At 49.6% G+C, this 60,948-nt stretch overlaps 4 protein-coding genes and 6 non-coding genes across 14 annotated transcripts; 3 read left to right on the forward strand and 7 right to left on the reverse strand.

The window, feature by feature from the left end:
- The first annotated feature begins 2,529 nt into the window (after window positions 1-2,529).
- On the forward strand, window positions 2,530-19,716 carry LOC114808010 (butyrophilin-like protein 3). Of its 2 annotated transcripts, XM_029055207.2 has the most exons (9): window positions 2,530-2,625; window positions 6,763-6,880; window positions 9,553-9,900; window positions 11,233-11,511; window positions 12,753-12,854; window positions 16,286-16,306; window positions 16,858-16,874; window positions 16,998-17,024; window positions 17,943-19,716. In XM_029055207.2, exons 2-9 carry the CDS (start codon window positions 6,772-6,774, stop codon window positions 18,015-18,017), a joined length of 978 nt encoding a protein of 325 aa, XP_028911040.1. In that variant the 5' UTR covers window positions 2,530-2,625; window positions 6,763-6,771; the 3' UTR covers window positions 18,018-19,716. The 2 variants fall into 2 exon arrangements, with proteins under 2 accessions (XP_028911040.1, XP_028911038.2); XM_029055205.2 differs by lacking the exon at window positions 2,530-2,625 and having other exon boundaries at window positions 6,705-6,880.
- A 462-nt stretch (window positions 19,717-20,178) lies between these two features.
- LOC103166363 (CD276 antigen-like) lies at window positions 20,179-25,803 on the reverse strand. Of its 2 annotated transcripts, XM_039910721.1 has the most exons (6): window positions 25,588-25,803; window positions 23,273-23,335; window positions 21,902-22,234; window positions 21,313-21,597; window positions 20,683-20,808; window positions 20,179-20,218 (listed from the first exon to the last, which is right to left on the reverse strand). In XM_039910721.1, the coding sequence occupies exons 2-6, from the start codon at window positions 23,322-23,324 to the stop codon at window positions 20,190-20,192; spliced, it is 825 nt and encodes a 274-aa protein (XP_039766655.1). In that variant the 5' UTR covers window positions 23,325-23,335; window positions 25,588-25,803; the 3' UTR covers window positions 20,179-20,189. The 2 variants fall into 2 exon arrangements, with proteins under 2 accessions (XP_039766655.1, XP_028911973.2); XM_029056140.2 differs by lacking the exons at window positions 23,273-23,335; window positions 25,588-25,803 and having other exon boundaries at window positions 21,902-22,801.
- A 3,590-nt stretch (window positions 25,804-29,393) lies between these two features.
- LOC103164849 (CD276 antigen-like) lies at window positions 29,394-39,147 on the forward strand. Of its 2 annotated transcripts, none has more exons than XM_007655876.3 (7): window positions 29,394-29,465; window positions 29,904-29,981; window positions 30,357-30,419; window positions 30,995-31,327; window positions 31,611-31,895; window positions 32,599-32,724; window positions 38,851-39,147. In XM_007655876.3, the coding sequence occupies exons 3-7, from the start codon at window positions 30,368-30,370 to the stop codon at window positions 38,877-38,879; spliced, it is 825 nt and encodes a 274-aa protein (XP_007654066.2). In that variant the 5' UTR covers window positions 29,394-29,465; window positions 29,904-29,981; window positions 30,357-30,367; the 3' UTR covers window positions 38,880-39,147. The 2 variants fall into 2 exon arrangements, with proteins under 2 accessions (XP_007654066.2, XP_007654065.2); XM_007655875.2 differs by lacking the exon at window positions 38,851-39,147 and adding an exon at window positions 33,176-33,347.
- Window positions 38,450-45,343, reverse strand: LOC114808193. Of its 2 annotated transcripts, XM_039910912.1 has the most exons (6): window positions 45,194-45,343; window positions 45,022-45,071; window positions 41,463-41,801; window positions 40,962-41,138; window positions 40,240-40,310; window positions 38,450-38,908 (listed from the first exon to the last, which is right to left on the reverse strand). In XM_039910912.1, the coding sequence occupies exons 3-6, from the start codon at window positions 41,731-41,733 to the stop codon at window positions 38,705-38,707; spliced, it is 723 nt and encodes a 240-aa protein (XP_039766846.1). In that variant the 5' UTR covers window positions 41,734-41,801; window positions 45,022-45,071; window positions 45,194-45,343; the 3' UTR covers window positions 38,450-38,704. The 2 variants fall into 2 exon arrangements, with proteins under 2 accessions (XP_039766846.1, XP_028911972.1); XM_029056139.2 differs by lacking the exons at window positions 45,022-45,071; window positions 45,194-45,343 and adding an exon at window positions 42,034-42,385.
- A 2,253-nt stretch (window positions 45,344-47,596) lies between these two features.
- Window positions 47,597-47,668, reverse strand: TRNAH-GUG. Its single transcript has one exon. It is a non-coding gene; the product is annotated as a tRNA-His (tRNA).
- Window positions 47,669-48,910: 1,242 nt separating this feature from the next.
- On the reverse strand, window positions 48,911-48,982 carry TRNAH-GUG. Its single transcript has one exon. It is a non-coding gene; the product is annotated as a tRNA-His (tRNA).
- Window positions 48,983-50,342: 1,360 nt separating this feature from the next.
- Window positions 50,343-50,415, reverse strand: TRNAA-AGC. Its single transcript has one exon. It is a non-coding gene; the product is annotated as a tRNA-Ala (tRNA).
- A 1,209-nt stretch (window positions 50,416-51,624) lies between these two features.
- TRNAM-CAU lies at window positions 51,625-51,696 on the reverse strand. Its single transcript has one exon. It is a non-coding gene; the product is annotated as a tRNA-Met (tRNA).
- A 3,123-nt stretch (window positions 51,697-54,819) lies between these two features.
- On the forward strand, window positions 54,820-54,891 carry TRNAA-UGC. The gene has a single exon. It is a non-coding gene; the product is annotated as a tRNA-Ala (tRNA).
- Window positions 54,892-58,712: 3,821 nt separating this feature from the next.
- On the reverse strand, window positions 58,713-58,784 carry TRNAD-GUC. The gene has a single exon. It is a non-coding gene; the product is annotated as a tRNA-Asp (tRNA).
- Window positions 58,785-60,948: the final 2,164 nt, after the last annotated feature.

A 60,948-nucleotide genomic window follows, 5' to 3' on the forward strand; every position in this document is an offset into this window, starting at 1 on the left:
GGGGGGGGGGGCGGTGAATAAATTCAACAGGATTTAGTGACAGATTGCATATGTGGGTTGAATGACAGAGATGAGTCAAGGATAATTATTTAGGGATTTATTTCTCCTTGGCAACTAGGAGGGGAGGTGGTGAAATGGTTAGAGGCTACAGGGTCAAAGCCCAGGAGCTTGGGATTTAGGGGAAGCTGGGAACACCACAGGGGTGCATACTGCCTAACCTACAACTGATTGGATTTCGGCTCCCCTGTCTGATCTTCACTCTGTTAAAGGGGTTAATCTAAAGCAAGATTATAAACCATTGTTTTGCATCGATAACTCCGGATATAAGTCACCGACTTTTTAAATTGGCCCTTACAAAGAGGATCTGAAACTTTAAAGTTCAAATGTTTCAGAAGAGTCCAAAATTAGGATTCTGTAAGCACCTGGGGCGGGGACTTTCCCATGAGCAAGGTTTGTATTTTCATTAGAGACTGAGAGAGTGTGCATCGCTCCACATTCTCAGTCCCACTGTACCTGCTGTGGGAGGGGATTGGGGCTGCCATGCCTCAGCTGTAGCTTTATCAAAATCCCCCTTTTTCCAGATAATAGTGAGATAAGAGTGGGACACAGAGACCGAGAGATGGGGAGAATGTTTCTGAGAAATCAAAATCAGTATCCTTCCTGGTCCCAGTAATGTCTCCCCAAGGAGAAGTACCAATGGTCTAGCTCATGTGGGGAGCGGAATCTCTTATCAATGTGGGGCACAGCCTGCTCTGTGTTCTCGTAGGTCAAGCTTCTCTGATCATCAGACTCATGGAGTTTGGGATGAGTGGTTTCCGCATCCAGAGTCACCTCCTCTAAAGAGGGTGATAATGGGGAGAGAGAGAGAAAAAAAGAGAGAGTCTGGGGGTAGGTGCTCCTGAGTTCTATTCAGGGTTCAGAGCCATGGTTGGGCAGATCAGGATAGAACTAATTCTCCACACACTGAGTCACCTGTCCTCGCTTCTTCAGCCTAGATACTCAAACCCTGAGGACCCTGAGGACGGGGCCTGTCTCTCCTCCTGGAAAGTTATTCAGCCCAGTTCTGGCTCTTAGTCGAGGAGAACGAGGGTGGTGGAGCCCAGGTTCTAGTCTCCTCCAGACTCAGGCCCAAGCATAGATCTGACGATGTGACTCCAAAAAGAGCATGGCCAGGGGGCTGGGGGTTGGGTTGGCCACGAAGCTGGCCCCAGGCTGCCTGCACTGACCTGGCTGGGCTGTTGCTGAGGGGTGACGGGAGGCGGCAGTGCCAGAGAGACAGGAGGTCCCCAGGCTTGGGGTTCCCTTCCCACAATCCCATTGCCTCCAGCGTGAGACAGCACCCTCCTCTGACGTCTCTGCAGCCTGGTCAGGCTGACCAGGAAAGGGGGTCAGACCTAATCAAGAGAGCCTGACATGCCCTCAGCCCCTCCCCTGCCATCCTATGGAGCCCCTGCATTGGCCCAGGTCTTTGCCCGCTGGGGCCTAACTCAGTCTGCCCCTGACTGTTCTTCTTGAAATTGTACAAAAACTTAAAATTGGAAGTTATCTCAGAGATCATAGAGAACATCTCAGCTGTAGGACGCTGAGCCTCTGCCCCTTGGCCTCCCCCGACATCCCAATTCCTAGCACCAGCCCCTCAGCCTCCGCTGCCCCAGCTAACACCGCTGCTGAGGAAAATGAGCAGAACTGCCCTTATCATCCCCTCTTACCATCCCACCTCCAAAGAAACTGATGTTTCTACATGTCCTTGTTTCTGGCTCTCCAGTCTCAATCCCCATTTTACAGACGAGGTAACTGAGATAACTGAGGCACAAAGAAGTGAAGTGATTTGCCCAAGGCCACACAGCAGACAAGTGGTGGAGCTGGGTGTATCTGGGGTGTATTTGCTCAGCTGTGAAATGAAGCTCACCTCCTCCAAGAGGCCTTCCCAGACTGAGCTCCCCTTTTCCCTCTGCTCCCCCTACCCCCCCCACCTCTTCGCCTCTCCGCAGCTAAACCCCCTTCTCCCCCCTTTCCCTCTGCTCCTCCCCCTCTCCCTTCCCATCCCCTCAGCACTGTACTCGTCCGCTCAACTGTATATAACTTCATTACCCTATTTATTTTGTTAATGAGATGTACATCACCTTGATTCTACTTATTTGCTATTGTTTTAATGAGATGTTCTTCCCCTTGATTCTATTTGTTGCTATTGTTCTTGTCTGTCTGTCTCCCCCAATTAGACTGTAAGCCCGTCAAAGGGCAGGGACTGTCTCTATCTGTTACCGATTTGTACATTCCAACCACTTAGTACAGTGCTTTGCACATAGTAAGCGCTCAATAAATACTATTGAATGAATGAATGAATGAATGAATGAGACATCTTTGTGTGTACACATGTGACTGCTATACAGCCCAATCCCCAGGGAACCATCGGGCAAACCACCGACTGAAACCACCCAGAACCTCTTTTGCCCTCCCCCTGCATTACTCAAGGCCCTCGCTTCTCTTATGCCCTGTGCCTGCCTGGCTGCAGGGGATTTTAGAAGCAGCAGCAGCAGCAACAGCAGCACGGCCTCTACATTTTGGAACGTTGGGAAGCTTTGTATGTGACTGAACTTTTGACAGTATGGGAAGCTGCACTCTCAGGTACCCATCGATCCCTCTGTTGGACACTGAACTTGGTCTTTTATGTTATTTTTTTATTCCTATTATTTCACCTTTCCTACTGTGTCTGTCACCAACCTCCTCCCCAACTTATTCTTAGATTTCTAGCCCCTGGAGGGTAGAGGTTGGAGGGTTTGGGGAGGGGACGGGGGACAAGAGGTCTTTAGTGTCCGAGGGGCTAAGAGTGATGCATTTCACACTCCAAGGCAGGGCTCCTTCGCTGTCCCTTGAGCTCCACTCTGTGTACCAACCGGCCTGACCCCCTCCGGCCACCAGCAGTTGCCCGGTTCATTCATTCATTCATTCAATAGTATTTATTGAGCGCTTACTATGTGCAGAACACTGTACTAAGCACTTGGAATGTACAAGTCGGCAACAGATAGAGACAGTCCCTGCCCTTTGATGGGCTTACAGTCTAATCTGGGGAGACAGGCAGACAAGAACAATGGCAATAAATAGAGTCAAGGGGAAGAACATCTCATAAAAACAATGGCAAATAAATAGAATCAGGATGATGTACATCTCATTAAACAAAATAAACAAAATAAATAGGGTGATGAAGATATATACAGTTGAGCGGACGAGTACAGTGCTGAGGGGGTGGGGCGGGAGGGGGGAGGAGGAGAGTGAAAGGAGGAGAAGAGGGTTTAGCTGCGGAGAGGTGAAGGGGGGGTAGAGGGAGCAGAGGGACAAAGGGGGGAGCTCAGTCTGGGAAGGCCTCTTGGAGGAGGTGAGCTTTAAGTAGGGATTTGAAGAGGGGAAGAGAATTAGATTGACGGAGGTGAGGAGGGAGGGCTTTCCGGGACCGCGGGAGGATGTGGCCCGGGGGTCGACGGTGGGATAGGAGAGACCGAGGGATGGCGAGGAGGTGGGCGGCAGAGGAGCAGAGCGTGCGGGGTGGGCGGTAGAAAGAGAGAAGGGAGGAGAGGTAGGAAGGGGCAAGGTGATGGAGAGCCTTGAAGCCTAGAGTGAGGAGTTTTTGTTTTGAGCGGAGGTTGATAGGCAACCACTGGAGGTGTTTAAGAAGGGGAGTGACATGCCCAGAACGTTTCTGCAGGAAGATGAGCTGGGCAGTGGAGTGAAGAATAGACTGGAGCGGGACGAGAGAGGAGGAAGGGAGATCATAGAGAAAGCTGACATAGTAGTCTAGCCGGGATATAACGAGAGCCTGTAGCAGTAAGGTAGCCGTTTGGGTGGAGAGGAAAGGACGGATCTTGGCGATATTGTAAAGGTGAGACCGGCAGGTCTCGGTAATGGATCGGATGTGTGGGGTGAACGAGAGAGATGAGTCAAAGATGACACCGAGGTTGCGGGCCTGAGAGATGGGAAGGAAGGTCGTACCATCCACGGTGATAGGGAAATCTGGGAGAGGACTGGGCTTGGGAGGGAAGATGAGGAGCTCAGTCTTGCTCATGTTGAGTTTTAGGTGGCGGGCAGACATCCAGGTGGAAACGTCCTGGAGGCAGGAGGAGATGCGAGCCTGAAGGGAGGGGGAGAGGACAGGGGCGGAGATGTAGATCTGCGTGTCATCTGCATAGAGATGGTAGTCAAAGCCGTGAGAGCGGATGAGTTCACCGAGGGAGTGAGTGTAAATGGAGAATAGAAGAGGGCCAAGAACTGACCCCTGAGGAACTCCAACAGTTAAAGGAGGGGAGGGGGAGGAGGCGCCTGCGAATGAGACCGAGAATGACCGGCCAGAGAGATAAAAGGAGAACCAGGAGAGGACGGAGTCCAAGAAGCCAAGGTTAGATAAGGTGTGGAGGAGGAGGGTTTGGTCGATAGTGTCAAAGGCAGCTGAGAGGTCAAGGAGGATTAGAATGGAGTAGGAGACATTGGATTTGGCAAGAAGGAGGTCGTGGGTGACCTTAGAGAGAGCAGTCTCGGTAGATTGGAGGGGACGGAAGCCAGATTGGAGGGGGTCCAGGAGGGAATGGGAGTTAAGGAATTCTAAGCAGTGAGTGTAGACCACTCGTTCTAGGATTTTGGAAAGGAAGGGTAGTAGGGAGATAGGGCGATAACTGGAAGGAGAAATGGGGTTGAGAGAGGGTTTTTTTAGGATGGGGGAGACATGGGAATGTTTGAAGGCAGAGGGGAAGGAGCCATTGGAGACTGAGTGGTTAAAGATAGAAGTTAAGGGAGGGAGCAGGGCAGGGGTGATGGTTTAGGCCAGACACACCGCCCTGTCTCCTGGCAGGATTCTTGTAGCCGTCCTCTGGCCTGATGGAGCTCAACTTGAGTCCCCACTGTGTTCTCTGATTTTCCCCAAAGGACTCCAGAAGGGTCCTTGAACCCCACTTTCTTCCTGAGAAAGTGCAGAAAACTATCAGCTGTAGCATAGCATGGGGGAGCCTCAGCCTGACCCTGGTTACCCATTACTTCCATCATGGACCTTGAGCACTGAACTACCCCCAGAGCAATTGTCCTCCCTGCCCAGCCATACTGGAGCGGTTCCCCGGGGGAATCGCTGGAGGAGAGGGACGGCCTCTGAGCTGGCAGGGGATCTTCCCCCTCCACCCCACTAGATTCTTACCCTTTTCCCCCATCCCAAACTCTGTCTCTCTCTTTTCCTAGCTCACTGGATTTGCACCCTTAATTCACCCCACCCTTAGTCCCACAGCACTTATGTACATATCCACAATGTTTTTATTTTAATGTCTCCATACTGTAAGCTCCTTGTGGGCAGGGAACGTATCTACCAACTGAGTTATATTTTCCCCAGCCTACAGTGCTCTGCACGCAATACAAGCTCAGTAAATACCACTGATTGATTGAGTTCCCAGTGGCCAAGGCCCTGGTCTTGCCAGCAACAAGCTGCCAAGGAACCCAGGTCCGGCCCGGCCCGACACGTTCCACTGCTACACTCCAGGTCTGATGTTTGGGTTAGTGGACCCGAGCTGCTCCCAACTCAGCACTCTGTCCACTGCTCTGGAGTGCCCCGGGCCTGTGGTGGAAAATCAGATATTCATTTTCATTTTCTGTTTGGAGAAGCAGCATGGCCTAATGGAAAGAGCATGGGCTTGAAATCAGAGGATCTGGGTTCTAGTCCTAGCTCCATCACATGTCTGCTGGGTGACCCTGGCAAGTCACTTAACTTCTCTGTTTCTCAGTTACCCCATCTGTAAAATGGGGATTAAGACTGTGAGTCCCATGCAAGACAGGGTTGGGTCCAACCCAATTATCTTGTATCTACTCCAGTGCTGGTATTTAATGTTGGTATTTGTTAAGCGCTTACTATGTGCAGAGCACTGTTCTAAGCGCTGGGGTAGACACAGGGGAATCAGGTTGTCCCACGTGGGGCTCACAATCTTAATCCCCATTTTACAGATGAGGGAACTGAGGCACAGAGAAGTTAAGTGACTCGCCCACAGTCACACAGCTGACAAGTGGCAGAGCTGGGATTCGAACTCATGAGCCCTGACTCCAAAGCCCGTGCTCTTTCCACTGAGCCACGCATCTCCAGTGCTTAGTATAGTGCCTGGCACATAGTAAGTGCTTAACGAATACCATTGTTATTGTTATTAATATTATTATGCTATTTTTGGTATTGTATTTCACCAAACTCTCTTCCCCTCTTCAAAGCCCTACTGAGAGCTCACCTCCTCCAAGAGGCCTTCCCACACTGAGCTTCCTTTTTTCCCTCTGCTCCCTCTGCTCTCTCTCTGCTCCCCCTTCACCTCACCTCAGCTAAGCCCCCTTTCCCCCCTTTCCCTCTGCTCCTCCCCCTCTCCCTTCCCCTCCCCTCAGCACTGTGCTCATTTGTATATATTTTTATTACCCTATTTATTTTGTTAATGAGGTGAACATCCCCTTGATTCTATTGATCGTGATTAAGTTGTCTTGTTTTTGTCCATCTGTCTCCCCCGATTAGACTGTAAGCCCGTTAATGGGCAGGGATTGTCCCTATCTGTTGCTGAATTGTACATTCCAAGCGCTTAGTACAGTGCTCTGCACATAGTAAGCACTCAATAAGTACTATTGAATGAATGAATTACCTTCTGACTTCCAGGCCTGTGCTCTATTCACTACACTATGCTGCTTCATTTACATTCCAGCCACTTGGGAGTGGGGTTCCCCCTGAGAGCTCCAGGTTGTGAGTGCTGTTTCCTGTGCCCCCCACAGCTGAAGATCATGAAGATGGATGGCGTGGAAGTCTCCCTGGGGCCAGTCAGACACTTCCCTGGGCCTGCTCTCCTCCTCCTCCTCCTCCTCCTCCTGCAACACTGCCAGTTCAGCACAGGTATCCTTCTCTGCCTCCTACCGGCCGTTGTCCTGCTCCCGTCCTCTCTCCCCGCAGTACATATTACTAGAAATAACTGTGGTATTTGTTAAGCACTTACTATGCTCCAAGCACTGTGCTGATTGTTGAGGGAGGTACAAGATAATCAGGTCAGAAGCAGTCCCTGTCCAACATGGGGCTCACAGTCTAAGTAGGAGGGAGAACAGGTATCAATTCCCTACTTTACAGATGAGAAAACTGAGGTACAAGAACCTGAGAGACTTGAGGATGGTCCCACAGCAGGCAGATGGCAGAGGTACAATTAGAACCTAGGTCCCCTGACCCCCAGGACCGCTGGAGTTATTAGGCTATGCTTCTTCAGGCCCAGTCTGGGGACAGCCAGAAGTTATTCCTAGGCCCAAGATGGGGATCACCAGAGCTGCGAGGATCAGAGCCAGGGGAGAGATTCCTCTACAAGAAATGGAAATACAGCATCCAGGCTTGGACTGGATTCCCTCTCAGCCATTCCCCACCCCCATCCAAGACAAACCATCTTGTTTCTCCCAGAGAGGAGACTATGGGAGCAGGGAGGCTCTTCTGCAGGTCCCGTGGCCTGTACTGTCTGAGGAGAGGCCCCAGGAGGCTGGACTCCTAGGGAGACCCCGGGGTGGAGGAGAGAGTGGTGCAACAGCCTCATTGCCCTCTGAGGGGCCATCACAGACTGCTAGATATGGGAAAGTTATCGAGAGGTCATCTAGTCCACCCCCCTGCTGCTGGGCAGGACCCTCTGAAACATGACCATAGAATCATGTCCATGATATTTCCATGGTTCTGCAATTTGCCCTCAGGCACAAATATAGTGCACAAATATAGTCCCTTTTTATAGTGTTTTATTAAAAATGGAACTTTTCCCAAAATGAACTTTAAAACTGTTCAATCAACTTTAATTGAAAACATTTATGGACAATGCATCATAAACTACTTCACTGTTTTGAAAACATCAACTATTGCAAAACTGGAGAAAATTACCTTTGAATTTAATCTTGAAAGTGCCCTGATTTTTTTTTTTGTTTTGTCCTTGCTCAGCCCAGAAGGTCCCTATCTAGGCATGTTTGTGCTTTCATGGACCTTTAATGTCCCGTGTCTCTCTGGCCTGTGTGTCTGGTTGCCTGGCTGTTGTGGTTGCACTCCTGAGGCCCAGGGGCAACACAGGGAGAGCTGATCTCATCCCTGCAGCCTTGCAGGAGTGTGAGCACTATGGGGAGCCCACTTATTAACAATAAAAATAATAATGGTCATAACGATGAAGATGACATTGCATATACTGAAGTACTCAGCACACAGTAAACACTGAAACACTAGTATTGTTATTATCATTATCATTCTTATTGTTATTATTCGGGGTCCAGGCATGGTGGGACACCAAGAAACTACATGGCTCTGAAGGAGCAGGGCTGGCCAAAATGAGACAGGGTACAACACTGAGGGGTGGGGAGAGAATGCAGGGCTTGCAGAGAGACTAGAGACACCATGGGGCTAGAGGAGGCATAAAAGAGCTTAAAAGGGTGTGTAAGATGAAGGACTGAAGGGTAGCTGGGTCATTTGTGCTGAGGTAATGAAAAATATGTGAAGAAAAAGTCTTCCCTAGGGATTGCCGTGTAGAAATACTCCAACCGGCATCGTCAGGAGGTCAGAGAGCCTCCTCAGGATCAGGATACTCACCCCTCCTCCACCCCTCAGGGCACTTATGTCCATACTTTCATTCATTCATTCATTCAGTAGTATTTATTGAGCGCTTACTATGTGCAGAGCACTGTACTAAGCGCTTGGAATGAACAAGTCGGCAACAGATACAGTCCCTGTCATTTGACGGGCTTACAGTCTAATCGGGGGAGACAGGCAGATGAGAACAGTGGCAATAAATAGAGTCAAGGGGAAGAACATCTCGTAAAAACAATGGCAACTAAATAGAATCAAGACGATGTACATTTCATTAACAAAATAAATAGGGTAATGAAAATATATACAGTTGAGCAGACGAGTACAGTGCTGAGGGGATGGGAAGGGAGAGGGGGAGGAGCAGAGGGAAATGGGGGGAAAAGAGGGTTTAGCTGCGGAGAGGTGAAGGGGGGGTGGTAGAGGGAGTAGAGGGAGAAGGGGAGCTCAGTCTGGGAAGGCCTCTTGGAGGAGGTGAGTTTTAAGTAGGGTTTTGAAGAGGGGAAGAGAATTAGTTTGGCGGAGGTGAGGAGGGAGGGCTTTCCAGGACCACGGGAGGACGTGGCCCAGGGATTGACGGCGGGATAGGCGAGACCGAGGGACGGTGAGGAGGTGGGCAGCAGAGGAGCTGAGCGTGCGGGGTGGGCAGTAGAAAGAGAGAAGGGAGGAGAGGTAGGGAGGGTCAAGGTGACTTTAAACTGTTGCTTCCCCGACCTGTGATGGATTTTATTATTTGTTTCTGTCACTAGATCATAAACTCCACAAGGGCAGGGATTATGTCTACTAGTGATTTTGCTCTCATTAGTCCTTAGTACAAGCTCTGCCCTGAGTAAATGCTTACTCAATACTATTGATTGACTCATTCCTGGGTTCAGTCTTTTTTATCTGTCACCCCCAGCTCCTGTCCCAGGGCTCCGTGGAGCGACAGTGAATTGGTCTGTTGTTTGGTGACTGACACTTTCTCCGTTATCCCCCAGGGCAGTTCCACGTGAATGGACCCGTTCAGCCTGTCCTGGTCATGATGGGAGAAGATGCCACGTTCTTCTGTTACCTCTCCCCTAAGATAAATGCAGAGTCCATGGAGGTGAGGTTTTTTAAGAACCAGATGGGTGCTGTGGTACATCTGTACAAGCACGGGGAAGAGCCAGATGAGGAGCAGCTGCAGGAATACCGAGGGAGGACGCAGTTGGTGAGAGACAACATCACTGAGGGGAGAGTGGCATTGAGACTGGAGAGAGTCACCCCCTCCGACTCAGGATTGTACAGTTGTGGATTCCACTCTGAAATTTACTATTCAGAAACCACGTGGGTGCTGCAGGTCGCAGGTCAGTCTCCTATTCTATGACCTCAGGCCTCCACTCCTCTGCCTTGATTCCCAGGTGGTGTAGAATCGGGAGGGGCAGGGCCTTGTCCTAGTTGAGAAAAACTTGTAGAAAGAGGTGACTTGTGAAGGGATCTGAAGCCGTGTGAAGTGGAGGAAGATCAGGGTTGTTCTTGGTGTTGGGCTGGGAGCCAGTGTCCATGAGGGCAAGGGGAATCCAGACACTCGGTTGGACCCATGAGGTGGTGGAAGATAAGAGCATCAGACTATTTGAGGCAGCCCAGCGGTCAGGGAGCTATCCAGTTGGACATGCGGGGGCCGACACCGAGCACCCACCCTAGAGGCATTTGACTCAATCCCTAACTGATCTGTTCCTCATCTATGTGGAGCAGAGTGTGTCAGCAGAGCCTAGAAGTTGTTGAGAGTGTGGGGGTGGAGGGGAGGCATGGTCAAACAAGGATCATTGATCCTGCCTGAGTTCGGCCCCCAGAACGAGACTCTTTCAGGGGATCTGGGTTCTAATCCCACCTCTGCCTCTTTCTTGCTGTGCGACCTTGGGCAAGTTGCTTTACTTCTCTGTGCCTCAGATACCTCACCCATTAATGGGGATAAAATACCCCTTCTCCCTCCCTCTTAGGCTGTGAGTCCCATGTGGGGCAGGGACTGTGTCCGGACATGATAATCTTGCATCTACCATGGTATTTAGTACAGTACTTGGCACATAGTCCTTAACAAAGACCACAATTATTATTATGATTCTTATTGGGGTCCCTACAGTAGCTGAGGACACTCGTCCACACCTTGGGTTCTGCTAGGCTTGGGTGTTGGTTATAGAAGGTCCAGAGAGTCCCAGGACTCCTCTCTCTTAACTCTCCTGTCTGCCCCACCCCCACGACTTCCCAGAGGCCACTGGTAGACAACAGGTCTCCCAAACCTGCCAGCTGTGGCCCTGGAGGAGCTCTACAGTAACTTACGCAAATGTCTGTAATTTATTCATTCCTTTTTTTTTCTGCCTCCCCATCTCAACTGTGAGTTTCTTGTGGTCAGGGAAAGTGTCTACCTACTCCATTGTGTTGTACTCTCCCAAGTGCTTAGAACAGTGCTCTGCAGACAGTAGACGTTCAAGGCAGGGATTGTGCCTGTTATATTGTTATAGTGTACTTTCCCAAGTGCTTAGTATGGTGCTCTGCACACAGTAAGTGCTCACTTGGTTGAGTAAATACTATTGATTGACTGGGGAGTGGATGCAATAATGACCACAGTGAGTTGAGAGTCAAAAGTGGATCCCAAACTGACACCAGATCTTTGACCTTTCCTGGTTTCTCTTCCTCTCCAGCTCTAGGCTCAGCCCCTCTCATCTCTGTCCAGTACTCCAGAATATGGGGGATCTGGGTGATGTGTAGATCAAGGGGCTGGTACCCCAAACCCAGTGTGCAGTGGGGAGATTTCACCCTAAGACTGTCTGCACCTGAGCCTACAGTCTTGGAAGACTCCAGTGGCCTGTTCTACACAGAAACATCTCTTCTGCTCCGAGAAAAACCCAAAGGGAACATTTCCTGTTCCATCCAGAACCACCTCCTTGGCCAGGAGAAGAAATCGATAGTGGAGATTGCAGGTCAGTGGTTGAGGGGATTGGGTTTGGGTCGCAGCCAGAGGGATTTGGGTTAGACCCATGAGGAATTTCCTGACAGTGAGACTTTTAAGGCAAGTGAATTAGTGAAGGAGAGAGGTGAAGGAATCACCTTCTCTGGAGACTGTGGATCCAGGAGAGAATCTCACCCATCTGGAATGAGGCAGATGGGATCCTGGTTAGAGGTAGGAGGATGGTTGAGATGACCTCTCATCGTCTCTTGCAGCCTGAAGATTCTTGGGTTCATTGTCCCCATGCCCCTGGTGCTGGGCTGGGGGTGGGAAATTGCCCCGGGCTGGAAAGAAGGAGCCCACAACTGCAGTGTGGAGATTGGACATTGTTGCAGTTTGTACAGCAGCAGCTGTGCTGCGGTATGCTGAAGATGCAGCCGGTCCACACGTGTGATGCCCATCCGACCCTCTTCCCTGGATCCTCCTCATGTCCCTCTGTCTGACTCTCTTCTCTGGATCTTCCCCAACTCTCCCATCTGACCCTTTTCCCTGGATCTTCCTCATCTACCCTGTCTGATCCTTTTCCCTGGATCCTCTGTCTCCCCCTTCCGACCCTCTTCCCTTGAGCCTTCTCATCTCTTCCATCTGGCCTTCTTCCCTGGGTCTTTCTTGTCTCCCTCAATCCAATCCTCTTCCCTGGATCCTCCTTCTCTCCCTTGTCAGACCCTCTTCCCTGGATCCTCCTCATCTTCCCCTTCTGCCCTCTTCCCTGCACTTTGATCTGTATCCTTTGGGCTCTTGGCATTGACCCCACCCTCAATATGTATGTACATAGTTTAATTACTTTCATTAATGTCTATCTTCTGCTTTAGACTATAAGCACGTTGTCGGCAGGGAACATATCTACCAACTCTGTTGAATTTTACTCTCCTCAGTGCTTAGTACAGTGCTTTGCAAAGGATAAGGGCTCAATAAATATTATTAATTGATTGATTGATTGGATCATCCTTATGTTCCCCATCCAACCCTCATCTCTGGATCCTCCTCATCTCCCCCATCCAAGCTTCTTCCCTGGATCCTCCTCATCTTCAATGTCCAACCCTCTTCCCTGGATCCTCTTAGTATCTCCCATCTGACCGCCTTCCCTGGATCCTCCTTGTCTCCCCTATCTGCCAGCAGCAAGTGTTTTTCCAGACAATAGCTTAGTATTATGGTATTTAAGTGCTTACTATGCGTCAAGCACTGTTTTATGAGGCATTTCTTTGCTGTTTGCAGATGAGTTTTTCCAGCCCTCTTCCTGGCTGGGAGCGTTCATCACAGTGCTGGCCTGTTTCATTTGTGCCGTGGTTCTGGTGCTTCTTCTCTTCAAAAACAGAGGTAAGAATCAGTGCCAATGCCAAACCAGCCTGCACCATTGCGTCTCGGAGATGCCTAGTGTGATCTCGCAGCAGTTGGACAGGAGATTCAGAGTCAGTCATAGAGCCGGTGGCCCAGTGCCTGCCATTTCAGCATAGCCCAATCTGGGTCCAGATGGCCCTTGCCCTCTCACCCCAACTGTGCCTGCCACTGGCTGCAGCCAGGCTGGCTATTGGGATGAACCAGTGGATTTGGTGACTGGCACTAACAGTGATTGCAGGTTTGTGCTACCTGGGATGGACCCAAAGAAAACAACATCCTTGGCCCCACCTCACTTCTGTCTGCCCTTCTCCTGCCCCCTCCAGCCACCTCTCTTCTCCTCCCCCCAGTATCCAAATCCCTATTCTCAGAGACCATCTTCAGCCTGTCCCTAGGCTCCTGCACACCCAATCCACCAGGGCAACAGAGTCTTCTATTATGGGAAGCAGTGTGGCCTAAGGGAAAGAACAAGCGCCTGAAAGACAGAGAACCTGGGTTCTAATCCTGATTCCTCCCGTTGCCTGTGTGAAAAACTTGGGCAAATTACTTAACTTCTCTGTGCTTCAGTGTTCTCGTGCATAAAATGGGGATTCAATACCTATTCTCCCTCCCCATTAGCCTGTGAACCTGAGATGGAACAGGTACTGTAACTGATCTGATTATCTTGCTTTTTTTCCCGGTGCTTAGGAGAGGTGTGTACTGTACTTACTAACACACATAACAAGTGCTTAACACCAGAGTTTCAATAGTAATGGTATTTATCAAGTACTGGCTGGATGCACTGGAAAAGAATACTCAGGTGGGAATTTGACAAGGACTCTGGACCCCCAGGAATTTGGCTCTTCAACAATAGTAGTAACAGTGCTCTCCACATAGTAAGCGCTCAATAAATACTATTGAATGAATTTATGAATGGTAGAAGTAATAATATTAGTAGTTGTATTAATATCATCAGCAGAGTGTAAAACAGCATGGCCTAGTGGGAAGAACATGGCCCCGGGAGTCAGAGTATCAGATTCTAATCTCAGCTTCTCCATATGCCTACTATATGATCTTGGAGAAGTCACTTCACTTCTCTGGGCCTCAGTTTCCTCATCTGTAAAATGGAGATTCTGTACCTGTTCTCCCTCCTACTTGGACAGTCCCATGTGGGACAGGGACTGTGACTAATCTGATTGACTTGTATCTACACCAGCACTCAGAACAGTGCTTGACACATAGTAAGTGCTTAATATCATTATTAGTAGTAGTTGTATTACCAATCTAAATGCAAGGGCAAAGCAGAAGAGAGAGGGAGTAGGGGAAATGAGGGCTTAGTTGGTGAAGGCCTCTTGGAGGACATGGGATTTTAGTAAGATTTTCAAGGTGGGGAAACTGATCAAATGTCAGATATGAAGGGGGAGGAAGTGCCAGGCCAGAGGGAAGAGGAAGTGGGTCAGAGGGTGGCAGAAAAATAGCCAAGATTGAGGTATAGTGAGTAGGTAGGCATTAAGAGCACAGTGAATATGGTGGGCTGTTGTAAGAAAGAAGTGAAGTAAGATAAGAAGTGCCAAGGTGACTGAGCTTTTAAAATACAATGGTAAGGAGTTTCAATCTGATGATGAGTTGGTTGGACAACTCCAGGAGGTTCTTGAGGAGTGGGGAAATGTGGACTAAACTTTATTTAGAAAAATGATCTGGGCATTGATTCATTCAATTGTATTTATTGAGAACTTACCGTGTGCAGTAGCAGCAGAGTGACATATGGACTGGAGTGGGAAGAGACAGGAGACAGGAGGTAGATGAGGGGGCTGATGCAGTAGTTAAGGTGGATCCTTGTTTGGATAAGTGTTTGGATCAGTGTAGTAGCACTTTGGCTGGAGAGGAAAGGGAGGATTTGAGCAGTGTTGTGAAGGTAGAATCGACAGGATTTTGATGACAGATTGACTATGTGGGTGGAATGAGAGAGATCAGTGGAAGATAATGCCAAGGTTCCTAGCAGTTGCTGGTGGTGTTGGTTACAGTGATGGGAAAGTCAGGGAGATGACAGATTTTGGGTGGGAAGATGAGGAATTCTGTTTTGAACATGTTAAATTTGAGGTGTCAGTGGGACATCCAAATAGAGATGTCCTGAAGGTAGGTGGAAATGTGAGACTGCGGAGAAGGAGAGAGATCCAGGCTGGAGATGTAGAGTTGGGAATCATCCACAGAGAGATGATAGTTGAAGCCATGGGAGTGAATGAGTTCTACAAGGGATTGGATGTAGATAGAGAAGAGAAGGGGACACAGAACTGAACGCTGAGGAATACACACATTTGGAGAGTGAAAGGGAGAGGAGGAACCTGTGAAAGAAAACGAGGAGAGGCCAGAGCGAAGGAGAACCAGGAGAGGATGGTAACGGAGAAGCAAAGGCTATACAATGTTTCCAGGAGAAAGGGGTGGTCCGCAGAGTTCGAGGGCAGTTGAGAGATCAAGGAGGATGAAGATGGGATTAGGATTAGATTAGGACGAGCAGCGGGAGAGGTGGAGGGAGGTACAATGATCCCAGGACCTGAGCCAGGTGGCACAAAGATGGGACACGAGTTTGCCATACAGATGCTATCACTAGTGCTGAAGAGCAGTGGGAGCTGTGCAGGACAAGGCTCTCTCTCTCCTGGGGGTCCTGAGCAGACCCTCTCTGGGGCTTAGACTCCATGTTCCATTACCATCTCCTCTGCCAATCGAGGGATTTTTTGTTGTCCATCCCACCATTCCCTGCTGTTCCCTCTGCAGCCTTCTCTCATTGACAGCTTGGCCCTGCTGAGTCCCCATTCCCTAAAATGGGGTTTCAGTACCTTCCCTCCTACTTAGATTGTGAGCCCCATGTGAGACAGAGACTGTGTCTCACCTGATTAACTGGTATCTTCCTCAGTGCTTAGAACAGTACTTGACATATAGTAAGCACTTAACAAATGCCATAATTAGTGAGAATTAGATGCAATCCTACGCCCTCCAGGGCCTAGAATAAAGTGGACACACTAGGAAAGATGAAATAAAAGGAATTTTAAAACATCATAAAAGACCAAATTCAGAGTCCAACAATCAATGGGGACCTCAAGGTGCAGCTTCCCGTGTCATGCAGAGTCCAGTCACATCCAAAGCTTCCCAAAGTCCTAAAATCTGAAGAGGTCATGCTACTGCTGCTGCTTAAACCTCCCATGGCCCGGCAGGCACAGTGCATGATGAGAATGAGGTCCCTGGGTGATGCAGGAAGAGGGCAGCAGGGGTTCCATTATTTCACCTGGTAGTTTGTCCGTTGGTCTGGTGTGGAGGGGGCTACAGTAGCAGACACAAACTCACACATCCAGGTGTCCCTGGGGTACTTCATTTCACAGTTGAGCCAATCACCTTGCAGACACCTCAGTTATTAATGGGTTTTCCTGTTTGTTTTTTAGGAAAGCTCCTGGCAAAACTGGGTAAGTGTCCGGCTCCCTCTTGAGCATTTACTGACTTAACTCGGGGGTCTGCCTGGTTGAGAGGGAAATAGACCACAAGTGACATCAGAGTCACCAGTGACTGATGTCTTAGATACACACACACACAAACACACACATACACACACACAAAACCCCCACACGTTCATGGGCACAAGATGCAGTGACATGGAGAGCCAGAAACAAGGACATGTAGAAGCATCAGCTTCTTTGGAAGTGGGATGGTTGGAGGGAATACTAAGGGCACCTCTGCTTATCTTCCTCATAGGGGTGTTATCAGGGGCAGCGGAGGTTGAGGGGCTGGTACTGGGAACTGGGACAAAGGGGGATGCCGAGGGGCTGAGGCTCAGGGTCCTGCAGGGTCCTGCAGCCGAGACATCGTCTAAGGTCTCCGAGCTACTTTCTGTCTGTGTTTTATGGAAACTTCAGACTGACCTTAAGTGCCTGTTGCCTCCCAATCTTTGAGCAGAAGCTTCACCTTCTGTGTCCCTGTTCCCAGGTTAAATCTCATCTCTGTGTTTTGTTGGTTTCAGAAAACATGGAGATGCAGGTAAATGAAGAAGTTGTTCTACCTCCCTTATCCACCCCCCCCATCCCTGTGTCTGTTCTTCCCCTGACCCAGCCCTCTGTCCTGGCACATCCCCTTACCCCCCCACTCTGTGTTTGCTTTCAGAGTGGAGAGAGGCCTGCAGACACACAGGTCAGTGGCCCAGAGGGTTTCTCTCTGGGATGGTACCCCACACACCCTAGGAGCTCCCCACTCCCTCCATCCCAGCTCTGGCCCCCTCAGCCCCTCCCTGGTCCCTCCCTGGCAGTTACATTCGGATCACGGGGAGGGATGAGGTCTAGAAGGACTGTGGACCTGAGGACCTGGGGCAGGTCTGGCTCAGACAGAAGGGATGGCTCTCCCTGTGCTGACCCTAACCCTCTGGGCGTGGGTCCTGGGGGAGGGGGTGGAGGAAACCCAAGCCAGAGGAGGAGGGGTGGAGCCGTAGAACATCCATCAGAGACAGACTGATTTAGACCCAACTGGGCAGTGGCCTGGGCAGGGGAGGGGCTGAGGGCACTACAGGCCTGCTGGACCAGGTCTAACCTCCTTTCCTGATCCACCTGACCAGGCTGCAGAGCCATTGAGGAAGGGTGCTGTCTCACAATGAAGGCAATAAGATCATGGGGAGGGAACCCCAAGCCTGGGGTTCTCCTGTCACCCCTCAGCAGCCCAGCAGGGTCAGTGCAGGCAGCCTGAGTCCGACTCCATGGTCAACCCCACCCCCAGCCCTGGCCAGGCTCCTTTGGAGTCACATAGTCATATCTATGCTTGGGCCTGAATCTGGGGGAGACATTCACGGTTTACTAGAACTTGGACTCTCCCACCCTCATTCTCCTCCGCTCAGAGCCAGAACTGGGCTGAAAGACTTTTTCCAGGAGAAGAAATAGGCCCCATTCTCCGAGTTTGAGTATCTACGGTGAAGAAGGGAGGCTGGGTGGGTCAGTGTGGGGATAATTAGTTCTATCTCAAGCTGCCCATCCTTGGCACCAAACCCTGGATAGAATTCAGGAACCTCTACCCCTATACTCTCTCCTTTTCTCTTTCTCTCCTTACTGCCAACCTCTTCAGGGGAGTGACTCTGGAAGAAGAAACAGCTCATCCCAAACTCCGCATGTCTCATGTTCGGAGAAGTGTGCCCTGTGAGAACACAGAGCAGGATGTGTCCTGCAGCGAGAAGAAATTCTGCTCCCTGTGCTTCAGAGCTTTTCCTCCGGGAGATATTTCTGGGAGATGGATGTTGGGGAGAAGTCAAGGTGGTATCTGGGAATGTGTCAGGACACTGTCAGGAATGAAGTGGAGGCTAAGTTTTCCCTCTGGTCCAGGTGCTGGGTACTGGCACTGTGGAACATGTGTGAGTATTTCACGTTCAGTCCCCAGTGTGAGGCCCTACTGCCCAGGCGAAGCCCTGGCAGGTGGGAATTTTCCTGGACTATGAGGAGAGGCAGATCTCTTTCTTCAGTGTGACAGATGGAGCTCACATCTACATGTTCACCCACAGCCTCTTTTTTAGAAGCCCTGCCGGTAATATTTCAGGCCTCCATCCCAAGATAGTGAAGAACCATCTATTCCCCTCTGGCATCTGCACAGCAAACTCTGTTTCCATCTTCATGCCACCAGGCCCAGACCCCAGGGATCCTTGTAGGCTCCCTTCACCGTTCCCCATGCTCATTCCCAGGATCCATTCCAAACAGCTAATTTCAGCCCCTGCAATGACATTCACCAGACTAAAGCCTGCTGCACCCTGAGACACCCCGTTGTCTCTTAGATTCCGAACCCCTGATAGGCCAGGGAAGCCCCTGGAGTTCAGCTACCTGGTCTACCCTGCCTCTCCTAGGCCAGTTCCTGAGTTAAGGAGGGTTTGCCCGAAGCTCAGTCCCCTCCTTGGATAGTGAATCCATTCCCATTTCTTGATTTGTGGTACACAAACTGCTCAGTTTTACTCCTGGGTTACAAACAATCTATCAATGATATTTATTGAGCACATCCTCTGTGCGGAGCACTGTACCAAGACCAGACAATTGGTATTATATAGTGGCTTCAACAGCACCAGGAATTATGGAATCTCCAAACAGATTGTAGAATAAAGCCTTGCTTCAGTTTCAACTCTCAAAATTTGGTGACCTGGATTAAGTGGGACATGGGGTGGGATGGAAATTCTTAGTCCTCCACTTCACCCACACAAGGTCCCCAGACCCCAGCCCCTCAGGAAATCAAGCCAGTGCTTCCCTGCATCTAGCCCAGCCTCGGCAGCAGCGGGTCCCATGGCTTCCCAGGCTTCAGGAAGAAGTGTTGGGGGGCAACACCAACGATATTTTTGGCCACTACAGTCACTGCTGATTCTCTGCTGTGAACTTTGGTAGCACTTTAGGCACATGTCAAGAGGAAGCAAACTGTTACTTGCATCACCAAACCTTGACTCACTACTCCTGTGGCCACTGTCATGGCAACCATGAAATGTAGGGAGAGGAAAGGGACCTGGGATAAGGAGTTGGTGGCAGTGAAGGGTGTCATGGGTCACTGGCTATGGCATTCGCGATGTGAAGGTTTGTGAGGCCGAAGCATGTGAGGCCAAGCTGGGACCTCTATCTGATTGCTCGTGGGGAGAAAGCCTATTTGGTTATGGGCCTAATTCACCAGGTGGTTATCTATTCTGTGAGAGATCTGGGTGCTACTGACTCGAGCTGGCTCTTACTGACTCATCCTTGTTGATATCAGCCCCCTGAGCAGTAACAACTTCCCCCAAATCCCCTACTCTGCCCAGTGCCTTCCCTTAAAATATGGATTCTTTTTAAAAATAAAAACACTTTCAGAAGACCTGAGTTCTAATCCCGACTCCACAAATTACTTGCTGTGTGACCTTGGGCAAGTCACTTAACATCTTTGTTCCTCAGTTCCCTCGTCTACAAAATGGGGATTGAATACCCGTTCTTCCTCCTACTTGGACTGTGAGCCACATGTGGGACCTAATCATCTTGGGCCTACCCCAGCTCTTGGTACAATGCTTGGTACACAGTAAGCCCTTGACAAATAGCACACTTATTGGTGTGGTGATGGAGAGGTGGTGACTCTAGCCGGTCTGTCAGGGAGGAGAAAGATGGTCGCCTGGGCAGGGCTGCTCTCTATAGACAAACAGAGCTGGGAATCAGGCCTCCCGGGCCCCAGGACAGCTCAGCAGGCTGCTGTCTCTTCATCCTCCTTTCTGAACCCAGAGAAGCAGCGTGGCTCAGTGGAAAGAGCACGGGCTTTGGAGTCAGAGGTCATGGGTTCAAATCCTGGCTCGGCCATTTGACAGCTGTGTGACTTTGGGCAAGTCACTTAACTTCTCGGTGCCTCAGTTGCTTCATCTGTAAAATGGGGATTAAGAATGTGAGCCTCACGTGGGACAACCTGATTCCCTTGTGTCTACCCCAGCGCTTAGAACAGTGCTTGGCACATAGTAAGCGCTTAACAAATACCAACATTATTATTATTAACCCAATTCCAGGCTCCCCTTCCATTGTTCACTGTTGTCGCCTCTTGTGGCCAGGCCAGGGCCAGCCCAGGACACATATGTGCAGCTTGCTGGAGACCTTTCACTTGGGTGCCTGACTCGGCCCTACCCATGCAGTCCCTCCCCCCAAGCAGTGGCAGAACCGGGGTCACCACCCCTGCCCCTCTTTGAGGATGGGCACCCTTGACATGCATGACACTTTCTACACCCAAGGCAAGTTCACACTAAGCCTGGGCTCAGTATGGATGTCCCAGAAGCCCAGGGCAGTCTGTGACCATCGCTGATCCTGGGCTTGATGCAGGCTGCCACAGGATTTACCTGGTTGTAGACTCCTTTGCCGCCTCACGACAGCCCAGAAAGCTCCAACCCCCAACAGGATGAAAGTGCTGATCACGATGACAATCTTAAGGTACAGGAGAGAGGGCACCTCTTGTTTCTGGATCGCTACAGAGGGGGAGACAGGTAGGGTCAGACCTCACTGAGGAGCACTTGGATCTCAGTCACTAATTATCCTCTCCAGGTATTTAAATACTATTCCTGAACTCCCTCAGGGTGGAGAGCCTGGTGAGGGGCCTGGGTCCCCAAGAAAGAGCAGATCCAGGCCTTGTCTTCAATCAACTCACTGTCCACCAGGGGAGAAAGGACAGACATTCAGCCAATGCCCAAAATGTTTGCTATGAGTGGAAGGTGTGACCCAAGGATTGGAAAGGGTTAACTGGGAAAGTCTTCCTGGAGGAAAAAGCTTTGAAATGTGATGTTCAGGTAAAACAGCTGTATGGTGGAGAGAAGCAGGTAGCCCATTCTGCACAAAGGTTTAGATAGGGAGTCACTCAGAGGTGAAAGTGGTAAGTCTCTATTGGTGGTTTTTCAAAGAGCAACCCGGAGCCCCTTCTTTCTGGGGTCAAGGGGATATGCAGACACAGTTTGCTGCTCCTGTGTCCACATTACCTGCTATGGATTCACAAGCTTTCATCTCCTCTGCCTGAGGTTCTGGTGTCAGGCAGCAGCACACAGCGATGTCCCTCTTCACAGTCACGGTCAGCTTGCTCCGCACCTCACAGATCTCCCATTGGTCCCTCACCACCACTGGCGCCTCCAGCGCCTCCAGGGTGTTTCCCATTTCATCTCTCCAGACCATCCGTACCTCTGACATTCCCCCCTTAGAGCTGCATTCCACGGTCACGTTTTCCCCTATCCTGGACAGGATTCGGACCTGGGGCTGGTCATAGGGAGCTGGAAGCAGAAAGCAGAGTCAACCAATGGGCTGTCACTGGAAGGGGCAAACAGGGACAGTTCAGAAGACCAAGGCCAATCTTGAGGACTGTGCAGCCAATACGGCCTCTGCTCCCTCTATTGTGTGTCCTTGGCAAACACACTTATGCTCTCTGTGCCTCTGGAAAACCGGAGGAATCTCAAGGCACCCATCCTGTGAGATCCCCGGATCAAGATAAGAGTTGTGAGCTTTGCCCTAATGAACTGTTGATTAAGGATTTCCTGGGGCGCGGTCCAAAATCTCTCCCCTGTGCTCCTGACTTACCTGAAACCTGGAGGGAAATGTTGCTTGTTCTGAAGTAGCCTCCATTCACAACGATGCATTTGTAATCTCCTCTATCTGACGGTCTGAGGTCAGTCAGGGTCAGGCTAGCGTCTCCTTGCTGGATACCTGGGAGGGACAGTTTGGTTCTCCCATGGAAAGCCTCGTCTTGGTCCTTCAGCTGCTCTGTTCCGTTGTAATAGCTGTGGACAATGGCTCTCCTTCCATTGAGATAATGGTGCCAGTGGATGCGCAGGTCATTACCGATGGGGACTGGGAAGGAGCACTGTAATGTCGTGTTGTTGCCCACTGGTACTGGAGGAAAGGACGTGGACCCTATGCATAGAAAAAGGATGTGGGGGGAGGGACCAGACAGGAGAAAGAAGTGGACTGTGAAGTGTGGAAGCATCATGGTCAAGGTCCTGCATTTGCCCCCTTGTCTCCGATCCGCGTCAGCTGTTGGCCTCCCTATGATTATCAAGCAATCCAGTTCACAACACAGCTTGACTTGGTTCTCTAGGAAGAGCTGAAAACATGATGAAGCTACTCTTTTAGTGGGGTTGAATAGGTTTAATCACCTTGAGAACAAGGTAGAAAACCCCGCCCCAAGAGGTGTTGCTGCCCATCCTGATGCATTTATCCCATAGTGTACTTTGATTAAACTAAATGTTGTACTGTGCAGAAGAAGCTCCGGTTTATTAGTATTGAGCTGGCCTTGACAAACAGGGGAATTTCTGCTGCTCAAACGTCTCTCCCTACTGGTGCTGAAAGAAGCGCTAGTAGTAATAAACTTTTCTCTGACATACCCTTTTAAACACAGAGCAGAGTTAGTGAAGTTTTTTTTTTCCATAAAAGCCTTCAACCAACTGCCCCTTCCTTGCCCACTCAACTCTCCCCATCTCCCACTCTGGCTAGCCCTTGCTCCCTGCTTTCACCTAGTAAATCTACTCAGCATCTCCCCCCCACAACTCTCCCATCTCCAAACTATTGATTATGCTACCTTCTCTCTCTAATGTCCTCCCTGCTCTTCTCTACCAAACCACAGCCCTTCTCTCCTTCAATATCCTCTAAATGTCCACCTCAGCCAAGGAGCCTACCCACATAAACTCCACCTAGCTCAATACTCCAATCTCTCTAAGAACCCCCCGGGGACTGTGCATCTCCCTGCTCAGTATTTGTGTTTTTGTTTCTTTGCATGTCTATCTATCTATCCTTCCTCCCGACATTAGATTGCCCAATCCTTGAGAGCAATGCCCAATCCTGTCCCTCATTACCAAACCCAGTATCGGCAGTTTCAGCACTCAGTGGACTGAAGGATTTTCATTGGAGATGAGTCTCAGAAATCTCCAGAGCACAGCCGTTTCACCAACTCACCCACGTTTAAAAAGAGCAACATCAACAAGACCATCCAAGATTCTTGCCACATTATTATTGATCCTAGAGAGAGGGACACAAAGACCAAGTCAGAGAGAAAGAGAGCGAGAGAATGTCAGACTCAAAGATACTTGGGAGTCAGAATCTCTCACTCTGACAACCTAGCAGAACCCTCCAACAGCTCTCTGATCTTCTTTCCTTACCTCCCCTGTTATCCCTACCCCCTACCCCAGCCTCCTTTCCGGGGCCTTTCCCTAGGTCATCCAGCTGATTAGAAGGGGAGGCTTCCTGAGCGGAGAGATCTCCAATCAACTTGACTCTCCCCAGTGCTTTTGCTCTCTGATTTCTGAGCGTCTCTCAGCCAAGTTCTTCCTGAAACAAAATCCCTTCCCTACTGTTGCAAATTCAATCCAAAATACCAGAGTAAGGAACAGTATGTCATGCTCCTCGGAGAGTCAAAAGTCAACTGCAGTGCTGGATCAGTCCATGCAGGTGAATATTCTCTCTCCACCAGTAGCCTCAAAAGAAGCTTGAGGAAACTGAGTCATGTTGACCCTCTGGAAATCCGTCCTTGTGGCTATGGTGAATCCACCAATATTCTCCATTCTACCAGCGTGGTTCAGTGGAAAGAGACCGGGCTTGGGAGTCAGAGGTCACATCCCGGCTCTGCCACTTGTCAGCTGTGTGACTGTGGGCAAGTCACTTAACTTCTCTGTGCCTCATTTACCTCATCTGTAAAATGGGGATTAACTGTGAGCCTCACGTGGGACAGCCTGATTACCCTGTATCTACCCCAGCGCTTAGAACAGTGCTCTGCACATAGTAAGCGCTTAACAAATACCAACATTATTATTATTATTACCCCCTGAACACTTTGGTACACAACCCACCCCCACAGCAGGGATGTCTCTATCTGTTGCCGATTTGTACATTCCAAGCGCTTAGTACAGTGCTCTGCACATAGTAAGCGCTCAATAAATACTATTGAATGAATGAATAATGTACATACCCTTGTATTCTTCTGTCTCTCGTCTGTAATTTATTGTAGTGCCCCTCTCCCCCACTAGATGGCAAACTCCTTGAGAGTAGGGATCATGGTTACTGACTCTATTGTACTATCCTGAGCACTTAGTGTGGTTTTCCGCACACAATAAATGCCATTATTTCGCTCCTGCCACCACCCCCAAACTTGCTGGTATCACTACTGGGCTCTGGGGAGAGGTTGTCAGGAAGGGGTCTGACAGAAAAAGGGTGGGAGAAAGGGGCAGACAGATTTGTTACTTTGGATCTTGGATTAATTAGCTTATGCCAATGCCAGAGCCGGTAAGATCCTCCACCTTCTGATACCCGTCCCCAGTCACAGCCTGCCTAGTTCATCAAATTTTTCCCAACAATACTGGCTCCAAGAGGAGGAAGGAGCCCAGTACAGCTTCCCTCTGCTTCTCTCCTCCATCCTACCGCCCCCGACTACCCAGAACCCCACAAGGCAGTTCTCACAGATGCCTTCCCTCTCCTCCAACCTGGCCCCAGTCCAGCCCCGGATCTGCCACTCTGGCGGTCACAGGGCCTACAAGCGCGGAAAGGGCTGGTAATAGCTGTGAGATGGGTAAAATAAAGGGGCCTGAGATGGTGGGAAAGATGGTAGGGTGAAAGGGGAGGGGAGAGTAAATGGAGGCCATGGGTAAATAGGAAGAAATACATCTACAAGTCCCTGAAGGGGGAGGAGAGGGAAAAGTTTGAGGCAGGATGGGGGTGTGTGGGAAGAGTGGAGGGAAGTTTGAGGGGAGTGGAGTGGGAGTCCGGTTCACTTGATTGTTAGAGATGAGCCCCAAAACTATTTCACTGACACTGAAGCACAGATCCACTTCACAATCATGAAACCAAAACATCCTCACCCCTCCCCTCTCACCACCTCTCCTTTAAACTTGTGTCTCTGCAAACTCCTTGTCCACACTCCTCTACCAGGGTGATCCCCCAAAACACTGGGCCAGCCCCCCACCCCACCTCCCTCCTTCACTCCATTCTGCTGTATTTACCTCATGCACCCAAAACCCAAGCCCCAGCCCCGCCCCGACCCAAACCCTATCTCTCCCTTACAGTTCTTCCCAGCACAGGCCACCAGGGATCCCCAAAGCTATGGGGAGAGTGGAAGCAGGTTCAGGATTTTGGGAGAATGGCTCGGAGGGACCGGGGCAGGGGGATAGCAAGAATACAAGCTAAAAGGAAGGTGGAGAGAGCAATTATCTTTATATTATCAAATGCCATCAAGTCGTTTCTGATTCATGGCACAAAGAAAACCAAAATGAGTGGCTCACCTTGGTGGGTCCAGCTGACGTGGAACCGGCTAGGTGTCCCTACCTTCCAGAACCAGGGAGATGAGAACTGGGAGGTCTCAAAGGTTAAGGAATAGGAAAACTGTGATGAATCACTTTGCCACGAAATAAATCCATTTGCTTTCAGTCCTTGTGGCCTAGTAGATAGAGCATGGGCCTGGGAGTCAGAAGGATTGGCTCTTCCACTTGACTACTGTGTGATCTTGGATAAGTCATTTCATTTCTATGTGACTCATCTGTAAAATGGAGATTAAGACTGTGAACATCATGTGGAAGAGGGACTGTATCCAACCCAATTACCTTGTAATAAATAAATAAATATTGGTATTTGTTAAGCACTTACTATGTGCCGAGCACTGTTCTAAGCGCTGGGGTAGGCACAGGGGAATCAGGTTGCCCCACTTGGGGCTCACAGCTAATCCCCATTTGACAGATGGGGTAACTGTGGCACCAAGAAGTTAAGTGACTTGCCCAAATTCACACAGCTGACAAGTGGCCGAGCCGGGATTCAAACCCATGACCTCTGACTCCAAAGCCCGTGCTCTTTCCACTGAGCCACGCTGCTTCTCTAACACTTGTATCTCCCCCAACACTTAATACAGTGCCTGACACATAGTAAGCACTTAACAAATACCACAATTATTATTATTATTATTAGTAGTAATAGTAATAGAAAGAGTAGCAGTAGTAATATTGAACACCCACTGTGTGCAGTGCGCTATACTAGGTGCTTGGGAAGTACGGAAAAATGAACTATGTTTCCTTCTAATATACCCTCTCTCACCCTCTGTCTCTCCTCTGTCCCCCTCCCTCCCCTTACCCTCACAAAATCTCCTCTCCAGCGGTCCTTGCCACCCTCCTCCCTGGGCCTCACAAGGACACTGCTCCTTAACCTCCCCTCCCCATTCTTCTCTGAACCCCTGCTCCTCACAGATCCCCTGCTTCTCACTGACCCCCAGCTTCACGAGTTACAAAACAACCCAGCCTCTCCTGGCCCACACCTCAGGATGACATGTCTCAGCTAGAGAGTTATCAAGAGTCAAAGCAGAAAGGAAAGGGGAGGAAGGAGAGGAAAGCTATAAAGGCATGGAGGGTAGCAGAGAAAATGTTGTCAAAGGCGAGAGTCATCTCGGGTGCCAATCAGTTATGTACTGGCCTTGTGGAGAGTCGCCTAGCCACTGCTTAATATCAGCTGAAAATGAAAACAAAGTTATTTTGTACAGCCTTGCCCCAGTTCTGGCCAGGCAGGAGGAGGCTTGGGGGTGGACAACAGACTCTGTTGGCTTCCCAGTGCTCTGAGCCCCCTACCTGGTCCTCTGACCCATCCCTGCCCTCTGCCCTTTGACTTCAAAACCTAGCCCTCACACTTCACTCCTCTGGTGCTAACCTTCTCACTGTGCCTCGATCTCGCCTGTCTTGCCGCCGACCCCTGGCCCACATCCTACGTCTAGCCTGGAACACCCTCCCTCCTCAAATCCACCAGAAAATGACCCTCCCCGACTTCAAAGCCTTAGTGAAGGCACATCTCCTCTAAGAGGCCTTCCCAGACTAAGCTTCACTTTTCCTCATCTCCCATTCTCTTCTGCATTGCCCTGATTTACTCCCTTTTCTCTTCCCCCCTCCCAGGCCCACAGCATTTATGTATTTATATATAATTTTATTTATTTATATTGATGTCCATTTATTTGTATTGATGTCTGTCTCCCCTTCTCTAGACTGTGACTAGACTCGTTGTGTATTGTACTTTCCCAAGCACACAGTAAGTGCTCAATAAATACAATTGAATGAATTGAATGAATGAATCTGCCCCCTCTCTGCCCTCTGCCCTGATCCCTGCCCTCAGCCCCCTGCCCCATCCCTGCCCTTTGCTCTCTATCCCATTCCTACCCTCTGCCCTCTACTTCAATGTCTGTCCTCTGCCCTCTGTCATCTGCCCTATCCTTGCCCTCCACTCTCTGCCCCATTCCTCTCCTTTGTCCTCTCCCCCAGTCCCTGGGCCCCTAGATCCCCAACATTAGCCCAGGTCGGGCAATGCCAGAGCTGCAAGGATGGTGATGCAAGGACATGACAGTAAGCTGACCTGGTGATGGGAGGACACCGCATACAGCCCCTGTCAAGTCCTGTTCAACTGACCTGTTTTACCGCTCTAGTTCTTGAGGGTTGAAATTTCACTTGTTTTCATTGTTGGCTGGATGGCATTCGGATTGTTCTGGGTGCATGTCCCCCAGCCCCGGCCCCTTAGAGACTGTAAGGCCTGGGGAAGCAGGGACCAAGTCTGAATGGATTCTTGTGTCTTTCCCCGGGCTCTCGGTGCAGTTGCTTGTATTCACAGCAAAACAGTGGCAGGAATGTAGAAGGAACAGAGTGGGGGCAGTTAGGGGTGTTCAGAGATTAGACCAGAAGAAAGTAGAAGAGCCTCCTCTGACTACACAGCTGCTCTTATCAGCTCTCCCCTGATCCCAGCACAAGACCAAGAGCTCCTTCTGGGGAAGAGGCACAATATCTGCTCTCCCCAACCCCTGTTGGGTTTCCCCACAGCCTCCAGGAGAACAGTCATAGGGGAGCTGGAGAGGTCTGCTCCCAGGATCAGGAGGAGGTATGGATACAACCCAGACATACAGGGGCTAGTGATTAATATCCTACCTCAGGGAACAGCCACACCACAATCCATACAACCTGGGGAGACAGCCAATGTTGTTTAATATCTTATCACAGATTACAACCATCCCAAGAATACCAGGGATATGGTTGGAGGTCTTATACTAAGCAAAAATCCAACCTCCCTGGGTCTATAGCTGTCCTTGGGACTTGAAGAAGATAGCAATAATGCAATTCACTCAACGGTGCATGTGTAGCTCAAAAGGCCTATATGGGAACCACTGACCCAGTCATTCTGTTCACACATAAAGGCCGTCCTTTTTTTGTTCTGTCATGTTTGTGTTTGCTGCTCTGGCAACTGTTTTTGCTGCAACATTCTCACTGGACGATCTTTACAAAACTTCCTATCCAAGAGAATTGCTCCTTTCCTGACAGCGGTTCACCATGCTTGTCTATCTGCTACATTGATTCCCTGATTCCAGCTGTAGTATCGAGCACCCATTTGGGGCGGTACACTGTACTAGGAACTTGGAAAGTACAGAAAAATGAACCGATATACTTCCTCCCACCTCCTGCCTCCCCAATATGCCTTCTCTCACCCCTGTCTCTTCTCCATCCCCCCATCCTCCTTCTGACTCCCAGACCCATGCTCTTTCCACTAGAGCCTCTCTGCTTCTCTTATCACTGTTTTGCTTTCAACACTCAGCAAGCATCAACAGTGTGCCGAATGTACTGAGAGCCCACGGAAGGACATAAAAATCCATTCAGATGTGGTCCCTGCCTCCCCAACCTTATTGTCTAAGGGGGAGGGGGAGAAAGACACCCAGAGCAACCAGAATATCATGCAGCCAACAACAAAAAACAAGTGAAAATTCAACCCCCTAGAATAGCAGCCAGAAAACAGGTCAGTTGAACAGGACTTGGAGGAGTGTCCCCCTGCACCATGTCAGCATATTTGGGTGGGAACTGTCATGCCCACGCTGCACCAGGGCAAAGCTACACAAAACAACTTTGTTTTCATTTTCAGCTGATATTACACAGTGGCTAGGCGACTCCCTGCCAGTCCAGTCCATAACTGACTGGCATCGGAGATGACTCGCCCTTGGCAGCATTTTCTCTCCTGCCCTCCCCGCCCTTGTGCTTTCCCCTCCCCCCTCCCCTTTCCTTTCTGCTTGACTCCTGATAACTTTCTGTCTGTGACAAGTTTTCCTGGGGTGTGAGCTAGGGGAGTCTGGGCTGCTGTGGGGCTCCCGGAGTTGCGGGTCAGTAAGGAGCAGGGGATCAGTGAGAAGCAGGGGTGGGGGGTGGGTGTCAGTGAGGAGTGGGGGCGGGGGGCCAGTGAGAAGGGCAGAGGTGGGGAGGGAGGACCCAGAAATGGTTTCTGCATAAGGCCTAAGGATGTCAGCTCTAATGGGCTGATTAAAGAAGAGCTAGGTGGTTTTCTTCCCCTGGATGAGGGGGACTAGGCCTATGGAGGGGAGATTTTATGGGGAGAGGGGGAGGGAGGAGGATTTGGAGGAGACAGGGGCTTAGAGAAGGAATACTGGGGCCATAGGAGGTGGGAAGAAGCATACCAGTTTTTTTTATTACTACTACTACAGTCACTATTACTAATTAGCCCCATTTAAAGAAGGGGAAATGAAGTGAAAGTGAACGTATTCATTTCATGGTAAAGTGATTTCTCAAAGTTTTCCTGTCAGGCCTCCACCCACCCATCTTTCAAATCCTGGGACCCATAGGGACGCATAGCCAGTTCCATGTCATCTGGATCCAACCAGGTGAGCCATTCATTTTGGTTTTCTTTGTTCTTCCCAACCTCCTTTAAACTTCTATCCCCACTACTCCCCTACCCCCTTGCTTCCAAGCCGATCTCCCCAAATCCTTAACCTGCTTCCACCCTCCTCTGTCCTCCACAATATGGCTTTGGGAGGGGTCTCTGGTTGCTTGGGCTGGGCAGGGATGACCTACAGAAAAGTCCAGTAGAGGAGCCTGGAATCAGGGGGGAGAGGGGGAGGTAAGGAAAGAAGATCAGAGAGCTGCTGGAGGTGGGGTCCTGCTAGGCTGTGAAGGTGAGGGATTCTGACTCCCAAGTATCTTTGAGTCTAACATGCACATTCTCTCTCTCCCTCCCTCCCTCCTCTGTTTCTCTTCAGGATCAGTAAGGATGTGGGAAGAATCTTTGTCGTTCTGGTTGATGTTCTCCTTATTAAACATGGGTGAGTTGGTGAAGCAGCTGTGCTCTGGGGATTCTGAGACACAGACCCACTCCACTGAAAACCCTTCAGTCCACTGAGTGTGCGGTCCAGTACTGGGTTTGGGAGCAAGGGACAAAGGAAGAAGACTCGGCCCCTGTCTTCAAGGATGACAGTCTAATGAGGGAATTAAGATAGATGGTTACACAAACACCTAAAGAAACATAGACGCAAATGCTAAGCAAAGATATGCATGGTACTTCGGGGTTAGTAGAGTTTCTGGGGTAATGAGCCAGGCAGAGTCAATCTAGAAAGACTCCATGGTGGATGTGGGCACTTAGAAGGGCTGTGTTTTATTTGAGAAGAGTTGGGAGGGATTTGCAAGTAAGGGGAAGGCATGATGGATAGCTTGGAGTTGGGAGAGCTGTGTGTGGGAGATGTCGACCAAGTTTGTTAGGTGAAAGCAGAGATCAAGGGCTGGCCAGAGTGGGAGATGGGGACAGTTGGGTGGGAGAGGAAGGGGCAGTTGGTTGAAGGCTTCACAGTCCACTTCTTTCTCCTGTCTGGTCCCTCCCTTCCCAACCCTTCCTCATGCATAGGGTCCACATCCTTCCCTCCAGTACGAGTGGGCAACAACATGACATTACAGTGCTCCTTCCAAGTCCCCTTCGGCAATGACCTGCGCATCCACTGGCACCACTATCTCAATGGAAGGAGAGCCATTGTCCACAGCTATTACAACGGAACAGAGCAGCTGAAGGACCAAGACGAGGCTTTCCATGGGAGAACCAAACTGTCCCTCCCAGGTATCCAGCAAGGAGACGCTAGCCTGACCCTGACTGACCTCAGACTGTCAGATAGGGGAGATTACAGATGCATCATTGTGAATGGAGGCAACTTCAAATCAAGCAACATTTCCCTCCAGGTCTCAGGTAAGTCAGGAGCACAGGAGAGAGATTTTGGACTGTGCCCCAGGAAATCCTTATTCAACAGTTCATTAGGGCAAGCCTCACAACTCTTACCTTGATCTGGGGATCTCCCAGGATGGATGCCTTGAGATTCCTCCGGTTTTCTAGAGGCACAGAGTGCATAAGTGTGTTTGCCAAGGACACACAGTAGAGGGAGGAGAGGCTGGCCTCAGTCTTCTGAGCTGTCCCTGTTTGTCCCTTCCAGTAACAGACAGGCATCCAGGTTGACTCTGCTTTCTGCTTCCAGCTCCCTATGAGCGGCCCCAGGTTCGAATTCTGTCCAGGATAGGGGAAAACGTGACCGTGGAATGCAGCTCTCAGGGGGGAGTTTCAGAGGCACTGATGGTCTGGAGAGATGAAGAGGGAAACACCCTGGAGGCGCTGGAGACACCGGTGGTGGTGAGGAACAAACAGGAGATCTGTGAGGTGCGGAGCAAACTGACCGTAACTGTGGAGAGAGACATCGCTGTGTGCTGCTGCCTGACACCAGAACCTCGGGCAGAGGAGTTGCGAGTTTGTGACACCATAGCAGGTAACGTAGACACAGGAGCAACAACCTGTTTCCGCATGTCCCCTTGCCCCAAAGAGAAGTGACTCTGGACTGCTCATTGAAGAACCACCGATACCACCGTCGACTCTGAGTGACTCTCCCCCTCCGATCCTTTGTACGGGATGGGCTTCCTGCTTCTCTCCACCATACAGCTCTCTTACCTGAATATGACAGTTCAAAGCCCCTTCCTCCAGGAAGTCTTCCCAGGTTAACCCCAACCATTCTTCAAGCATCTGTCATTCCCTCCACCAGGGTTTTGGCTCAGTGCACACAATTTGGGGACTGGCTGCTTGTCTGCCCAGTATCCCTTGGGGGACTGTGAGCTAGCTGAGAATAATAATGTTGGTATTTGTTAAGCGCTTACTATGTGCAGAGCACTGTTCTAAGTGCTGGGGTATACAGGGTAATCAGGTTGTCCCACATGAGGCTCACGGTCTTAATCCCCATTTTACGGATGAGGTAACTGAGGCACAGAGAAGTTAAGTGACTTGCCCACAGTCACACAGCTGACAAGAGTCTGTTCTCTCCCAGGGGACCCAGGCCTCTGTGCTGTGACTCTCCACCCTGAGGAACCTCAAGAAGGCATTTAAATACCCAGAATTTAAGTACTCGGAAAGGGCATTGGGTGACTGAGAGCCAAATGCTCCTCGGTGTGGTCAGATCCTCCCTGTCTCCTTCTCTGTAGCGAGCCAGAAACAAGAGGCGCCAACTCTCCTGGACCCTAAGAATATCATCGCGATCAGCATCCTCACGTTGGTGGGGGTCAGTGCCTGCTGGGCTGTCGTGAGGAGGCAGAGGCCTCCACAACCAGGTAAGTGTTGCAGCAGCCTGCATCAGTGCCCATGAACAGCAGTGGTCACAGACCTCCCCGAGCCCCTGGGATGTCCGTCCTGAGCCCAGGCTTGGTGTGGTCATGCTGAGGGTGAGGCAAGTGACATACACGTCAAAGGTGCCTGCCCTCAGAGAGGGGCAGGGGTGGTGACCCTGGCTTGGCCATTGTTAGGGGGAGGAAGAACTGAATGGGTGGGGCTGAGACAGGCACCCAAGTGAGAGGTCTCCAGCAGAGGGTGGGGGAAGGGAGAAGGGAGTCAGGGCTGTACATATGTGTTCCGGGTTGACCCTGGTGGCCACAAGAGGAGACAACAGTGGGCAATGGAATGGGAGCCTGGAATCGGGTTCAGAAAGGAGGAGTGAAGAGACAGCAGCCTGCTGAGCTGTCTTGGGGCCAGGGAGGCCTGATTCCCAGCTCTGTTTGTCTCTAGAGAGCAGCCCTGCCCCGGCAACCATCTCTCTCCTCCCTGACGGACCGGCTGGAATCACCATCTCTTCATCACCATACCAATAATTGTGCTTTTCATCAAGGGCTTATTGTGTGCCAAGCACTGTACCAAGAGCTTGGGTAGGCCCAAGATGAATAGGTTCCACATGTGGCTCACAGACTAAGTAGGAGGAAGAACAGGTATTCAATCCTCATTTTGCAGATGAAGGAACTAAGGTACAAAGAAGTTAAGTGACTTGCCCAAGGTCACACGGCAAGTAATTTGTGGATCCGGGATTAGAACTCAGGCCTTCTGATTCCCAGGCCCATGCTGTTTCCACTAGGCCATGCTGCTTCCCTTTAAAAGAGCACTTCTTAAAAGTGTTTGTATTTTTAAAAAGAATCCATATTCTAAGGGAAGGCACTGGGCAGAGTAGGGGATTTGGGGGAAGTTGTTACTATTCAGGGGACTTATATCAACAAGGATGAGTCAGTAAGAGCCAGCTCGAGTCAGCAGCATCCAGACCTCTCACAGAATAGATAACCACCTGGTAAATTGGGCCCAAAGCCAACAGGCTTCCTCCCCACGAGAAGTCAGATGGAGGTCCCGGCTTGGCCTCACACACTTTGGCCTCACAAACCGTCCGATCACAAGCGCCTCAGCCGGTGACCCACGCTACCTTTTGCTGCTGCCAACGCCTCATCCCAGGCCCTCATCCAGGCCTGCCCCACTCCATCTCAGCAGGAGGGGCGGCAGTAGCAGCAGCAGCAGCAGCAGCAGCAGCAGCAGAGGACGCCCCCCAGAATGGAGAATGCTGGGAAGGTGCAGCTGTGGCCATAACTGTGGCTATGACTGTGGGACTGTGAGTGGTGAGATGCCTGAAAATCTTCAGAGTACCCCACAGTGTTTATTTCATTTCTTCTTTATCCCTGCCCTTATCATTTATTCTGAGTGTGTATTTATACTGTTTTATTTTTTCCTTTTATATCCATCACCCACCTCCATCCCCTCATAATCTCAGTCTGTGAAACCCTTGAGGGCCAGGAACCTTGTCTGATCCTCACTCTATGAGCATTTCTTATAATCAAACAACATCCCTGGCTCATGGTGCCCAGCAACTTGGCTCAGTGGAAAGAGCATGGGCTTTGGAGTCAGAGGTCATGGGTTCAAATCCCGGCTCGGCCACTTGTCAGCTGTGTGACTTTGGGCAAGTCACTTAACTTCTCGGTGCCTCAGTTACCTCATCTGTAAAATGGGGATTAAGACTGTGAGCCCCACGTGGGACAACCTGATTCCCCTGTGTCTACCCCAGCGCTTAGAACAGTGCTCGGCACATAGTAAGCGCTTAACAAATACCAACATTATTATAACTGAAGTCAACTTAGCTGCTTTTCCTCTGGGACAGTAGGGTCTGAGCTTATGGAGTCTCTTTATTCGTCTCCTTATAGCCACAGCCAAATTCATTCATTCAGTAGCATTTATTGAGCACTTACTATGTGCAGAGCACTGTACTAAGCGCTTGGAATACTTGCTCATGTGCCCCTAGAGTTGGGGCAAGGTTGCCTCATTCGATCCATCAATCATATTTATTGAGTGCTTAATGTGTGCAGAGCACTCTACTAAGCACTTGGGAGAGTGCAGTATAACAGAATTGGGAAACAAGTTACCCACCCTCAAGGAACTTACAGTATGGATAAGTGAGACCCACCCACCCATTTGATCCCCTTTCGGGTTCCCCTTTTCTCTCCCCACGTTTCCTGGTTGGTTCGGCAATGGCCACAGGAATCATGAGGTGAAGGTTGGTGATGCAAGTAGCAGTTTGCTTCCTCTTGACATGTGCCCAAGGTGCTAACGAAGTTCCCAGCAGAGAATCAGCAGCAACTGTAGGGTGGAAGACTGAGGGGTAGAGGGGGAGAGGCTGTGGGTGAGGGCAGCATTTCAAGGGGTGTCACCTGTGTCCCCCAAAGGCATGGCAGAGGGATCATCTCAACCCTCAGCCAACCCAATGCCGCTAACCCAAAACCTAAGGGAGAAGAAGCTCTGGGAGAAGAGGCATCAGGACACGCCACAGTGGGGCAGTGGAGGAGGCCGGTAAGCCACAATGTCCCTGGGTCTTGAAGAAGCTGACAGCTGGGGCTCCGTCTCTGGATGGGAAAGGCAGAGATGAAAGGAATCACAGAAGTTTTGGCTCCTGAGATCTGGTCGACCCCACTGGGGACTGGGATGGAAATGGACAGCATTTATGTACATATCTTTAAATTCTTGCTTCCCCCTACTCGTAATTTATTTTAGTTATCATGTCTACCAATTCTATCGCACTCTCTCAGTTAGTGCAGTGCTCTGCATAGAACAAGTGTTCAATCACTATGATTGATTGATTGATCAAGATGGCACCGGGCTGGAATGAGTCCCAGACATAGGCTGCTCCTGGGTCTGCAGTCCACTCACTGACCACAGTGATTCCCCTACTGCTGGGAGGGGGTGGGGGAACAGAAGGACAAAGGGGTTGGGGGGCAGCCAGTTGTTCCACTGGGTGAGGGTCATTACTCTCCCTCCCCCAAAGTCACCACCATATGATCCAGAGGAACTGGGAACTGACCTGTTACTCAGTGACTATCATGGCCACCACACAAAGGTTTAGGGCAGCTGAAGGTGTCATTGTCTATGATGCAATCTGCTCACTCCCTGGGGAGGGGCTGGACAAAGACTGAGGGAGAACAATGTTGCCAGAGAGGCACAAATGAAGCTGAGGTTCAGAGAGTCCAGTGAAGCTATGGAAACAGGTCCATTGCTGAACCAAGTAACAATGGGCAAAGAAGGCATTGGTGGCCTGACCAGGCCTTTCAGGATTAATATTCATCAATCAATTGTATTTATTGAGCAGCTACCGTGTGCATAGCACTGTACTAAGTGCTTAGGAGAGTGAAAGAACAGAGTTGGTAGACATATACTCTACAGTCCAGAGCTTAGAGTCTCAAGTTTACAGTCTAAAATCTGCATATCTGTGTGCAAATATCCCTAGACTGTGCTTACGGTAAAACCACAACTGCAGCTGTAATCTTCTCTGCAAGCCCCTGCAACAAGCCTGTGAAAAGACAGTTGTGTTATGGGAGGCAGGGGAGAGGTGCATTTCTATTGTCTCAAGGCAGGTCTTAATTGAAATAGGGTCTGGACTCAAATAAAGGGGAGAGACCCCTGAATAGAGACTGGGACTCTTCAGAGGCAGTGTTACCCCTGGGAGCTGAACAGTATTAGCTCAGGGGCTAGATCAGAGGCTTAGGGGCAGGAGACGAGGGTGAAAAATCTTGGAGCAGGAAGGGAGAGGCTTTCTGAACAATACCTATGGGGACGAGCCTGAAGGGTGACTGTGGGGAGCGGGAAGTTCATGGTGAAGAGACACATGGTGGAAGGTTTATGAACCTGGATTCCAGCTCAGGGAGAGCTAGACATGAAGCAACAGGGATATCAGTTGCTTCTCATTCTGCTTCTCATGGAGCAGAAGCTCCATATCAAGGAGCAGTTGATAGGGTAGAAAGTGGAGCTGGAAACCAGAAGCTGGGTGGTCTGGGTGGAAAAATAAAATGGCTTTTTTTTTTTGCATTTGCTTATTCCTCCCACTTTGAGCTTTGTAATGAAAGCCACAGGACAATGATAGGGTCCCCGAGATTCCAGAGCTAGGCCAGACCCTGAAGTTAATAAACTTGAATCCACATTTAATCACATTTAACAGAAACTGCAGCTGGAAGTGTTTAGGCTAGATACCAGGGAGAACTTCAAGGTTCTGTTCTGGACCCCCTTCTATCTCCATCTACACCCACTCCCTTGGAGAATTCATTCTCTCTCATGGCTTCAACTACCACCTCTCTGCAAATGATAGCCAAATCTCCATCTCCAGCTCTGATCTCTCTCCCTTTCTGCAGTCTTGCATTTCTTCCTGCTCCTCCCATCTGGTCCTCCCATCACCTCAATTAATGCTCTGCACAGTAAGTGCTCAATAAATATGATTGAATAAATAAGAACCCAGGTACCCTGACTCCTAGGTTGTTCTTTCCTCTAGGCCACACTACTTCCCATATAGGAAATAGGATATAGTGTTATAATAGTAATGATAGTCCTAGCAGTAATAATAGTAATAATAGAGATAATAGTAGTGGTCCCAGTAGTTCTAATAGTCTGGGTAGTCCTAGAATCCTAGTAGCTATAGTACTAATGAAATGAGCTAACTGCCGTTGTGGACTGAGTGAAAGCAAGGGGGGCGGGGAATTGTTTTCAGGCTGCAGAAGAGTGAAGCCTCAGAAAAAGCGACTTCGAGGCTGCAAGCTGCGTGACAACTGTGGCAGGCAGACCGGCTTGACTCCCTGCTATCATTTAGGGGCAGCTGTGAGCGGAAGCTATGAGAGGCGCCTGAGACAAGGAGATGAAGGTCAGGTATTGCAAAGAGTAAACAGTTGAGCAGCACAAGGGGCAGTCTTTATGAGAGCCTGGTACCGCCAGGACTGTAGATCCTGCATTGACCTTTTCAACCGCACTCACACTGTTGGGCAAACTTCACCACCAGTGGCGTCATCTACAAGCATACAGGCAGCTGCACATACATGTGTAGACGGAGTTTCTGCGGGGGTGAGGGGAGGGTGAGAGGTGAGGCTGAGCATGGGGCTGAGACAAGCTGTCTGAGGTGCAGCCGTTTCCAGTACAGACTTCCGTGTTCTGGGGTCCCACTCCTTCCCCACTTTCTAACACCCTTTTCTTCCTCCGGCCCCTTGTGTACCCAGGTAGACCTCCTCTCTTTCTCAAAAAGACGCCTGCTCTGGTCCCCTAGCATCTTCTCCAGGGGGCTGTTGTCCATCTGAGTCCACAGAAGGAGGGGGAAAGGGAGAGGGGGGAGGAATAGGGAAAGGGAGAGAGAGAGAGAGAGGAAAGGGGAGAGGGAGAAACTTGTTTTGGAGCATTCGGTTCCTTTCAGTTCAGGGAGAGAAGCTCTAAAAAAGACAAATGACAATCTCCTATATCCTTTCCTTTCACCCACTTCCTCCTCAATCACCCAGCCCCCACAGAGATCACAAATGTCCCAAGAGAAAGCTGTGTCCCCTCCTCCCCCCGGAGCCGGGGGAAAATGAATTCCACACCCTCAGCCCTCTCCCTAGTCCATCTCCCGCAGCCCCCCACCCTAATCAAACATCTGAGCTTGTTGGTAACATTGCCAGAAAGGGCTTCATTCAGTGGCTCTGGGGTTATGTACGTATCACTTAATGGGAAGGGAAAGCAAAAGAAGCAAACTCCAAAAAACAGCTTTAATTTTTAACTCCACCCAACCCAAAGGAGGAAGAGGAACAGGAGGATTAGGAGCGGGGCCTGGGGCAGTAAGCAAGGCCAGGACAGTCCAATTCAGGCCGAGAGATGGACGAATAAGGGAAAGGGGTTCAGATGGGATGGGAGGAGAGACCCCAGGAGAGAACGTGGGTGGGGGGCAAAGAAGGGAGAGTCTGGAATCGTGGATCGTGATGGGTCCCAAGGTAAGGTGTGATGAGACCATCAGAATGGAATTCTGGACTTTACCAGATCTTGTCCGTGGAGAGAAGGGTGGTGGAGGACCAGTGTTTTGGGGCCTTTGGTTCTCCCGGGGTCTGTCCTGATCTCTGCATACTCCAGATCTGAGACTCGGTGTTCTCTCTTTCCAGTTCCAGTTCGGATGGTGATATCTGCATAGGTGACTTCTCCTGAAGCCTTGAGCGAACCCTAAAGAGAAACAGTTGAAGGGTGAGGGCATGGAATAGGGCTCAGAGCCACCTCCCGATCAAGGAGGAATGAAGATTGGTGCCTGCCTCTAGCTCCCAGACACCTCTTTGCCTTTTTCTGGGACCGGCTGCGGCGGATACTGGTACTCTCTGAACCGAGGAAAATTGGGAGACACATCCAATCTGTCACCAACACCTGCCAGTCTCACCTTCACAATATCGCCAAGATCCGCCCCTTCCTCTCCGTCCAAACTGCTACCTTGCTGGTACAAGCTCTCATAATATCCCGACTTAATTATTGTGTTAGCCTCCTCTCGGATCTCCCTTCCTCCTGTCTCTCCTCGCTCCAGTCTATTCTTCATTCCGCTGCCCGGATCATCTTCCTACAGAAACGCTCTGGGCATGTCACTCCCCTCCTCAAAAACCTCCAATGGTTGCTTATCAACCTTCACATGAAACAAAAACTCCTCACTCTTGGCTTCAAAGCTCTCCATCACCTTGCCCCCTCCTACCTCGCCCCCCTCCTTCTACTGCCCACCCCGTACACTCCGCTCCTCTGTCGCTCACTTCCTCACGGTCCCTTGTTCACGCCTGTCCCATCAGCCCCTGGCCCACATCCTACCGCTGTCCTGGAATGCCCTCCCTCCTCACATTGCCAAACTAACTCTCTTCTCCTCTTCAAAGCCCTACTGAGAGCTCACCTCCTCCAGGAGGCCTTCTCAGACTGAGCCTCCCCTTTCCCTCTGCTCCTCTTCCCCTCCCCATTCCCCCTTCTCCCGCCCTCTGCTCTTCCCCCTTCCCCTCCCCACAGCACTGTGCATATTTGTATATATTATTACTCTATTTATTTTGTTAATGATGTGTATATATCTATGATTCTATTTATCTTGATGATATTTACGCCAGACTTATTTTGTTTTGTTCTGTTTTGTTTTGCTGCCTGTCTCTCCCGTTTATACTGTGAGCCCGTTTTTGGGCAGGGATTGTCTCTATCTGTTGCAGAATTGTAGATTCCAAATGGTTAGTACAGTGCTCTGCACATAGTAATCATTCAATAAATACGATTGAATGAATGAATGAAAAAGCCAGAGGCAGGGAGGCGGGGAGGGAGAGGCCTGATGAAAGCTTGCATTCAATCTCTGCCTCCAGATAGGACCCTACCTGACCTATTCCTGACAGTTCCTGATCTACCGAGTGAAGGATCATTTTTTTGGTAAAGGACTGAGCCCTCGCTGCCTAACGAGAACAGGGACGTCTGGAAGGGTAGAGGACTCAGAGATGGGAGAGAGAGAAATCACCACAGAGGATGGTTGGGGGAAGGATTGTACAGACCTGTCTCAGGGGAACGCTGGGACAAGCTGGAGCACGGGACCGAGCTTCGGCTACAGCCATAGGAGTAGGATCTATGGGGAATGAGTAAGGGTGAGTGGAGCAAGAAGATGGGGTGGAAAGGGAGACAAAGTGACTGCAGTGCCAAGGAGGGAGGGAGGGAGCCAGGATCAGTCTGCTGGACACCTCCTTCCTTCAACTCCCTCCTGAATATCTACTGCTTCTTTTCCCTCCTCCATTGGACGCTGTCTGCCCCTTGGATGCAACTTCCTCTGCAATTACCTAAAGCAGAGAATGTAGCTTAAAAATTGTATGAATTTTGCTGCTGAAAATGACCTAGAGAGATACCAGGAGAGCCCCAGCTATCTTATCCCAAACAGATAAAACTCACTCCTGGGTTTTAAAACCTCCAGAGAAGATTCCGGTAGCTGGACTTGGTCACTTGTTCTGTTGCTTCCTAATCCTCCTAGCTGGTACATCCTGCCCGATGACTCATTCTAATCCCTCCTTCTTCTGTATAGCTAGAGTGAAACTCCCCAAATCTAGTTCTAGGTAAGGATGGAGAAAACTTGTTGGGTCTCCTCCACTCATCCCCCCTTGAAAGAGTGGATTGGGCCCCTCATTCCTAAATAAATCTATCAATTTCTGGGATTACAATTTAAGTGTCCAGCCTCCCCAACCCCACTCCCTTCCCTTTTCCACATCAGGGGCAGGGGCGCCCTCACCTTCCCGACCCTTCCTCTTCCTCCTCCTCCTTCTCTTGAGCCAAACCAGGAAGCCCGCAGCTGTGGCAATCAGGGTCACCAGCACACCCAAGCTGATTGTGAAGAACGTTGACTTCTTTTCCTTAATCTTTGTCTCCTCCCCCTCCTGGCTGGAGGTGCTGTTAGTCCCTGGAGCTTCTGGAGGAGAAACGGGCAGTGCGAGGCCGTGAAGGAGGGCCTCATCTGTTCCTCTCCTTAGATCTTCCCGTCCTCCCTCCAGCCTGCCTTCCTGCCCCTCCCCCGGCCCACTTTGGGCTGTCGACCTGGGCTGCTCCCCTCCTCCATCCCCCTACCCTGTACCCCAGGGAGAGGTCCCGCTAAATTTCCTCTTCAGCCACATCGGACCTGTGGTCCCTCACCCCACTCGTAAACGGGAGGCCCCTCTCCCGACAACCGTGCTCTCTGCTCGACCCTCAGAGTCTTCCCAAACCTTCTCCCGCTCCATAATAAGCCACTCCATACCTATGACTGTGAGGATGGTGCCGGTTCCCTCTATCAGGCAAGGCTGATTGTTGATGAGCACCATGACCTGGCACCGATACAGAGACGAATCGTTTCCAGTCAGACACCGGACCCTCAAGTGGCTGGAGGAGGTGGCCGGATCCGAGGAGACCAGCATCCGAGAGCCCTGGGCCACCGAGCTGTTGCTCTGCAGGATGGCATCCTTCCCCCGGAACCAGCTGAAAAGGATCCGGGAAAAAGGAGGCAGCGTGGGGTGCAAGGAGCAGTTCATCTCCACCGACTCCCCAGCTCCTTGCTGCACTGATCCCGGCCGTTGCCAGACAGCAAATGGACACGGATCTAGAAAAGAAGGAAAGTGAATTTAGCATCTCTTCACCAGATCTAGGGCTCTCACCCCCTCCTCCCTCTGCTTCAGGCTTTCCCTCCTCCCCAGGAATCTTGCCCCCTAGTTCCCAGGTCTACCCCAAATCTTCTCCCATTCAAGGATTTAGGGGTCCCGTCTGCATTGCCCCGACCCTGTTCTTCTTCACAGACCCCAGCATCCTGCATCTCCGCGGCTATCCATCCTCACCCTCTAACCCCGATCCGTGGGCTTGTCCCAGCGCCTGCAGAGTGGCCATCACCAATGGGAGCCTCCACATTTCTTTCCACCAATGCCCGTCCACTCAGATGGGGGAAAGTGGTGCAGTGATCTGGTCGTGATGGGGGCAGACAGAGAAGAAGGGCAGTACCACCTCCCTTCTCACTTCCGCTCTCTCGGGGTCTCCACCTCCACTTCCCTCGAGGGCCTTTCTGCACAGAACAGCGAAGCGTGGGTGGGGGGCTGATTGCCCGGCGAGGGTAAGCAGGGCGAGTGTGTTTGGAAGTCCCCACGGGAGACTAGAGATGCTATTCCCTGTTCCCTCAACCCCAGCACCTATACAGCCCCTCGAGCAACAGGCTTCTGACATCAGGCTCCCGGAAAGGGATGTGGGGCAAGAACTGGAGGCTGGGTAGGTCTGGGGTTGGGGCTTTCCCCCCAGTCCGTACCCCGCTCCTCTAATACCAGACTGGGCACGTTCAAGTCTACTGTGATATCAAGGGGAGGTGGTAGGGGGGGCATAGAATGTGGAGAGAGGTGAAGATGTGCTAAGGTACTAGGGGCTAGGGGCTAGGATGTGTCTTGGGACTTCACCATGGAGAGCACCATGTGAGATAATGGGGCCGGTGGAGTGGAGGGGTAGCTTAGAGCTTCTCTGAGGTCTGGAGGGTTGGGTTGAAGAGGGGAGGCCATGTTTTCTAGTCCCTCTCCCTCCATCGCTCCTCCTGATCTCTGCAGCTCCACCAGGAGCATATATGATCATAGGTGTGAAAAGGATGAAAGCAAGGAGCTACCACTGACACTTCCACTTCCTGTGAGGGGGAGGGAGAAAGCATAAAGATTAGGGAGAGACAGAAAGAGGTGCAGAGGAGGAGCAAAGGGAGAGTTCAGTGCATGCCAAGGCCTATCCTGGACCCTGATGATGTGCGTAAAGCTAGTTAGATCTGTCCAGCCCCGTGAGGCCTGGGCTGAACCAGGTTTAAAGACACCCGAACAACCAGGTGCGGTGAGGGGAAGGGACAACTGACCTAGGGCTACTTCAATCACCACTGGGAAGCCCAGCCTGGTCAGGTCCCTCGAAGCTCCCAGGCGGCCAACAGTTGAAAACCTTCCTCAGGCAGGTGGGGGGCAGGCGGCAAGGCAGAGAAATAGTCACCCTCACATATACAGGAGCACACTCACATATACACATAAATCATACACGCAAACATAGGAAATGGAGAGACCATATCAGTTATGATTTCCTGCCTCGGCCACGTGGCTCAAAGAGCAAGATGAGTTAAAGAGGAAGGGAAGGAGTGAACTAAGCTGTCTGCTCCTCAGTTAATTCCCAACAAACCCTTTGCCCTGCCCTAAATAATCCAAACAACCTCACCCTTAGCTTCAGCCCATATACATGTACAATTCCCTTTATGTCATCACTAGGCAGGAACTCTCCCTTGTTGGGTGAAAAAACACTTCATGGAGTCATCAGTTGCTGGGCAGACTATCTGGCCCTCCATTCAAGCACTAAATCTTCAAGATTTATTGTAACCTCATTTCTTATTTTCTGCTGCCCCCTTGAGGGCCCCTACCTTTACACGCAATTGCTCCCTTCTAGTCCTCAGCTGAGGGACCTTGAATAATAATTATATTTTATAAGGGTTTACTATGTGCCATGCACTGTATTAAGCGCGGGGGTAGATACAAGATAACCAGGTCCCACATGGGGCTCACAGTCTAAGTAAGAGGGAGAATAGGTATTGAATCCCCATTTTGCAGACGAGGGAACGGAGGCACAGAGAAGTTGTGTCTTGCTCAAGGCCAGACAGCAGGTTAATGGTGGAGCCAAAATTAGGACTCAGGTCCTCTGATTCCCAGGGCCATGCTCTATCAACTAGGCCATCCTGCTTCTAGCATTACTATTACTAGTTATACTTTAAGTGCTTATTAGGTGCAGAACACTGTACTAGGCACTGGGAGATAATACTCTGGTGGGATTTAGACATGCTTCTTGTCCCTCCGGGGGCTCACAGTCTAAGAGTATAAGTGAGAAGGGATTGGAGACAGACATATCAGGAATGATGAAACACTAAAATACACCACCACAAAACAAAACCAAAATCAGCAGGGTTCTGAGGCTAGAAGAGCAGAATTTCAGGCTCATTGGAGCTCAGAGTTCAGGACACACCAGCAGCCACTTGCCTTCCCTGGGGTTTTTTTGGAGGCCTCATCCTGTGGGTGTATCTTTTATTTCATTCATTCATCATATTTATTGAGCACTTACTATGTGCAGAGCACTGTACTAAGCACTTGGAATGTACAATTCAGCAATAGATAGAGATAATCCCTGCCCAACAACGGGCTCACAATCTAAAAGGGGGAGCCAGACAACAAAACAAAACAAGATAAATAGAATCAGAGACATGTACACATCATTAACAAAATAGAGTAATAAATAATATATGCAAATATGCACATGTGCTGTGGCGAGGGGAAGGGGGAAGAGCAGAGAGAGGGAGTAGGGGGAATGGGGAGGGGAGGAGGAGCAGAGGGAAAGGGAGGGTTCAATCTGGGAAGGCCTCCTAGAGGAGGTGAGCTCTCAGTAGGGCTTTGAAGAGGGGAAGAGAGTTTAGCGGATGTGAGGGGGGCGGGGCATTCCAGGTCAGTGGTAGGATGTGGGCCTATTTTATTTCTGGCTCCGCGAGCGTAAAGCATGATTATAATTGCAGTATTTGTTAAATATTTACTCTATGCCAAGTACTGGGGTAGATAATTAGATCTGATAAGGTTTCTGTCCAACGTGGGTTTGCAGCCAAAGAGGAAAGGAGACCAGGGATTTAATCCCCATTTTACAGACGAGGAAACTGAGCCCCAGGGATAATATTAAGCGATTTGTCCAAAGTCACACAGGAGGCAAATGACAGAGCTGGGATTAGAGCCCAGGACTTCTAACTACCAGTTCTGTATTCTTTCCACTTGACCACACTGAAAAGTCACCTCTTGAAAAGTCATCTCAGTCATCCTACTGACTCTGGAAGGCGCCCATCCTAGTCGGACAAAAAATTATCCAGAAGTTAAAGTTTGCATGACTGGTCCAACTGGTCCCACCCCCATGTGCTATTTTCCCCCACATCCCCACCCCCACCTAGGCTTCTGCTGAGTTATTCACCTTCACCTGAGAGCCTTATTGCTAGGAAGGTATTTCACTTCCCTTCCGTGTTCGCAGAAACCGGCATCCAATTTAGCGATCTTCATCTTTAACTGCTATTTCAAATACCTGTTCATAACCAAAAGGTAAACTTATATTCATCACCGTTCCAAATAAAAAAACCCATCCCCAAAACCCCGCTTCCGGTGACGCGATAGTGGGGATTCCCGATTTCGAACGAAACCGTTTATGACCTCACAAAGGGACTTGGGGCTTACATAATTCCCCTCAACTTGGAGCGGGGCGACTGATTAGATCCATTATTTCCGCGTGGAGGGGACTTCACACCGACCGAGACCTGTAGCTATTAGCTTCCACGACACCCTCCCAACCCTCTATGGAACAGAGTGGAGGATTCAAAGGTGCTACCCCAACATTTAAACATTTACCCCAAGATTTAGAGCATTGAGAAGAGAGTGGTAATTGAACTCCATAGCGCTGTCTCCCCCACCCCACACTTCTCTTTCCAACTCCCCATCCGTATTACCTTCTTCCACAGCCTCACCAAGCCTTTTTTCCTTCTGTGGAAGCACAACACTTAAGGTCCTGCATTGTCCACCTTTCTCTATGACCTTTCCCTCGGCCCACCTGACCACTCTGGGTGTGTCTGATGGGTTGATTGACTCCAGGCTTGGTTACTTGATTCAGTCAAGTCCAGTAGTTCGATAAACCCAAACTACCTAGTTACTCGATTTACTCAAAGCCAAGCCCAGTCATTTGATTGACTCAAGTAACTTGACTTTATGATTGACTCAAATCGAGTAGCTAACCTCTCGATCTGAGTCAAGCACATTATAACATGGTAAAACCACTCTCGCCCCTGGTGCTTATCACCTTATCAAAGGAGGTCCAGGGCTAAACAGAAAACGCCACAGGGACTCACTGGTTTCTATCCTAAAGTATTTCTTTTATTGTATTCTTCTGATCATTAAGAATGCTGTAAGAATAATAATAATAATAATGGTATTTGTTAAGTGGTTACTAAGTGCCAAGCACTGTTCTAAGCGCTGTGGTAGATACAAGGTAGATACAAGGTCCCACCGTAAGCTATTTACAGTCTTAATCCCCATTTTATAGATGAGGTAACTGAGGCACAGAGAGTTAATGGTATATAAAGAAACTCTGTATTGCTTGAAGTTGAGCTGGCCTTGACTAGCAGGGGGAATCTCTGCTGCTCAATGCCTCTCCCTACTAAGTGCTGGATGAAGTGCTAGTAGTAATAAACTTGTCTCTGACATACCCTTTTCTAAACACAATGCAGATTCTGTAAAATTCCACAGTAATTAGAATCTGTAAAGTTTTTCTTCCACACCTCTCAACTGCCTCGCTCCTACTCCTTTCTTCCCCTCGCACCGTCGGCCTCTCCCAACCCTCCCGCACCATCCCCCACAGAAAGTGGTTTGGGGACTCCCTGATCCACCATGCCAAACTTCCCTTCATCCTTGATTTATTCCTGGCCCGCTCACCCCTCCCAGACCCCTCGGCTGTGATTATCACCTAGGAAACGTCACCCTGCTGGAGGTCTTTGACCCTCCTATCCACTGCCTCAAATTTTATATCTTCTGACTCGGGCCCTCATCACCACATTACCAATTTCCACCGCATAGAGTAGTTTGGAATCCATGCAGGAAAAATAAAGACAAGATACTGGGCTCCTGCTGGATTTAAAATCGGGACCACTCGTACCTTAAAGTGACCATCTAACCCTTGGCCAACGAGCCTCTAGGAAGCTTATTTACGATTGGAACTATTGGAGGGAAACGGTGAGGGTGTAGTGTAGAGGTGATTGGATTCCAGTACTTGATCTGTCTCTTATCCTATCTTGCCTTGACAACTGTATCAGTCTCCTTGCTGACCTCCCTGCCTCCTGTCTCTCCCCAATCCATACTTCACTCTGCTGTCCAGATTATTTTTCTACAAAAATGTTCAGGCCATGTTTCCCCACTCCTCAAGAATCTTCAGTGATTTTCCATCCACCTCCTCATCAAACAGAAACTCCTTGCCATCAACTTTATCACTTTGCCCCTTCTACCTCACTTCAGCTTCCGAAATAAGATCATGAGACTCAGGCGCCCGCTCCAGAAATACAATTAAATGAGTCCTCACGTGGCTCTTGGGGAGTTCATGATTAAATGACCATAACTGCGGTTTTGTATTTATATACGATTGACCTATCGTTCTCTCTCTGCTAACACTGTTGAGGAAAGCAATATTCCCCTTTCCTAATTACTTTCTTGCGATTAATATGCTTGGCACATAATAAACTCTTAAAAAGTGCCACGGTTTTTTTTTCTTTTTACCATACTGGTTGAGAATGATGAACAAAGGGCATTCCTACATTAAAAAACACACTTACTCTAGTTCTGCCATGACTCGGATTCGAACCGAGGTTGCTGCGGCCACAACGCAGAGTACTAACCACTATACGATCATGGCACACCACAGAAATGCCTGCCCAATTTATTGCAAATTGACTATAAATTGACCTATTAAGGTCGGTGTACTATTACTGTCCAAGTTGTATTCTCCTCTTTTATATTAATCATCCAAGCAATATATATGATTTATATATCATATGAATCATATATATGTACTATATATGTATTGACTGCTTCCTCTAAGCGTTTGGGAGAGTACAATTCAGTAGCGTTGGTAAACATGATCCCTTCTCACAAGAAGCTTCACAAGGCGTTTACAGGCTAGTGGGGGCTCCAGACATTAAAAGGAATTACAAGTAGGGGAAATAGTAGAGTATAAGCGCATGTGAATGTGTGGCTGAGGATAGGCGAATATTAAGTACTTAAGAGGTACAGATTCAAGACATAGGTGACTCCGGAGGGAGGGCAAATAGGGTGGAGAATTGAGGGCTGTTAGGGAAGGCCTCTTGGAGGAGATGTGATTTTAAGGGAATTTTGAACCTGGGGAGAGTGATGGTCTGTCGGATATCACTCAATCGTATTTATTGAGCGCTTACTGTGTGTAGAGCACTGTACTCCGCACATGGCAGAGTACAATATAACCTCCTATCTGTATTTATTTGAGTATCTGCCACTCCAACTAGGGCTTAGTCAGGGAAGGCCTCTTGGAGATGTGCCTTTATTAATGCGTTGAAGGATGGGAGAGTTATTGTCTGTCGGTTGTGAAGTGGGAGGGAGGATGGGGGCGGGACAGGAAGAATTGGAATGGTGCCACCGAAATTCACACTCAGGGGCAAAGGTGGCTAAAGGGCTGGCACCTAAAGGTGACAGGTTGAGTCCAGGCCGGTCTCAAGAAGGGGGTGGCTTTCATCTGCTCGGTCGGCAAGGCAAAGACGAAAGGAATGGAAGGCCGAGAACTGTCGGAGGAATCAGAAAGGGCTGGGGGCCTGTGAGGGAGCCTGTGCAAGGCGAGGAGGAAAGAAGCCCCCAGAGATAGTTTCCTAGAATTGAAGCCCCGAGCTCCGACGTACCGCCTACTATATATAGATGAGGCTTTTGGTCAGTGGGGCTTTTGGACTTGTATCTGACTAAATGACGGTGTCGCTGCGTTAGCTGCCACCTCGCTTATTTGCCAGGCTCTCGCGGAGAGGAAGGTGACTTTTCCCGCTTCACTAACTTCGCTTTTCCACTGATGAAGGATGATGCCCATGGGACAGAAAGAAAAGCGGGTGTAATCATTAAAAAAAAATTACACGCTTCCTGCTGTGACTCGGATTCGAACCGAGGTTGCTGCGGCCACAACGCAAAGTACTAACCACTATACGATCACAGCAACCTACAGCACCGCCCCCGCGCACATTTTCCTCTACTCTTCTCATTTGTCCAAGATCTCCAGACCGTTGAACCCTGATCCAGTGATTCTCTCCTATCCTCTTTCCAGAAAGTCTTATCCTTTTCCCGACTCGGCGCTCCTCCTCCAGGAAGGATCCGGACACAGAAGGCCCCTTGGACAGTGAGGGAAGTCGGACTCCCCAGCTGAGCTCCAGCGCTCTAGACTTCTCGGCCTCACAGAACCCTAGACCTCTCGCCCCACTCCCAACAAATGCAACAGCTGTCCGTCCGTGGTCAACAAACCTCTTTTGCCCTCTTTCTCTTAGGGAAGTGAAGGATCTCTGAGGGATAATAATAATAATAATAATGTCGGTATTTGTTAAGCGCTTACAGGGATGGGCTTAGAGGGATGGGCTAGCGCTTAGAGGGATGGGCTTCCTAACGTTCTGACGCGAGATCCTGACCTCCTCCCTGCTGTGCTGCTCCCAAATCTGGATGTCGACTGATGAGGATTCGCCAGCCCATTCATTCATCCATCCATCCATCCATCCATCCATCCATCCATCCATCCATCCATCCATCCATCCATCCATCCATCCATCCATCCATTCATTCATTCCAGCTTAGGCCGCCTGTGGGGTCCGACCTGCCGCCCTCCTAGGCTGGGACGGTGTAGCCCAAAGTGGTTGCGCTCCAGGGCAAAGGCCTCTGCGTCATGGGGAGGGATTGAGATGTGGACAGAGATTCCGGGTAGCTAGATGGAAAAAGGATCCTTCAGATTTGTCCGATGTCATAGTTCAGTTCCGCCCATCCTTCCCAACTTCATGGCACGTCTGACGATTTTTCAAATCACGACAGCCTTGCAGTAAGGCATTTTTTTTTGGGGGGGGGGGGGCTTGTGTGGCCGGTTAGCTCAGTTGGTTAGAGCGTGGTGCTAATGACACCACGGTCGCGGTTCGACCCACTCATCTTTTTGTCCCGCCCTTCATTTGCACTCGGGGTGCGAAGGGTCGCGCAAGGCTTTTCTCTCTTGAATCGGAAGCACAGCCCTCACAGCCATTCTCTTGGATCGCCGCGGGCAGAGGACGAGCAGAAGGCGAGGCAACTGGCAGAAGCGCAGCCGGGCCGGGAGAATAATACTGAATAAAAATGAGGCGGAAGAGCATGATTTCATTTCTCCCCTTGTTGGTATTTTGAGCCCATGTGGCTGACTCCAGGAGCCTAGAAGGCCAGCTTGTTAGCTCAATTGGTTAGACCGCATTGCAATGACGCGGTGAAACGAGTAATCATCATAATCAAAACCCTAGAAAAGTATAATTTTTAACCTGCACCTGTGCTGCAGGAGCAAATGCATAAAGAGGTGGAGAATGCGGGCATCGATCCCGCTACCTCTCGCATGCTAAGCGAGCGCTCTACCATTTGAGCTAATTCCCCCGTAGGCACAACTTTCTCTATTAAAAAAAATAATGGGCAACTGCCCAGCCTGCTCGGACACCATCTTTAACTCCTCTTGGCCCCGCCCCCTCAAAAATCTACCTCGAAAATTTTAAGCTCAAAGGATACGGCTGCCTTCCTTAGGTCTGCATCTAGCGTGCAGAGTGTAGCTTAGTGGTAGCGGACAGCGTCGGCATGTATAAGGTCGCGGGGTCGAGCTCGGGGTTTTCCATTTTTGAATTTTTCTCCCCGGCTGACGCTGCCTACAGGCCCCTCACTCCTGCATTCTTTTCGTTCGTCTCTCTTTGTCTCTCTTAACCGCCCGATCTCCCCGCAGCCCACTCTCTCTAGCAGAGAATTGAGGGCATCAGCAGGCCTCAGAGTCGCTCGTTCAAGATGCGAATTTGGAAATGCAAGGGGGGCTGTTCCGCCACGGATTGACGCATTTTGCGCTACGAAACGTAGGCGAAATCCTTCAAGACGATCCCATCACAGAGTGTTTTATGGCACCTCCTGCTCTAGTGTCTACATAATTTATATTCCGAGATCCCCGTACCTTCCGATCAGGGGACTGAGCCGGGAAAGTGGGAAATGATCCATGGCATCTGGCAAATCGGAAGGATCCTCGTCCTACCTAGATATCCGGAATCTCCAGCCACATCTAAATCCCTTCCCATCTATAACTAAGAGCCCTTTGTTCTGGAGTGCAAAAACTTGGGCCACACCCTCCCATCCCAGCCTAGGAGGGTGACAGAACGACTCCCATTGGTTTGAGAGGGAATGAATGGGGGGCCGAATGGGATCGGGGCGATATAAGAACGTCTCTTCCTCACTTAGAAATTATGTTTTTTAGGTGAAACAAGTTCTTCTCAGGACAGCCATCAATCAATGTTATGCCTTGTCCTAAACTTTGGGGCGTGCGTAAAAAAGCCCCACTCCTGCCCTCAAAGGGTTTACAAATCTATCTGGGGATGTTACAATTTGGAAGAATCGAGGAACAAAGTTTTACTGCCACTCCTCTGAGAAGTCTGTTAGAACCTCTAATCAAGAGACAAGGCGGCCCTAGGAATGCCGTGCTAAGAGCCCAGAGGGAAAGATCAGCAGCAAAATAAGGACCAATGCATTTTGCGTCGCTGCTGAAGAGTCATGCCATAAAGGTACTTATTGCGAAATTTCAGCATAGTTAGGTACCGTTAAACATAAAATGATTAGCAGAGGATGGTTTCGATCCATCGACCTCTGGGTTATGGGCCCAGCACGCTTCCGCTGCGCCACTCTGCTCGCATATTGCCCCCTCTGGCAAGCCTCCAGTAGTGAGGACCAGGCTGAGGGCGACGCATCTATATACTGCACTTTTAGCATCGTGTGTCGTACTCAATTCGTTCATTCAATCGTATTTATTGAGCAATTACTGTGTGCAGAGCACTGTACTAAGCGCTTGGGAAGTACAATTCCCGGAGGATTCCCCTGCCTCCCGCTATCTTGCTCTCTCCAACCCACCGCCGGGAACCTGGCACGCCGCCTAGCGGTATACTCGGAACCTAAAGAAGCCGGGAGCGAAACAGGCAAGGGCAGGAGGAAGTTTGGGAACAAGGGGAATGGCTTCGTTTACTGCACTGCACACAGTAAGCGCTCAGTAAATAGTATTCATTGATTCATTAATTAATTGAGCGTCTACATCTAATGTTCGGTCTCTCATTTGACTATCATGATGGCTTGGGAGTAAGAGGTATGGGTTCGAATCCCGACTCTGCCACTTGTCAGCTGTGTGACTGTGGGCAAGTCACTTAACTTCTCTGTGCCTCAGTTACCTCATGTGTAAAATGGGGATTAATTGTGAGCCTCACGTGGGACAACCTGATTACCCTGTATCTACCCCAGCGCTTAGAACAGTGCTCTGCACATAGTAAGAGCTTAACAAATACCACCATTATTGTAATTACAGTTTTGAGCCGCCCTAATTCCTGGCTGGGGACCAGCCTTCTGTTTGCTATTGAAAAAGCCCTTAGCCCTCATTTGTTGACTGGGGTGCTCCCTTAGGGCGAATTATTAATTAATTAATTAATTCACTCGTATTTATTGAGAACTTACTGTGTGCAGAACACTGTGCTAAAGACTTGGAAGAGTACAGTATAACAATAAACAGATACATTCCCTGCCCACAGTGAATTTACTGTCTTGAGCGGGAGACAGACATTATTATAAAGAAATTAATTACAGATATGTACATGAGAGCTGTGGGGCTGGAAGGGGGGATGAAAAAAGGGAGCAAGTCATGGTGATGCAGAAGGAAGCAGAAGAGGAAAGGAGGGTTTAGGCAGAGAAGGCCTCTTGGAGAAGATGTGCCTTCAATAAAGCTTTGAAGGAGGGGAGAGTAATTGTCTGTTGGATTTGAGGAGGGAGGGCATTCCAGCCAAAACTAAGATGTGGGCGAGGGTTTGGCCACGAGATAGACAAAATTGAGGTACAGCGAGAAAGTTCGCATTAGAGGAGTGAAGTGTGTGAGTTGGGTTGTAGTAGGTGAGGTGGAAGGGGGCAAGGTGATTGAGTGCTTTAAAGCCAATGGTGAAGAGTTTCTGTTTAATGCGGAGATGGATGGGCAAAAACTGGAGGTTCTTGAGGAGTGGGGAATCATGGCCTGGCTCAGTGGAAAGAGCCTGGGCTTGGAAGTCAGAGGTCGTGGGTTCCAATTCAGGCTCCACCGCTTGCCAGCTGGGTGACTTTGGGCAAGTCACTTCACTTCTCTGTGCCTCAGATACCTCATCTGTAAATGGGGATTAAAACTGTGAGCTCCTCGTGGGATAACCTGATCACCTTGTATCCCCCAGCGCTTAGAACAGTGCTTTGCACATCGTAAGCGCTTAACAAATACCACCATTTATTTATTTTATGGCCTAAACTTTTTTGTAGAAAAATGATCTGGGCAGCAGAGTGAAGTATGGACTGGAGTGGGGAGAGATACAAGGCTGGGAGGACAGCAAGGAGGCTAATACAGTAATCAAGGTGGGAAAGGATAAATGATTGGATTAACGTGGTAGCAGTTTGGATGGAGAGGAAAGGAAGGATTTTAGTGATGTTGTGAAGGTGGAACCGACAGGATTAAGTGATGGCTTGAATGGGTTGAATGAGAGAGAAGAGTCAAGGATAATGTTAAGGTTACGGGCTTGTAAGCTTCTAAAGAAGGATGGTGGTGTCATCTACAGTGATGGGAAAGTGAGCAGTAGGACAGGGTTTGGGTGGGAAGATAAAGAGTTCTGTTTTGGACATGTTTAGCTTGAGGTGACAAGAGGACATCCAAGTAGAGATGTCTTGAAGGCAGGAGGAAATGCGAGACTGCAGAGAAGGAGAGAAATCAGGGTTGGAGATGGAGATTTGGGTGTCATCAGCATAGGGGTGGTTGTTGAAGCCGTGGGAGCGAATGAGTTCTCCAAGGGAGTGAGTATAAATGGAGAATAGAAGGCGATCCAGAACTGAATCCTGAGGGACACCCACAGTTAGGAGATGGGAGGCAGAGAAGAAAGCTGGGAAAGAGACCGAGAATGAGCGGCCAGAGGGACAGGAGGAGAACCAGAGGAGAGGAGAGGGCAAAGTTTAAGCACGCAAGGATTAACTTGAAGTGGACGAAGTCGGCCTGATATCTTGATTTCCGCCAGCAACGCTCTGCGGCTCGTGCACAGGAGCGAAGGAGGCGGGCTATGCAGGTGATTCAGGGCTATGGGTTAGTGGTACGAGATTGATTAAGGGTTAGGGGAGCACGCGAGTTGAATTCAATAGAGGGGGTGGTGTTGAGAGCACCGATTTGGTCATCAAGGGAAGGTAGCATTGGAGTTAGCATTTGTAATCATAATGATAAGAGTAATTTTATCTTTCTTAGTGGGAATAAATATGAAGTGGGTTCCTGTTGCTTTCGTAACAACTGGAAAGCCAGAAATGATGTTTTATTTTGTTGCTGTTTTTTTTCTCTCCAAGGAACAATAAGAACTGTGAGAAGCCTGTATGGTTAAAAGCGGACCCCATTGCAATGTCCTTAAAAGAACTGCATTGGTGAGGTACGGGGGAAAGCGGCTAAATATGGAGAATGCGGGCATCGATCCCGCTACCTCTCACATGCTAAGCGAGCGCTCTACCATTTGAGCTAATTCCCCCACGAAGAAGAAAAGAGATACTTCGCACCTCTAACAGCTGTAGTAGAAAATGCCCTGGAAAGCCTGTTTACAATTTGCCGTTTCCTATCTCTACAAAACCGTGGGAAGCTGACTAGCGTTTTATGACACAATCTTCAGCCCGGATTGTCAACAATTCCTCTTTGCCTCTCCCTTTTAAAACCTAAATCAAAAATTTAAAACATTACGGACACGGCAGGCTCTAGCAGATCTGGATCGTGTGTGAGGTACTTTGTTAAGTGGGGATGTAGCTCAGTGGTAGAGCGCATGCTTTGCATGTATGAGGCCCCGGGTTCGATCCCCGGCATCTCCAGTTTAGATTTTTCTCCCCCGCCTCTGCCTCCTTTTCGAATTGCTTTCATGTATTTCATCGTGTTTATTGAGCACGTCCTATGTGCAAGGTAGTGTACTAAGCAGTTGGGACAGTATAATATAGCAACAAACAGACTGCTTACAACGAGCTCATAGTATAGAGGAGGAGGCGGACATTAATATAAATAGATGAATAAATAAATTACAGGTATATAAATATGTGCTGTGGGGAGGGAAGGGAGGATGAATGAAGGAGCGGCACAGAAAGGAGTGGGAGAAGCTTCTTGGAGATGTGCCTTTAATAAGGTTTTGAAGTGGGGTAGAGCAATTATCTGTCTGATATAAGGAGGGAAGGCCATCCGGGCCAGAGGTAGGATGGGGGCGAGAGGTCGGCGGCGAGATAGACGAGATGGAGGTACAGTGAGAGGGTTAGCATTAGAGGAACGAAGTGTGCGGGCCGGGTTGTAGAAGGAGAGTAGCACGGTGAGGTAGGAGGGGGCAAGGATATTAAGTGCTTTAAACCAAAGGTGAGGGGTTTTTGTTTGATGCGGGATGAATGGGCAACCACTGCAGTTTCTTGAGGAGTGGGGAAACATGGTCTGAACGGAAAATGATTCGGGCAGCAGAATGGAGTATGGACTGGAGTGGGAAGAAACAGGAGGCAGGGAAGTCAGCAAGGAGGCTGATACAACAATAGGATAGGATAAGTGCTTACTTATTAAGTGTGGGATATGGTAGCAGTTTGGACGGAGAGGAAGGGGCGGATTCTGGCAATGTTGTGAAGGTAGAACTGACAGGATTTAGTGATAGCTTCAATATGAAGGTGGAACGAAAGAGAGGAGTCAAGGATGGCGCTAAGGTTACGGGCTTTCCACCCCGGCATCTTTTCCGTTGGCGTCCTTCCAACTATCTGTCCCTGTTTTCACCACCCGTCGTGCCCCGGCCGAGGTTAGAGGGCAGGGGCTGAATCGGAAAAATGGACTCGCGCTGTGGCAAATCTTGCGGAATGGATGACGTACTATAGGCTGCTTCTCTGTATTTCCCCTTTGGACGTTAACTAGGTGTCTGAGGGTCATGACCGCGGGACACAAACCATAAAGTGATGAGCCAGGGATCGGGAGGGAGCGTGATCTCCGCCGATACTACCGCGGCCGGCATTCTGACCGTGGTGACTACGGCCACCACGCGTGACAACTACTCAGTCGAAGAGAATGGCACACTGAGGAATTACGCAGGATTGCCCCTATGATTGGAAATTGATCAGCAAACTGCTTTGCACTACTCAATCGCTGCCCCCCCTTCCAACGTCACTACCTCGGTCCCGACTCGTTCCTCCGGAAATATCAGGATCCTGCGATCCCACTCTCCTTCGATGCCCCTGCCGCTAGCCTACACCCTCGTCCGAGCTCCTTCTCTCTCCTCCCCAGTCCTCAAGCTTACCATACACCCCTCCTTTCCACTCATGCCTCCAGCAGCCCTTCCACTGGCCTGCTGACCCCATGAACCTCAGCCCAGCGCAGTCTGAAGTCACGAGAAAGGCTGGTGTGGGAGTTCATGATTTCATGATGCACCAATTACAATCCCCCCGATATCGGCTAATGTTTGAGGCTGCAACAAAACCACACCTTGTGTCTCCCACGGTCCCTGGCCCAAACCTCGTTTTTTTCTTACGTTCCTCAAACGAGATAAGGAAAATGGAGTCCAACGAATTCATCCTCGTTCCCTGTTCCGGCGCTAGAGTCTCGCCTCCGTTACCTTCTTCCCTTGCCTTCCGCCTCTCAGTCTATCCAGGCCGCGACCTTCCCTCTCAGTGATTGCCAAACACACTGTTTTTGGTATCTTATTTCCCTCCTCCTCTACTCCTTCTCATTTTCCTCATCTTCGTCCTCTTTTTCCTCCTCTTCCTTCTCCTCCTCCTCCTCTTCCTCCTCCCGTCTCTCCTCGGATTCCGCCTCCTCTTTCTTGTTCACTTCCTCCTTTACCGCCTTCACTTCCTTTTCCTCTTCCTCATCTTTCCTATCCTCCTCCTCATCGTATCAAATATATCCGCAACTGGTAGCACAGTAAAAAAAAAGTGGGGAATACATCTGGTCGAACTGATGCAGCTAATCAAATGTGAATTTGGAAATGAAATGGGGGCGGATCCATGACGGATTGGCACATTTTGCGCTACGAAACATAATCAGGTGAAATCCTTCAAGATGATCCCATAATAGAGCGTTTTCTGGCGCTTCCTGCTGTGGTCAAAATGCCTTATATTACGATATCGTCGTACCTTAGGATCAGCGTGACAGAGGCGCACACTAGTGTCACAGAGTCTCGACGGACACTCCACGCCTCCTGTCCAAGTTTCTAGTTTCCTGGAACCAGTTGCATGGGTTTACAACACCAACCAGGATAGACATCAGACTCTTCCGCCTCATTGCTATTCAGTATTATTCTCCCGCGGTTCGACCCCCATACGGGCCAAGGAGCCTTCTGTGTCCGGATCCTTCCTGGAGGAGGAGCGCCGAGTCGGGAAAAGGATAAGACTTTTTGGAAAGAGGATAGGAGAGAATCACTGGATCAGGGTTCAACGGTCTGGAGATCTTGGACAAAGGAGAAGAGAGAGAGATATCTGGGGTCCCTGTAGGTTGCCGTGATCGTATAGTGGTTCGTACTCTGCGTTGTGGTCGCAGCAACTTCAGTTCGAAGCCGAATCAGGGCAGGAGGGGTAGGAATTTCTTTCCGTCCTGTGGGCATCATCCTTTTTCACTGGAAAAGCGAAGTTAGAGAAGCGGGAAAAGTCACCTTCTTCCCCGCGAGAGCCTGGCGACGTAAGCGAGGTGGCAGCGAACGCAGCGACACCATCAATCATTTCATTTATTCAATCGTGTTTATTGAGCGCTTGCTGTTTGGAGAGCACTGTATTAAGCACTTGGAAGAGTACCATATAGCAAAATAACAGACACATTTCCTACCCACACCGAGTTTACAGTCTAAAGGGGAGACAGACATTAATATAAATTACAGATATTTACAAAAGTGCTGTGGGTTGGGATTGGGGATGAGTAAAGGGAGCAAGTCAAAGCGATGCAGAGGGAGTGGAAACCTAGAAAAAGAGGGCTCAGATAGGGAAGGCTTCTTGGAGGAGATGTGCCTTCAATAAGGCTTTGAAGTAGGGGAGAATAATGGTCTGTAGTATATGAAGAGGGAGGGCTTTCCAGGCCAGAGGCGGGAAGCCGGCGAGAGGTCGGAAGCGAGATAGACGAGATGGAGATAAACTGAGTACTCCTATCTGGAATACACTTTGGTGTCTTTCTTCTCCACTAGTTTGCGTGACTGTTTAATGTTGTATTGTACTCTCCCAAGCGCTTGGTACAGTGCTCTGCACACCGTAAGCTCTCAATAAATACGATTCATTCATGAATAAATGAATTGTAAACTCCTGGAGGGAAGGATCATGGGTATGAATCCAATGTACTCTAGTACAGTGCTCTCAGCACAGAAGGAGCTCAATCAGTGAGATGGATGAATAGATTTACTGATTGATTTATCTTGTCTGGATTCCCCCTTTATGCTTCTGGGAATCAAGTCCTGGAAACCCTGTCAAATGAGTCAAGTTGGCAGTAGGGGGCGTCAGTATTGGTGGTTCAGTGATATAATTTTTGCCCGCCAAGCGTGAGATCCGGATTTGATTCATTTTGCTTCGGAGTCCCTGGCGGATGTTGCCAGCGTTCTAGCCGTTTTGCAATGGGGTGCTTGCATTACAGTCCCCTTTCCTTAGTATATCAAAAAGCTGGGGGGAAAATGTTGCCCGAAAACAAGGGGAAAAGAATACGCCTCCCCGTCGGGGAATCGAACCCCGGTCTCCCGCGTGACAGGCGGGGATACTTACCACTATACTAACGAGGAGCGCCGCATTCCTGCTCTTCCAGTATGCAGAATCCCTGCACCCTGGAAGATTAGAGTTCCTGCATTTTTTCCTGCATTAACTTCATCCCAAATTCTGCTCCCACCTTTGGGGGGGGGGGGGGGGGGAGGGAGAGCGCCCCAACCCTTCCGCATTCTGCAGCGAAGCAGCGTAGCCTAGTTAAACATGCATGTCTCCGAGAGTCTGGAGACCTGAGTTCTATTCTGGACTCTGCCACATGCTAGCTATAGGACCTTGCGCAAGACCCTTAACTTCTCTGTGTCTCAGTTTCCTCTTCTAAAATGGAATTAAATACTTGTTCTTCCTTTCCCCTTAGACTACTGCGACCCTCATGTGAGTCAGGGATCGGGTCTTATCTGGTTATATTGTACATTCTCCAGTGTTTAGCAAATAAATGTCTTAATCCCGATCGCAATAGTAGACAAGGTGGGGCGCTTGGGCGGGGAGGGGCCCGAAGAGCTATCGTTACTGCGTCCCTAAATAAAAAACTAATCCCCATCAGTGAATATGTCTTGTCCAAGATCACAGGGCAAGCAATTGGAAAAGACTGGATTAGAAGGCAGATCTTCTGACTCGCGGACCTGTGCTTTTACTACTAAGCCACGCTGCTTGACCCATATTCATTACCATAAGGTCACCTTGAAACTGAAGGACACCCCTCTTCTACAGTTATGTCTTCCTCTCTACCTATTTTGTCCCCCACCTTGGTCTCCATTCCTTTTCTCCCCTGGCGAAACTCTTTTCTTGACCCTGCAGGGTCCTTTGTATCGTACTTTCCCTAGTGCTTAGTACAGTGCTCTGCACACAGTAAGCACTTAATAAATAATAACATTTATCGAGTCATTTTAGCATGGAACCATCCTCGGAGTGGAGGCAACATTTCAGTGACTAGTCTATGACTCTCCACTAATGTTGCTTCAGCTCCAAGTGACAAAATTCAGCTATCGAGGTCTGAAAGTCTGTTAGCTTCCCGGTAAGCAACTTTTGTTATTTTTGGAAGTCATTCTACCCTCAACCATTTAATAAAACAATGAATGTATTTATGATAGCTAACCATGAACACAGTCGAGCATTGTTGAACATTTCCTCACTCTTTGCTTCCCCTGCCTCACTGTTCCAGATACATTTTTTTCTTCATCTCAAGCACTTAAGCCCTGGGCCACAGGCCTTCAGTTTTGCCTGCAGGTTCTGAGAGCAATTCTTCCACGTGAGTTCTCGATCACAAAGTGTCAGGTCTGAAGCTTGTCCGTCATTCTCGATGGGGGAGTTCATCCCTGTGCTCTGCACAGAAAGCAGATACAGTTGGAACTCTCCACTTAATCTTAAAATTCCAATCACAAATGGCCATAGCCATTTTTTGGCAGAGTAAAGACTGCAGTGCATGCTAGGGAAGATACTGAAATTGCAGAAAAAGCAGGAAATCTGTGATACACGTTTATTGAATAAATAAACCACAAGCCATTCTCAGGACAGCCAGAATGAAGGACAACAGATTTGTAACAGATGTAGGGAGAGGATCCCATGAAAGCGTCGGCAGGAAAAGAGGATAGACGACTTGGGGGAAGTTGTGGAGGGGGAGGTGCTCTCTCCAAGAGAGGAGGGTCAGTGGTGCAGGACTAGAGGTCCTTGACTCAGGAGTTGGGAATTAAGGAAGAGTCAAAGGCAGCCTAAAATCACATTTCTTCTAAGAGGCCTTCCCCAACTAAGCCCTCATTCCCTCTACTCCCTCTACCTTTTGTGTCACTTTTCCCCTTGAATTTACACCCTTTATTCGCCCCACCCTCAGCCACACAGCATGTATACATATACATGTACATATCCATAATTGATTCATTTATATTACTGTTGGTCTTTTCTTCTAAACTGTAAGCTTGTGGGCAGGGCCTATGCCTACCAACTCTGTTATTTTATACTCTCCCAAGCGCTTAGTTCAGTGCTCTGCACACAGTTAGGGCTCAATTAATATGATTGATTGATTGAAGTAGGAAGTGTCAGGGAAGAGGGGAAAATGCTGGGCAACTTGGATTGGTACAGGAAAGGTGAGTTTCTAAGAGAAATGGGACAAAGAAAGTGAAGTTCGAATGGGAAACGGACGATCATAAGAGCCAGCAGCTAGGAGTTAGGTCTCCTAGATTTTGAGAAGAA

The sequence above is a fragment of the Ornithorhynchus anatinus genome, chromosome X5, assembly GCF_004115215.2.
Source record: "Ornithorhynchus anatinus isolate Pmale09 chromosome X5, mOrnAna1.pri.v4, whole genome shotgun sequence".
Classification (NCBI taxonomy): Eukaryota; Metazoa; Chordata; class Mammalia; order Monotremata; family Ornithorhynchidae; genus Ornithorhynchus; species Ornithorhynchus anatinus.

What these genes read in the sequence shown, in the direction of transcription:
- LOC103164849 (XM_007655875.2), top strand. Translation starts at nt 30,368, where the DNA reads ATGTGGGAAGAATCTTTGTCGTTCTGGTTGATGTTCTCCTTATTAAAC. An exon ending in CATTTCCCTCCAGGTCTCAG is followed by an intron (nt 31,328 to 31,610) that starts GTAAGTCAGGAG and finishes TTCTGCTTCCAG; the next exon opens with CTCCCTATGAGCGGCCCCAG. An exon ending in AGTTTGTGACACCATAGCAG is followed by an intron (nt 31,896 to 32,598) that starts GTAACGTAGACA and finishes CCTTCTCTGTAG; the next exon opens with CGAGCCAGAAACAAGAGGCG.
- LOC103166363 (XM_029056140.2), bottom strand. Translation starts at nt 22,310, where the DNA reads ATGATGCTTCCACACTTCACAGTCCACTTCTTTCTCCTGTCTGGTCCC. An exon ending in AGCTTGTGAATCCATAGCAG is followed by an intron (nt 20,809 to 21,312) that starts GTAATGTGGACA and finishes CCCCCTCTGTAG; the next exon opens with CGATCCAGAAACAAGAGGTG. An exon ending in GCAAAGGAGTCTACAACCAG is followed by an intron (nt 20,219 to 20,682) that starts GTAAATCCTGTG and finishes CCCATTTTACAG; the next exon opens with ATGAAGCAACTGAGGCACCG.
- LOC114808193 (XM_029056139.2), bottom strand. Translation starts at nt 42,103, where the DNA reads ATGTGGAGGCTCCCATTGGTGATGGCCACTCTGCAGGCGCTGGGACAA. An exon ending in CCACGGATCGGGGTTAGAGG is followed by an intron (nt 41,802 to 42,033) that starts GTGAGGATGGAT and finishes CTTCTTTTCTAG; the next exon opens with ATCCGTGTCCATTTGCTGTC. An exon ending in CCAGCGTTCCCCTGAGACAG is followed by an intron (nt 38,909 to 40,239) that starts GTCTGTACAATC and finishes GTTTCTCTTTAG; the next exon opens with GGTTCGCTCAAGGCTTCAGG.
- LOC114808010 (XM_029055207.2), top strand. Translation starts at nt 6,772, where the DNA reads ATGAAGATGGATGGCGTGGAAGTCTCCCTGGGGCCAGTCAGACACTTC. An exon ending in ACACTGCCAGTTCAGCACAG is followed by an intron (nt 6,881 to 9,552) that starts GTATCCTTCTCT and finishes GTTATCCCCCAG; the next exon opens with GGCAGTTCCACGTGAATGGA. An exon ending in ATCGATAGTGGAGATTGCAG is followed by an intron (nt 11,512 to 12,752) that starts GTCAGTGGTTGA and finishes TGCTGTTTGCAG; the next exon opens with ATGAGTTTTTCCAGCCCTCT.